The sequence below is a fragment of the Mustela nivalis genome, assembly GCF_964662115.1.
Source record: "Mustela nivalis genome assembly, chromosome: 18".
Classification (NCBI taxonomy): domain Eukaryota; kingdom Metazoa; phylum Chordata; class Mammalia; order Carnivora; family Mustelidae; genus Mustela; species Mustela nivalis.
Genome location: NC_139037.1, coordinates 45,191,776 through 45,246,326, shown reverse-complemented (window position 1 = coordinate 45,246,326; position 54,551 = coordinate 45,191,776). Strand labels below are relative to the sequence as shown.

General features: G+C 43.1%; 2 protein-coding genes across 11 annotated transcripts; one reads left to right on the top strand and one right to left on the bottom strand.

Moving 5' to 3' along the window:
• The first annotated feature begins 288 nt into the window (after positions 1-288).
• On the top strand, positions 289-26,531 carry LOC309852492 (uncharacterized protein). Of its 10 annotated transcripts, none has more exons than XM_082709212.1 (6): positions 289-567; positions 1,272-1,321; positions 13,467-13,521; positions 13,827-13,953; positions 15,734-15,829; positions 22,949-26,531. In XM_082709212.1, the coding sequence occupies exons 1-6, from the start codon at positions 304-306 to the stop codon at positions 24,859-24,861; spliced, it is 2,505 nt and encodes an 834-aa protein (XP_082565338.1). In that variant the 5' UTR covers positions 289-303; the 3' UTR covers positions 24,862-26,531. The 10 variants fall into 10 exon arrangements, with proteins under 10 accessions (XP_082565338.1, XP_082565336.1, XP_082565345.1 ...); XM_082709210.1 differs by having other exon boundaries at positions 15,731-15,829; XM_082709219.1 differs by having other exon boundaries at positions 435-645.
• Positions 26,532-44,388: 17,857 nt separating this feature from the next.
• PSMC4 (proteasome 26S subunit, ATPase 4) lies at positions 44,389-54,271 on the bottom strand. The gene is made up of 11 exons (XM_082709242.1): positions 54,125-54,271; positions 53,199-53,297; positions 52,887-53,073; positions 50,962-51,108; positions 50,771-50,880; positions 50,590-50,683; positions 45,543-45,710; positions 45,385-45,461; positions 45,072-45,240; positions 44,803-44,858; positions 44,389-44,631 (listed from the first exon to the last, which is right to left on the bottom strand). Exons 1-11 carry the CDS (start codon positions 54,158-54,160, stop codon positions 44,518-44,520), a joined length of 1,257 nt encoding a protein of 418 aa, XP_082565368.1. The 5' UTR covers positions 54,161-54,271; the 3' UTR covers positions 44,389-44,517.
• Between the last annotated feature and the right edge of the window lie 280 nt (positions 54,272-54,551).

Below are 54,551 nucleotides of genomic sequence, written 5' to 3'. Positions count from 1 at the left end.
AGTACCCTGAGATCATGACCTGAGCCGAAGGCAGCGGCTTTACCCACTGAGCCACCCAGGCGCCCCTCAGACTGTTTTCTTAATTTATTTTTTTCAGGCAGTTTGTTAGCGTACAAAAACACAGTTGAGTTTTGTACGTTGATTTTGTATCCTGCAACTTTAATAAATCTGTTTATTTCACAGTTTTTGGTGGAATCTTTAGGGTTTCCTATATATAGGATTCCGCCTCCTTTAACATTTATGCACATTTGCATTTTTCTCCATAAAGAGAAAAGTAAGTTACAGAGACTCTAGGAAGAAGCAATGTTCTCTCAGGGGAACACTCACTCACCTTCCCAGCCTGCACCTGCACGCTCCTGGGGGCTAGAACTCCCACAAATCTCTGGGCTGAGCTCCGTTAGGGGCGGACCCAAGTTGCATGCTGGGAACAATCTGAAACCGCAGAACGCCGGGCTTCGGAAGCGTTTCCACTTTGGGACTGCATTTCCCAGTGGCCACCACGGGGAGTCAGCGATCACTTCCGGCCACCCCAGGGTCGTCGTCGTCGTGGTGTGGCGAGGCCGTCAGGTCTAGGAAGGAGTCGGGGGCTGCTAGAGAGAGGCCTCTGCTGAGCAGGACCCCAGCCGGAGGGACCCGCTAGTGTGGGTGGGCAGACAGAGGCGCTCAGGACAGGGCGCTGACAGGCACCCGAAGGAGCCTCGCCTGAGCGTGCGCGCGCAGCGAGGAGGGGGATTGTGCTACCGCGAGAGGCGGACATGGAGGTGGGGCGGGGGGAAGGCTGCGTGAGGGCGATCCTGGTGCTGAGATGCTATGGTAACGGGAGACGGGGCGTGGGGACACTGAGCGTGCTTTGCTGTGGCTGTGTGTGTGTGTCAGTGGGACCAGTGGGCCCTCCGCTTCCGCCATCTCCCCTCCCAGCCACGTGGCTGTAGCCTACCAATGGACCCAGTAGGGAGGTCGGATACTGTCCCTAGAATGACAGTTTCCCTCTGAAAGCCCAGGCCTGGACTTAGGAGTTTCAGAGCTGCAAGTGCTTGTCTGCGTCCCGCACGGGGGCAGCTCCATGTTCAGAGCCACCGCATTTTCAGAGCACTGTCCCCAGGAACCAGCTTCCAACTCGGGGACCGATTGCTCCTTTTACTCCCATCCCATTTTGTGCGAAATAAGGGAGGTGTGACCCTGGAGGGTACTTTCAAATTTAGTCTGCCGTCCAAGAAAAGCCTGGGGTCTCATGCTCGTTTTTTCCTTCCCCTTCTACCGTTATCCATAAGGACCCCGGGAAGGATGAGAGTATTACTATTGCTGCACATCAAAGTCAAGGGTGAGTTTCTGCTTTGTTTTGCATAAGAAAGGCGTTTTTGTTTTTAGAATATAGAGGTTCCAGTAAATTTTCAGGAAATGTAGGGAGACGTGCAAGTTGACACCCCACCATTTGGTCCCCTGTCGCCTCTCACCTCTTCACTTAATATTCACTTGGTAAATAATTTGGTATACACCAAAAACAGTTTGGTAAATGTGTTCACATCTTCTTGCGCACTCCGTTTTTCTAAGATGACACGGAAATAAACCTTCAGCAATTAATGCTAAAGCTTAATTTTAGACTCTGATTTGGTAAGAAGGAAATTAGTGTTCAGGTAGAGTCACACACTGGATATCTTTTGCTCCGTAAGGGCCTGCTTTTCGAAGAAGAGAAGAATGGAGATGATTAGTCGATTTGAGTCAGGCTGAGGCTTTCAGAAAAGGGAAAGTGCTAGCCAAAGAAGTTGGTATCGGTAAGAGCCAGGATTTTTCCAGGGAATCCCATCAGTGAAATTCGTATCATTGGCCACATCTGTTTGAAGTTTGGCAGCTCTAGTTGTGTGTTGGGTGTCCTTTTGCATGGACCGTGAGAAGCGATACTGTGTGGTTGAGAGTAGGGGCTGTGGACCCAGAGTATCTGGGTTGGAATATTGGCTCTTTCTGGCTGTCTCAGGTTTGTAATGAATGTTAGATGAGTTAATATGTATAAAGCCCCTTAGAGCAGTGCCAGGTTTACAGTAAGTGCTTGGTAACGTTTTAGCTGTTGTGTGTGTTTTTGCTCATTTCTCTCAATTTCTGTACAATATGGGCCTTAGGAATATGTGATCCATGATTGCTGCCTGCATGTTAAGACAAGGAGTGAGATGCTCAGGCGATATAAAAATTCTTGGGGCACCAATGTGGCTCAGTTGGTTAAGCATCTGACTCGATTTTGGCTCAGGTTGTGTGGTCTTGATGAAGTCCCAGAACCTAAGTCAGGTTCGGTGGTGTGAGGAGGTTCGGAGCCGACGACTAAAGAAAGAATTCTTAAGACGTTGGTGCAAAAGGTGATTTATTAGAGCACGGGGACAGGGCCCGTGGGCAGGCAGAGATGCGGCTGCCGCCCCAGGTTGTTAGGAGTGGTTGGTTATATACACAGGAGTTGGGTAGGTGAGGACAAAGGGGTGTTCAGAAGGGCTATTGGGGCAAAGAATACTATCAGGATATTGAAGGCTTAGTTGTTATCAAGTAAAGACAATTGGGAGTCTCCTGGTGGAATGTTACATTCCTGCTATCAAGCATCCTTGTTAATGAGATTTAGGTTTAGAAGAAATTTAACTTTATTTACTTTTCCTTCTACCTCCACCTCCTTCGGTTTTTATGGAGGGGAGGGTAACTGAGTTCTGTGTCTTTGGAAATTGGGCTATTGATTGTTGTAATCTCAAGGACATTTGCAAACCAAGGGAGACTCCTGTTTTGAAGGATTGTAATCTCAGCAAGTTAACTATTTATCATTTTATGGCAGTCAGGGGTGCCTGAGGAATGCTACACCTATGGAGGGGAGCGGATGAAGGGGGGGGTGCAAGACGCCAGCTCTTGCTTTGTCCTCAGCCAGCCACCTGCTCCCTCATCATTCCCCCCTGAACAATTTTGACCCTTAAATCTTTAAGGTGGTTGAAGGTGGAAGGTCTCATCTTCTGTAACTTCTTCGTGCTGAATAGGGGCGTAGAGCTGTCCCTACCTGCTCGGGTCAATCTTGATCAGGGTAGGAACGTATAGGGGAGTTACGAAAGGTGGAGGCAGCTGAATCCAGCGCTGACAGTGAAGAGGCGTCCTTGCGCGCGACAAGGATCGTCTGTCGTGGCGAAGTCATTGTAGCAATGGAGTCTCGGCACCAAGTAGAGAAACATGGAGCAAAGCAAAATATTAAGGTTAATAAGGCGATAAGAATGAGAAGCCCGAAAAGGAGATTTGGCCATAGTCCTCCTTCAAACCAGGAACTTAACCATTCACTGAGAGAGAGAGAGAGAGAAGGATCTTGTAGGGCCTTAATTTGGGTATTCATATCTTTTATTAGTCCTGTGACATTTTTGTGATAGTCTGGGATGTACACACAACATTCTGTTTTGATGATTGCACATGTGCCACCCTGGGCTGCTGTCAGGACATCCAAGGCCATCCTATTTTGTAGGACTGCCTTGCGTATCTGTGACACTTCGGTATTAAGGAGGGAGATGCCATTTAGTGGATCATTGAGTGCCTTTGTAGTATATTTATTAAGGGCTTCTACATGCCACATGACATCCTCTAGTCCCGCAGATGGAACAAAGATGGATGCTAAGTGATCATACCATTTAAAAACAGATCGTGTCCATCTTTGTTTCAAGTTGGGGAGATTAGCTGGAGTTGTAATGGTTTTAGTAATGCGCCCATGAGTCCAGGCAAATCCTCAAGTACAGCGACCTATCCATTCTGGAGGAAGCCAGGGCCACAGGTTGGTTCCACATATCCAGTGGGTTCCATTTGGAGCTGGCCATCTGATGCCAGGTCGCCTTACCCAGTCAGTAGCCTGGAGTACTATAAGTTGGGAACACACTTCTAGTGATAGCCATCCCAGATAACGTGTGTTATTTGCCCAAGTACCACTCGTATGATTTCTTTGTTCCCAGCATAAAATTGCCTTCTGACTGAGCCGTCCAATCGTGGGTGTAAGCCACAGATATGTATCCCGGATCTGACATATGCCATCTTCAGTATAGCGATAAGGAGGGTTTTGGAACTTAGGCCCATATTTGATTGGGGAGTTATGGCTTCCCCTTTCCTTCCAAATAGCTCCATGGGCATGTAGTACCAGGAAAGCATATTTGGAGTCAGTATAAATGTTAATTCTTAGGCTTTGGCAATTGCAAAGTGCTAGTGAGCACTATGGCACACCTAGCTTTTCTTATTCTTTCTATGAAAACTACTGTCATCAGAAAACCAACTGTCAGTCGTATTTTTAACAGGGGCATCTTAAATCTGGACAAATAGAGTAAGCAAGATCAATAACCTCTGAACATTTTTGCTCTATAGAGAAAGAAGTACAGTGGTCAGGTTCAGGCATACAGGTTACTAGGTTTAGTGTAGCCCAGTATTTAATAAGTTGGCCTCCATCATCCATTGGTGGCCTTTGGCTTCTAAGACAAATCTGGACCTGATGTGAAGTTATTACAGTCAGGGACTGTTCCATAGTGAGGTTTGAGGCTCTTTTATGAGGGAGGCTGTTCTAGGTTTTGCTAAAGCATCTATTTGCAATTGCACCTCAACAGAGGTGGCCTCTAGGATAAATATGACAAAGGGGTGAAACCAATATGAGTGGTCCAGCCTTAACAATATCCTGATTACAGAGGATCACTGGCAAGTGAGAAAACTTGTCAAGAGATAAGGGGAGTCCCCCATGGATCATTCAATCCAATCATAAAGAAAGTGGGGTCATCCATTATCTCCACAAGTCCATAGTTAATCCTATGGAGTGCGATAGGTTGGCTTTTAGGCAATTTCATTATCCCAGCCATACACAAGGTGTTAGTCAAGTTATACAATTGTAGGGGAATCAATCCCATTTTTCCAGTTGTTTAATCATGTGCCGTGGGCTCTGCTAATATCCCCACAAAATAATAAGATCAACTAAAGAAGCTATTGTGCAACTTCTCTGAAGTTTACCTCAAATTGTATAGCTTAGGTAAACATTTAAAGACAATCAAATCTAGAATTTAACACCCATAAAGGTGTGTTACTAAAACATAATTTTTTTTCTCTCTAAAATAACCCTCATTTCCAGAGATAGCCAAATCAGGACTAATTCACTTGTGAAACAAGTCCAGTTTTAACAAACTTGGCCTAATTATTTACATAAGCTCAGCAAGAACAGTGACTGTGATCAATAGATCTTTTAGAATCTGCTTTGCTGGAACTTTGTATAAGGAATCTCTAGGTTGAACTTTTAGTAGCCTATCTGGGCCAGAAGCCAAGCCCTGTACTTGCCACCAGGCATGCCTGCAATACCTGTTGATTTGGGTGAGTTCCTCTTCTGAGTCTCCGCACCTACCAAGGAGTGACATTCTTTACTCACCCGGTGAGGCTGCTGGGAACTCTGTAAGCAAGGTATCAGGCCAACAGTCCCAACGGGCTTTATGGCTCCAGGTTTCATAAAGTCAACCTTAGTTCCTTTAAACTGTCTGGTCATATCTGAGTCTTTTCAAATATGACATCCCAGTCAAAGCCTTGGTAAAATAACCCGTGTTTCCAATTCTTTCCTGTTACAAGGAGAACAGATTCTTATTGAACTTATGCAAATGACTGATTGCCACGGAAGAAAGAATACTTACTAAGACCTTTTGGTTTCAGAGGGTTCAGATAGAGAGAAAAGCTTGAATGCTTTGAGCACTTTTACAAATGAGCACTTTTACATCTCTATAAGTTACAGATAACTAGGAAAAAGTATCCCTAGTCTGGAAGAGCAAACATTAGAGAGAACCAGCAATGTTTAAAGTAAGACAAAACATTAAGAGACACAACACTATAATCTTTTAGTTCATTTAGTCCCATGTTACTAATTCTGGTGAATGCGGCTTTAGTCAGTTTTGGAAATTCTTACCCATTTCAGTTTTAGGATTTTCAAGTATATCAAATATCTGTATTTGTCCTGAAAGTCCTTTATAGGAATCTCCTTGAAGATAAAACTCATTTTACAAGAGAATTAAAACAATTATAAATGACAAAAACTCAGAATGGATATGGTTAGAGCTAAAGAGACACGGGAGTTTACAATTTAGCTGCAAGGAAATCAGGTTATTTCTGTGATACATAACATTTCCATAATTACAGTATCAAGCGATGATCTCTCAAAACATTAAAACTTTAGGAAGTGCGTAGAATCTCTAGAATAGTTACAGCATTTTCCCAAATGTAACCCAAGGTTTATCATTGGTTCAGTAGTACTTCATGAGCAACTTCACATACCAAGGAAAAGCCTGAGTTAAAGAGATTTACAATTTAAATCCTGTCAACATTTGCTAAAATTTTAGAAAGTTTTAAAGCACATGCCTAAATATAATTAGGGATGTTAAACACCTGATAAAACAAAACATAGAAACTGGGTTTTCTGGGCAGGCAAAGAGAAAACCATTTACATTTCTTAACAGCAGATCAATTGATCTAAGAAAACATTGTCCTTTTGAACAGAGACAATTTCAATCTTGTACCAATGTACCTTTACAACCCATTTATTTCAATCTTAATCCATTCTTGACCATAGCTAAAATTCCTTTTCTGAAGATTTCCCTTCACAAACCATCTACAACTTTCCTTTGCATTCAGGTTTTGTCCCAAGTCATTCCCTTCCAAACAACCATCTCATTTAGGACAAAATTACCTTCCCTTACCTTCAACAAAATGTATTCCCATTCCTTAAATCTTTCTTACATATCTCCTACTTTCCTACATACAGTTTCCCTTTATTTCCATCAGTCTTAGTTACACTAAGCAGAACTTTGTATTCTTAGAAACACCTTTAGTTATTAACCAATTGTGAACTGCTACAACAGAATTCTTCAGGTGGCAAATTTATGAATCAGTTAAGTGGAAAACAAGTTTACCAGCAGACTTAAATACTCTTAGTTTCTTTGCAGTAAGAAGTCAAAAGCACAAACCTACATCCAATAATTAATGACTTAGCATTTTATCCTGTTTGGTTAAGATACAGATGTCCGCAATTTAATTCCATTTGTCATCCAAGCAAAACTTTAAAACTTTCAGGTTACCAAAGACTTTGAAAGCTACTTCAGCAATTACCCATTAGAACTTTGAGACAGACAAATAACCATCAGTTTAGTCATTTCTTTGCTAACAAATTTTAACAAGTAACATAAGCTTATTTAACCTTCAGTAAACTTCGATAGAATAAAGCTTCACATTTACTGCTGTTAACTTCAAAGATGCATCTATCTTAATTAAACCAACAAACTTAACTTAGTTTCAATACTGATTTACGTTCCACCTGGGCCCACTCCACTTTGAATGTTTACCTGAGACATGCGTGGGAAGATCTGGAGTGGGGAGGTGTTCTTGCTCCTTGACAGTGAAGAGAGAAGGAGCCGTGGTGCATGATCTAGAGGCTAGTTATGCAGGCTGCACGCACCTTGGTGCAGAAACAGAAGGGGAAAACAGAGGAAACAAAGTGCTGCCACGAGGCAGAGAAGGGATTCCCGGTTTCAGAGCTCATAAGCCCCAACAGAGGAGCAGACGCCATGCTTTCCCACCAAGCAAGGGGGGAGGGGTTAGGCAGTCCAAGTCAGGCCAGAGAACACAGGGAAACTTCCCCGAAACAAAGAGAGTTTCGGCAGCTGCTTGGGAATATTCCTTATGGTCTCTGTCTCGAGTTAGACCAACACCCAGTTGGCTCCAGTTATAGCCATTAACACGGGAAGTGAGTGAGGGAGAAGCCCCCACATCTATTAGGAGAAACAGAAAGAAATAAAGCCAGAGTCCCCTTTGCTAGGGATGGCCCAGCAACCTGGGTTTACTAGAAGAAGGCTTATTTACGTAATTATCATCGAATATGTCAGGAGAAAGTTTACAGCTGACTCATTTGGGCAAACACATTCCACAAAAGCCCCTTAGTCTGGGGTCCTGGTGCAGAGCAATGAAGGCCTAGGTATGAGCTATGCAGGCACCCTAGGTCCATTTGCCCTGCTTCCTGCAGAGATCTAACTGATAGATCCCACTGAGGCCATGCAGTGTTACAGGAGCTCAGTCCTTTCCTAAGTTTTGCAATCCAAATTATTTCCAGTGGGTTAAAAGGCACCCCAAGGTAGAGTCCTTGGGAACTGAAGAAGCCTACTGAGGCCATGCTTCCAGAAAAGTAATGAAGGTCCATTACCAAATCCCCCCTGACTCCTGGGTAGCGTCCCACGCAGGATATGTCAGAGGTTCCTGTGTGTCAAAAGCGACCAGAGGCGTCCCTCAAGATATCGCTATTGATCACCATCCTGCCTTCCCTGGGAAGACATTCCTGCCATAAAAGGCCCTGGAGGGGTGCCGGCGTCCCTCCACTTCCCCATCGCATCCTAGGCTGCTGATGGGTGCCCGGTGAATGGACCAAAACGCTTGTGCCATGCTATCCTATGTCCTGAAGACTGCATACTGTTTTGCCATATTAACCCACAAAAACGCTAGAGAAGTTTTGGAAAGGGAAATTACTCAATTTCATAGCTTTAGGCGGGTTGCAGAAGACACTGACGAGAAACAGAAAAGACTGAAATCCATCATGGTCTATGCGACATTCCAACACATGTGGTCCTTACAGCCAACTTCCCTAGGAAACGGTCCCTGGTTGCATTTTAATTCCAGTGGAGGTCTCGCGGCCAGAAGTGGCTAGACGGGGCATGTGGAGGGGATCACATTAGATCAGTCAGGAGGAAACCTCACACGGGAGTCTTAAGATTGGCAGCCGTCCTGGTGACTTAGGTGGCTGTCCTGTGCCCAAGAGAGACAACTTTCTATAAGAACATGAATAGAGTGAGGCCATCAAGTTTCTGGGTCTTATTGCCATTCCTGCCAGGGTACTAGCTTACAGCCAAAAGGCAGACGCTCTCCTCCCCGTGGAGTAGCCACGGGCTAGAGGATTACAGCCTGAGCAATTGACATGCAAGTGTTCCAATAAGACCATACTCCTTGAAAAAGCCCTGGAATGAGCGTAAAGGAAAAGGAGAGAAAGTACTCACCAATTTTGCACCGAAGCTCAGAGTCCAAATGTAAAGACTCACAAATCTCCTGGCTGGCTCGCCAAAAATGATGAAGTCCCAGAACCTAAGTCAGGTTCGGTGGTGTGAGGAGGTTCGGAGCCGACGACTAAAGAAAGAATTCTTAAGACGTTGGTGCAAAAGGTGATTTATTAGAGCACGGGGACAGGGCCCGTGGGCAGGCAGAGATGCGGCTGCCGCCCCAGGTTGTTAGGAGTGGTTGGTTATATACACAGGAGTTGGGTAGGTGAGGACAAAGGGGTGTTCAGAAGGGCTATTGGGGCAAAGAATACTATCAGGATATTGAAGGCTTAGTTGTTATCAAGTAAAGACAATTGGGAGTCTCCTGGTGGAATGTTACATTCCTGCTATCAAGCATCCTTGTTAATGAGATTTAGGTTTAGAAGAAATTTAACTTTATTTACTTTTCCTTCTACCTCCACCTCCTTCGGTTTTTATGGAGGGGAGGGTAACTGAGTTCTGTGTCTTTGGAAATTGGGCTATTGATTGTTGTAATCTCAAGGACATTTGCAAACCAAGGGAGACTCCTGTTTTGAAGGATTGTGATCTCAGCAAGTTAACTATTTATCATTTTATGGCAGTCAGGGGTGCCTGAGGAATGCTACACCTATGGAGGGGAGTGGATGAAGGGGGGGGGGCAAGGCGCCAGCTCTTGCTTTGTCCTCAGCCAGCCACCTGCTCCCTCATCAGTCTCAAGCATTGTGGGATCAAGCCCTGTGTGGGTCTCCATGCTGGGCATTGAACCTGCTTAAGATTTTCTTGCTCTCCCTCTGCCCCTCCCTCCCCTTCTGTCTCCCTCTCTTAAGAAAAAAAAGAAAAAAGGGCTTAACCTGAGTTGCTGTGACTCCATTTATGGTCTCAGGAGACGACAAATCCCTTCAAATAGTATACGAAAGTGTTATGGTGGATTTGGTGGGGTAAGTGTATAGTTTCATGAGATTATTTGAAGCATGCATGACCTAAAAGGCTTGTACTCATAGGTGTAGATCAGTAGTTCCTAACAGGGGGTGATTTTGACCTCTGGGAGACATTAGTGATATTTAGAGGCAGCTTTGGTTCCCACACTGGGGGCCAGTGATAGTTGGAACAAATAAGTAGAGGACAGAGATGCTACTAACATTCTGTAGTGCACAGGAGAGCCCTCCCCACCTTCCTTCCCGCCCCACCCCCAAAACAAAGACTTTCCTGGTTTAATATGGCATTAATGCTGAGGATGAGAAACCCTGGAGTGCTATTTAAAATGATCTTGTACAAACTGAGTAGTTAAGCAAATACACTAGACTCGTGATGGAGTATTATGCACTTAGGAAAATTACGTTCCTAAATAATCATGAAAAGAGAAAACATTTGCTCTCGTGTTAAGCAGTATTCATGTTAGGGACAGTAATACTCAAGAAGATGTATACGAGTCCCATTTACTAAGCAAGGGCATTCTGTAAGGATTCTCTCCAAAATGATGTTTTCATCAGTTTCTTAAGAAAACCAAGCCTGGTACTGTGTATATGCATATGATTTTCTTACTCAGTCTGCAGGTGCCACTTACCTGCATTGTGTTTTTTCAGAAAAGAATCTTGATCATGGAAATTTCTGATTGTCTTGGTGAGAAACAGGTAAAGGAGGTTAGAACTGGTTGCTGTTACTTGTGATAGTCACATTGATTTGTTGACTCTCATGACAAGCTCAGTTCTTTAATGACTGAAAGTACCCACTTCCTGATAGCTCTGTTTTTGTTTTTATGGTTTAATTTGGAAGTAGCTTTACTGTGGGTCTTTGTTTGTTTTAGAGAGACAGCATGAAGCAGGGGGAGGGAGGGGCAGAGAGAGAGGGAAAAATCTTCGGCTTCAGGCTCAGTGTGGAGCCCCATTCAGGGCTCTATCTCACAACTCTGAGATCATGACTTGAGCCATAATCAAGAGTTGGATACTTAATTGAGTGAGCCACCCACGCACCCCTTTATTGTCTATTTTTGATGATGGAATAGTGCAAAACTTATTTTTAAGGAACTTAAGAAGAAAGTTAAAATTACAATACCACCCTCTAGAGGTAGTCATTATCTATGCCTTGGTTTATATTTTTCCAATTTTTGTGTGTGTGTGTGAATGCGAGCGTTTTGTTTCTGTAAAATAGAATCAGAATCAGTTCAAAATCAAACCAAGCCATTGTTTTCATTTATTTCTGGGCCTGTTAGAGAGGGCATAACACCATTGCCTCTCTCTGAGGCTTCTGGCCTGGAAGACTCCTTTTCTCCTTGTCTTTCTGAGAACCCTCTTTGCTAATGTGATTCTTTAAGAATTTCATTCTCCAAATTAAGCTCTGAATATTTTTGGTTAGCATTCTAAAAAAGAATAGGCCTTACACTATATTTTGTTGAATGACTTACACAAGGGAAGGGGAAACCGTGGAGTTAAGTTTCTTTAACAAACGTAATCTTTATCCTCAGTTAATATGTGCCATAATGCATTTCCATTGAATTCTCTTAGTATTCTTTTAGGTTTCTTATTTCTCCAGCACAGAAGTGTGAACAAGAGTAACTTTAGAGCAGAGGTTGACAGAGCCCAATCAGAAAAAGTCATCTCGTGTACTTTGAACGTTTACAGGAAAGACACCTCTTTTGGCCTATAGTGTCACAAGGCTTTGACCAAATTATAAGCCCATGGAATTTCTATAGAGTTAAAGAAACTGTTGGAAAATTTGTACCTTACTTAGAAATTCTAAATCTGTTAGATGCAAAGTGTTTAATAGTAGAAGATGATACAGTGGCTGTGTAGGGAATATTGTAGCCAAAATAATAGTTTTATTATTAGTTAAACTTTAAAAAAAGATTTTATTTATTTATTTGACAGAGAGAGACACAGCAAGAGAGGGAACACAAGCAGGGAGATTGGGAAAGGGAGAAGCAGGCCTCCTGCCAAGCGGGAGCCCGATGCGGGGCTTGATCCCAGGACCCTGGGATCATGACCTGAGCCAAAGGCAGACGTGTAACGGCTGAGCCACCCAGGTGCCCCCGAAGTAATAGTTTTAGAGATAATAAGCTTTTCTGTTAAGAGGACATGTGAGACTATCAAATGTATACAGGACATTGCTTGGGGCCTACAGACATTTTTTCCTACAAATTATTGTAAACTGTTCAGATAAATATAGATATTTCAGTGTTGATTCAAGGATTGGGAAATAGGGGCGTCTGGGTGGCTCAATGGGTTAAAGCCTCTGCCTTTGGCTCAGGTCATGATCCTAGGGTTCTGGGATCGAGCCCCGCATTGGGCTCTCTGCTCAGCAGGGAGCCTGCTTCCCCCCCCCTCTCTCTGCCTACTTGTGATCTCTGTCTGTCAAATAAATAAAATCTTAAAAAAAAAAAAAAAGAAGAAGAATTGGGAAATAAAGGAAACAAACCCGTTAAGTAAAAACAAGAATTTATTAGAATATCCTGAGTTTTTCCAAGTTCATAGGGAAGTTGTTTAAATCAAAGTTTGTTTCATCTGACATAGAGAACAGCTTCCTCAGGAAAAAATACATATACATATAAGTGTACACATACATATATGTATGTGTTAATGAATATAACTATATATACATTCCAAGTTACCAACGTACCATAGTTACAATTGTGAAGCACTCTTAAGCAAAAAGTAGAGAATTGGGGCCACAATACAGTGACAAGAACTGTTAACATGAAATGTAATTTTCCAGAATTTTTTTCTGTCAATGTCTATTAGTCTTCACATGTATACACATGTTTTATAGATGTAATCATATTCTGCATCCTGTTTTGTAACGTGAGTTTTCTGCTGACCATGTATCTTGAGCATGTACTGACTACTTAGTATTCTGTTATGAGGATGCCCTGCCCTGTGTAACCGGCTGGCTTTGGGGGACTTAGAAAGCCAAACTCTGCCTGAGTAATTCCATCTACATCCTTCCCAGTTTTCATGCCTTGCCTTACTTCTCCCAGTTCTGAGTTCACAAAGAGGTTCTGATGTGGATGATGTGACCCATTCTCAGCCCTGAAAGGTGGGATGGCAAGGGGGAGGAGGATCTGCACAGAGCAGGATAGGGGGGCCCAGTCCTAGGCCTAGTCATGCTGTCCCAAGATTGGAGGATCCCTCATGCTAAGATATTTTGGAGGACAGCATGTTCCCCGGGGCTTGGGAGAGCTTGATTTCATCCAGACTCCTCATGTTTGATGCCAGTTTGTATGGGGAATGGGAGGGAAAGGCAGAGGGACAGAGGGAAAGGGAGATTGTGTGAAGCAGAAAGAGATAAAAGAGGAATTTTAGGGAGTAGTTGAGACATAAAAATGGAAGAAAAAATTGTTGTATTAATATGAGTCACTTAGAGAGCACCAAGGCACAGCTTGGCTTGAGCCCTTTGTTTTTTCTCTCTCTCTAGGAGGGGAAGCATGAGGAAGATGTACCAATTTTGTCATTCTAAAAACATGGCCTATGTAAGTCGATATTTCTTCTCTTCTCCCGAAATATAATGACTTTTTTTTTTTAGCCATTCCCTGCCATGCGGGTATCAGTAAGTCATCCCACAGCACCCAGCAAGTGTGCTGTGCAGCCGCAAGATGCCTCAGGAACCAGCAGGCACGCTGGGAAGCGGCATATTGTCCCTGTCCTGCGTGGCGGTTCTTTGCCTCCTCTCTCTTCACCTTGCGGTAATTTCCTTCAGTTTCACGGTAATGCATGTCTCTTCACCTTGCGGTAATTTCCTTCAGTTTCACGGTAATGCATGTGTGTGTGGTTTCAGGGATCTCTGTCATTCGGGGACGTGGCCATCAGCTTCTCCCAAGAGGAGTGGGAGTGTCTGGACCCTGCTCAGAAGGCCTTGTACAGGGACGTGATGTTGGAGACCTATAGCAACCTGGTCTCCCTGGGTAAGACTGTCCCCCAGTAATAGTTCATTCTAAAGATTAATATTACAATAAAGGGATGCCTTGGTTAAGCATCTGCCTTCAGCTCCGGTCACGATCCCGGGATCCTGAGATCCAGTCCCACGCTGAGCTCCCGGCTCATTGGGGAGCCTGCTTCTCTCTCCCCTGACCCTGCCCAGTGCTCTTGCTTGCTCTCTCTGTGTCTCTCTTTCTCAAATAAATAAATAAATAAATAAAAATCCTTAACTAATATTACAATAAAATCAGTATTGAACAGTTGTAATTAATAATTTAAATTTTAATAATTAATTTTGTAATTTAAAACAATAATTTAATAAAGTATTAACGTCTCTTCTCTGGAACATCAGCTTGCTTCACCGTGAGTTTCAGGGCCATCTTTTAAGAAATAGGTGAGTTCCTTCTTGTTCCCAGAGGAAATCGTTTGGAATTTGTCGGGTTGAAAACGGGCCTATCTGTTTTTACAAATTTAGGGGCGCCTGGGTAGCTCAATTTGTTAAGCATCTGACTCTTAGTTTCAGCTCAGGTCATGATCTCAGGGTCATGAGATTGAGCTCTGTGTCGGGCTCCACGCTGGGTGAGGAGTCTGCTTGAGATTTTTTCTCGTTCTCTCCTGCCCCCTCTAAAAAATATTACTACAGATTTAACCAGATCTCAACCAAAGGTTTTCGGTTTGTTTTGTTTTGTGGGGTTTTTGTTTGTTTGTTTGTTTGTTTGCTTGTTTTTTAGTATTTAAAAAGTTTTTTTCAGGATGCCTCGGTGGCTCAGTCAGTTAAGCATCTACCTTCAGCTCAGGTCACTTATCCCAGTGTCCTGGGATCGAGCGCCGCATTGGGCTCCACACTGAGCATGAAGCCTAAAATTTTTTTTCTGTTTCTCTGCCCCTCCTTCTCCCTGCTTATACTGTCTCTCTAAAACAAACAAAGAGGGCGCATAGGTGGCTCAGTGGGTTGGGTCGCTGCCTTTGACTCAGGTCATGATGTCAGGGTCTTGAGATCAAGTCCCACATCGGGCTCAGCAGGAAGCCTGCTTCCCACTCTCTGTCTGCCTCTCTACCTACTTGTGATCTCTGTCAAATGAATAAAATCTTTAAAAAAATAAATAAATAAAAATAAAACAGAACTCCACAATAAAGCAGCTTCCAAATTAAACCACAAAAACAAAAACAGAGCTATCAGGAAGTGGGTACTTTCAGTCATTAAAGAACTGAGCTTGTCATGAGAGTCGACAAATCAATGTGACTATCACAAGTAACAGCAACCAGTTCTAACCTCCTTTACCTGTATCTCACCAAGATAATTAGAAATTTCCATGATCAAGATTCTTTTCTGAAAGAACACAATGCAGATAAGTGGCACCTGCAGACTGAGTAAGAAAATCATATGCATATACACAGTACCAGGTTTGGGTTTTTTCATTAAGAAACTGATGAGCCTGTTTCTCCTTCTGCTTGCTGCTCCCCCTTCTTGTGCGCTCTCTCTGACCAATAAATAAAATTTTATAAATAAATTTGGGATGCCTGGGTGGCTCAGTTGGTTGAGCCGCTGCCTTCGGTCAGGTCATGATCCCGGGATCCTGGGATCGAGTCCCACATCAGGCTCCTTGCTCGGCAGGGAGCCTGCTTCTCCCTCTGCCTCTGCCTGCCTCTCTGCCTGTGCTCACTCTCTCTGACAAATAAATAAATAAAATCTTTAAAAAATAAATAAATAAATTTCTACACCATATGTCATGTCATTTCTCTTTTTGTTTGTTTGTTTTTAAGCAGAAAGTTCCATTTCTAAGCCAGATATGATTATCTTCCTGGAGCAGGAGAAAGAGCCCTGGGTGGTTTTGAGGAGAGAAACAAGTGGATGGTACCCAGGTGAGTAGAGGAAAAGCCAGCAAAGAGGAGCAGGAGGGTCAGAGAGGGGTCATACCCCTGAGATGTGGTTTGGAAAAATGCCTTCAAAGACCCAAGGCCTGTTGGATAAAAATGCCCGAGATCTGAGAAGGAAATAAAGACCACACAGTATGGGCTCTCACAGGATCTCTATCTTTTGCTAATTATCTCTAAGTTTTGTTCTTTTATTTCCTCTCCTTTTAGTGGAGTGACCTTTTTTTTTAAGATTTTATTTATTTATTAGAGATCACACGCACATGAGCAGAGGGAGAGGGAGAGGGAAAACCCCAACCAGACTTCCACACTGAGTGCGGGGCCTGCCGAAGGGCTTGATCCCACGACCCTGAGAACATGACCTGAGTCAAAATCAAGAGTCAGACACTTAACTGACTGAGTCACCCAGGCACCCTCCCCGGCACCCTAGTATATAACCTTTTAACATATTTTGCATCCATCTGCTTTCTAACTCTGCTTTTGCATTTAAATTTCTAAGATTTATTTACTTATTTATTTGACAGATCACAAGTAGGCAGAGAGAGAGAGAGGAGGAAGCAGGCTCCCCACTGAGCAGAGAGCTCAATGTGGGGGCTCGATCCCAGGACCCTGGGATCATGACCTGAGCCGAAGGCAGAGGCTTTAACCCGCTGAGCCACCCGGCGCCCCTGCATTTAAATTTCTATATGTGTTTCTAGGATCTAAAAAATGTTTTCATATATTCAGCAAATATTTATTGAGGGTCCACTCCAAGCAAAGCACTGTGCTTGGCACTGTCTGTACAGTGAAATGAGCATGACTGACAGAGTCATGCTCTCATGGACTTCACCTGCCCTTGGTAAGACACGGATCAGTCAAGTAAGCAGATGAGTAAGTCAGTACTGTTGGGAATGATGCTGTTCAGACAGGTGTACAGGAGCAGTGCGGGGAGAATGACAGGGTTGGGTGGTTAGGGAGCATGTCTTGAAGTGGACGTGCTTGCACAGAGACGTGAAGGAAGGGTTCAGGCCACAAATCTGGGCAGGAGCATTCTAGTCTGAGCAGGACACACAGAGGCCTTGAGCAGGAAATGGTCTCTTTATGCCTGGGAGCAGTAAAAAGTTTCGAGCAAAAGAGACGAAGGGATGGTGGGAAGGGAGGTCTGGGAGTTAGGCCAGGACCGGATCCTACAAGATTCTGATTATCATTGTGAAGAACACAGAATGTTTTCTAAGAGTTTCTTAGAGCCATGTTCTGATCTATGTTGAGAGTGATCCTCACTTCTTAGTTTTTAAATAAACTAAGTATGACAAGGACACAGAAAACTGCAACACAGAGAATTGCATGATTAAAAGTACCTACACTTGTGGGGTGCCTGGGTGGCTCAGTGGGTTAAAACCTCTGCTTTCGGCTCAGGTCACGGTCCCAAGGTCCTGGGATCGAGCCCCGCACCGGACTCTCTGCTCAGCAGGGAGCCTGCTTCCCTCTCTCTCTGCCTACTTGTGATCTCTGTCAAATAATAAAAATTTAAAAAATATATATAAAAAAAAAGTAAAAAAATAAAAGTACCTATACTTGTAACCACCAGGCCATGAGTCACAATTTTGCCAGCTGTTTTGGAAGCCTGTTGTGGGTTTCTTTGCACTCAAACTTTCTCCTCCCTGCAGGAAAGGTTTTCTCTAGGGTTTTATTGTCTGAGTGAATATCTCCAGTCTGATTTCATTTTACCTATCGTTTTAAAAAGTCTTTTAAGTCTCTTTTAGATGAAAGGTTCCTCTTTGGTTTTTTGTGAACTGTTTTTTTCTCGATTAAATTAGAGCATTTGTCCTGTAGTTTCAGACCATCTGGATTTTGCTGACAGCATCTTGTTGTTCTGGAGGAACATGTTCCTCTGTCTCCTCTGATAGGTCCAGAACCTTAATCAAACTTTTGGGAAACTTTTTTCCCCCTAGGTGATGGTGACACTCTTTAGTCCATTGACATGTGATGTCTGGATTTCTCGTTCTAGTGATATCAGCAGCCACTGACAGGCAGTAACTATGTCCCTTAATTCGTCAGAGGTTGTAAATTGGTGGATATTCGAAATCTGTCATTTATTCTTTATTAGCTGGAATGCATGTGTAAAAAGAAACTTCACCTTATTTACTATTCACTCAGTTGTACAGCTCATATGAAAATTGAAGATAAATATTCTTTTCCTTTGTTTACTGATTTTCTAAATAACGAGTTGGTTTCTTACATCCTTTCAAAGGTGACCCTTTTGGGGGCACCTGGGTGACTCAGACGGTTAAGCGGCTGACTCTTCATTTTGGCTCAGGTCATGATCTCAGGGTTCTGGGATCAAGCCCCGTGTTGGGCTCCCTGCTCAGTGGGGAGCCTGGTTCTCCTTCTGCCCCCCAAGCTTTTCTCTCTCTCTCTCAAATAAATGAATAAAGTCTTTGAAAAACAAGAAAGAAACTAGATTCGCCAGTTGTGAACACTTGGCCACCTTTGCTGTATGTATTTATGTATCTAAATGTTTGAAACCTTTTTTGCTGAACCACTTGTAGGTCTAAGTCACTGATGTTTTGACACATGGTACCTAAACATTTCACTTTGCATCTTCTAAGAATAGGAAAGTTCCTAATAACCTTCCTAATTAGCTTCATTATCTTAATTAACCTAAATAACATACCATTGTCACACCTAAGAAAATCACCCTATTTCAGGAGTATCATCTGCAGCTCATCATTCACAGCTCACAGCTAAATTTCTCCCATTTCTCTTTAAAACTTTCCTTTATTTGGTTTTGTGGGAGTGTGTTTCAATTTAAGATCCAGTCAAAGTTCATGAATTGATTTATGGATCGGTTTACTTTTACTTTTTTTTTTTTTTTAGGCTTTTTTAGTCCCTTTTTATCTGAAGAGCTTCTGTGCCTTAAAATTTATTTAAATTTAAATTTTTTAAAAAATCTGGCTTTTAGGCACCTGGGTGGCTCAGTGGGTTAAGCCGCTGCGTTCGGCTCAGGTCATGATCTCAGGGTCCTGGGATCAAGTCCTGCATCGGGCTTTCGGCTCAGAAGGGAGCCTGCTTCCCTCTCTCTCTCTCTGCCTGCCTCTCCGTCTACTTGTGATTTCTCTCTGTCAAATAAATAAATAAAATCTTTTAAATAAATAAATAAATAAATTTGGCTTTTATCTCTCTCTCTCTTTCTTTTCTTTTTCTTTTTTTTTTTTTTTAAGATTTTATTTATTTTATTTGACAGAGATTACAAGTAGGCAGAGAGGCAGGCAGAGAGAGAGGGGAGGAAGCAGGCTTCCTGCTGAGCAAAGAGCCCTATGCGGGGCTCGATCCCAGGACCCTGGGATCATGACCCGAGCCGAAGGCAGAGGCTTTAACCCACTGAGCCACCCAGGCGCCCCTCTCTCTTTTTCTAAGTCCAGGCTTGTTTACTTAAACTATGACATTCTGAATTTTTTTTTTTTTTGAGATTTTATTTATCTATTTGACAGACAGGGATCACAAGTAGGCAGAGAAGCAGGCAGAAAGAGAGGAGGAAGCAGGCTGCCTGCTGAGCAGAGAGCCCAGTGCAGGGCTCGATCCCAGGACCCCGGGATCATGACCTGAGCCGAAGGCAGAGGCTTTAACCCACTGAGCCACCCAGGCACCCCTGATTGGTTCTTTTTAATATTTACGGTTTGTTTTCAGAGGTCTCACTAAGATCATCCACTCTTTACTCAAGTCTAGTGAGTCTCTTTATGATCATTACTTTGAATTCTTTATCAGGTACATTGCTTATCTCTGTTTCATTTAGCTCTTTTGCATTCTTCCATTTGGGACATTTTCCTCTGTCTTCTCATTTATATAACTCTGTTTCTGTGTATTAGGAAAGTCAGTTATAGCTCTTGATCTTGAAAATAGTGACCTCTGGGCACTTGGGTGGCTCAGTGGGTTAAGTGTCGACCTTCGGCTCAGGTCATGAACCCAGGGTCCTGGTATCAAGTCTTGCATCAGGCTTCCTGCTCAGCTGGGAGTCTGCTTCTCCCTCTGCTGCTCCCCCTGCTTGGGCTTGCTCTCTCTGTCAAATAAATTGATTGAATCTTAGGAAGGAAGGAAAGAAAGAAAGAGAGGTAGGCAGAGAAAGAAAGAAAGTCCTGGGGTGCCCTGGGGTGCAGTGTCTGTTGTTCACCAGAACAGGCACTACAGGGTGTCTCTTGTGTGGGTTGCCTGTGCTCTGCTGTTGTGGCAGAGCCTCTTTTGCCTTCAGCCCATTGGTGGCAATGGCTCGCTTTGCCTCTTCTGGGTAAGGTTTGGTCTCTGTGCTGTTAAGGGGTATGTTGGGCGTCACTAGGGGCTTGCAGATTGGTGGTGTCAGCAGTCAGACTCGATGCCTGCTCTCAGCCTGTCTACTGGGACTGTAGTTGCACCACCTTGCAAGGCACTCTCTCTGCCTTTCCCCCTGAGAGGGGGTGAAGTTCCCTTGCTCACTGGTAGGCAGGACTGGCAGTCACACTGCCTGCTTGTAGAACATCTGCCAGGGCTGAAGGTGCACTGATCAGCAGAGGACTCTCCGTACTGCTAGCTATAAGGTTTGGTTGCTGGAACTGTGGGTACACTGGTGTGTGTGCTTATCCTTCCCCTGACCACAAAGCAGGAGTCCCTTTGGAGTGGCACTTGTCCCGACTGGGGCTGCTTGGAAGGTGTGTTGGGACTGGAGCCTCTCTGGATTGCAGTGGGTTGGATGGGGCAGATCCTCAGGAGAATGTGAAGGTGGGGCATGCAGTGCAGTGCTAGAAGGGTAGGTGCTGCGTGTTTGCACTGGTTTCCTAAAGCTTCCAGCTATCTAGGCAGTGATTGGGGGTGGGCAGGGAATGGTTCCTGCTGGCTCTTTTGTTCTTGGCCAAGTTTCCCAAAGATCCGTGTCCCTCCCTCACACATTCTAAGATTAGTAAATAAATGTTCTTCATGTATACCCCAGGTGCTTTTTCAAACTGCTTTTTCTATGTTGTTATCTGAGCAGGTTGTTTGTTATGCTGGCTCTAAAAGGATAGGGACTCAAGTTTCCTGTCACCCTCTGGCTCTCCTAGAACCAAACCTGCTGATTTTTAAAGTACCCAGAGTTAAGCCCCACTGATTGTAAAAACTCGTGAAATTAAGCCCCACTGGTTTTCAAAACCAAATGTAACGGGACTCATCTTCCCAGTGTGGGTCCCCCATTCCTGGGGTGCCTGGTGTGAAATCTGATCCTCTTCTTTGTGTTTGTGGTGTCCCTCCTGTTTGTGGTTATTCTCACTGGGGGTTTGGTTCCCAACTTCATCTCCACCCCTTCTACCCTTTTTGATGTGGCCTGGTCTATGCCATTACCTGTGGAAAGTCTGTTCTGCCATTCTCAGGTCATTTTCATGGTTGCACTGATGTGGCTGTTATCTTTGTGTGTCTGTGGCAGGAAGTGAGCCCAGGATCCTTCTAATCCACCATCTTTCAGAACTCTCCCTATATCCTCTATATTTTTGTTGAGCTTTTCTATTTTTCCATTTGTTTCAAGAGTATTTGTGTTTGCTTATTGGAACATTTGCATAATTATGGTTTTAAAGTCTTTGTCAGGTAATTCAAACACCTGGTATTTCAGTGTTGGCATCTGTTCATTTTCTTTAACATTATGATATATTTCGGCAGGCGGTCAACCTAGTTAAAGTTCCAGCTTCAAGTTTCTATCTGTTTGCTATGGTTTGTTTTCCCACAGTGACATATATATGACCAGTGGGGCTCAGATGTGCATTTGTTCCCATTTGAAACAAATAATATGAGAGTGGTTCAATTTATCAACTTCAGTAGTTTTGAATGAATGATTATTATGATAAGCCTTTCCCAGTGGCTCATTTTTGCATTATATACCTTTATTCTCAGCCTTACTTCTTTTATCAGTACTTTTCCAATTACTTAACACCTACTGTGTGCTATGAGCTTATTATTCAGTGGTGAATTCTATGAGGATTGTGTCTCCTCCTAGGCAGATTTAGGAATAAGAAAATATACAGAATGAGAAATGAGCTATTGAATGAATGAATGTATAATTAAAACAGAATTGTGAGGGCAAGGAATGAGACTCTTGAATAGAGAATAAAGGAGAGGGATATAATTAGATGGGCCCAGTAGGAAGGCATTTCTTTTGAGTCTTAAAAATGAGACTGTTGTCTCCTTCAAGCAACTCATGCCACAGGATTCTTGTGTGATGGATGAAACAGTCTGACCAAAGCATGAAGATACTGAAGAAATCACTATAATGTTCGGAGCACTAAAAGAAGGCAGTGGGGTAGGGATAGGGTCCAAAGGATGACAGTGGCTTCATAGGTCTTGTTATCCGTGGTAAGGGTTTTGGATTTTAAGAGTAAAGACTAACCATTCAAAACAGTTTTTAAGTGTGGATCCTTGAACTTTGATCTGCATCAGAATTATCTGATAGAGATGTTAAAAATACGGCATCTTAGGACTTATTCCTAAAAATTCTGATTCTTTGCATATGAGTTGCTTGAATATCAATACTTTTAACAAGCCTACCAAAGGATTTTGATTAACACCTAAATTTCATAGTTCATCCCTTCCCATATTATGAGCATCACCATCTAACATAAACTTTCTGCATTTTTGGAGCTCTTCTTAATCCTTTTTCAAATACTCTGGAAGTATATTTTATATACTTCACTATATATTTAAGAAAATTTTTTTTCTAAGACAATTATCATATGATCTGTCTGATATGAGAAATTTGAGAGAGAAGGCAGAGGTTTGGGGTAGGGAAGGAGAAAATGAAACAAGATGGGATCAGGAGGGAGACAAACCATAAGAGACTTTTAATCTCACAAAACAAACTGAGGGTTGCTGGGGGGAGGTGGACGGAGAGGGTAGTTGGGTTATGGACATTGGGGAGGGTATGTACTATGGTGAGTGCTGTGAAATGTGTAAGCCTGATGATTCACAGACCTCTACCCCTGGGGCAAATAATACATTTATATGTTAATAAAAATAATAATAATCCAAAATTTTTTTTTCTATATGTATATATATTTTTAGAGTTATATGCTCTTCAGTGGATTTTGTACATGTGTGTACAGAAAGATAAAATGTGTTTGCTTTCTCCTTTTCTTTCAGAGTTGGAGTCAATTTATGGAGCTGAGAAGTTACCTTCAGAAAATTATACTTATGAAATAAATTTTCCTAAACTGGGTATAAAACAAATAAGTAAAACTCTTGGCCTCAAGGCCTCCAATTTTAGAAATGACTCAGATAGCAAAAATAGATTTAGGAAACAACAGGGACATCAAGAGGGGTATATCGGTCAAAAGATAATAAGCTATGAAAAAATGCATACTTCTCATCCTTCTTCTGTTCACACTACAGATAAGCCATATGAATGTAAGGAGTGTGGAAAGTACTTTAGTCGTGGTTCAAATCTTATTCAGCATCAGAGTATTCATACTGGTGAGAAACCATACGGGTGTAAGGAATGTGGAAGGGCTTTTCGACTTCACCTACAGCTTTCTCGACATCAGAAAACTCATACTGGTGAGAAACCCTTTGAATGTAAGGAATGTGGGACAGCCTTCCAGTATCAGTGCCAGCTTAGTGAGCATCAGCGAATTCATACAGGTGTGAAACCGTATGAATGTAAGGAATGTGGGAAATTGTTTTGTCGTGGTTCAAACCTTATTCAACATCAGAGCGTTCACACTGGAAAGAAACCTTTTGAATGTAAAGAATGTGGGAAGGCCTTTAGACTCCATATACAACTTATTCGACATCAGAAATCTCATACTGGTGAGAAGCCCTTTGAATGTAAGAAATGTGGAAAAGCCTTTACTCTTCTCACTCAGCTTAATCGCCATGAGAATATTCATACAGGTGAGAAGCCATTTGAGTGTAAGGAATGTGGGAAGTCCTTTAATCGTGTGTCAAACCTTGTTCAACATCAGAGTATTCATTCTGGAGTGAAACCATATGAATGTAAAGAGTGTGGAAAAGGCTTTAATCGTGGTTCAAATCTTATTCAGCATCAGAAAATTCATTCTAGTGAGAAACCCTTTGAATGTAAGGAATGTGGGAAGGCCTTTAGGTATCATTACCGACTTACTGAACATCATAGAATGCATACTGGTGAGAAACCCTTTGAATGTAAGGAATGTTGGAAGACCTTTAGTCTTCTGACACAGCTTACTCGACATCAGAACATTCATACTGGTGAGAAACCATTTAAATGTAAGGAATGTGGCAAGGCCTTTAATCGTGGCTCAAGTCTTGTTCAACATCAGAGTATTCATACTGGGGAGAAACCCTATGGATGTAAAGAATGTGGAAAGGCTTTTAGACTTCATCTACAACTTTCTCGACATCAGAAAACACATACTGGTGAGAAACTCTTTGAATGTAAGGAATGTGGGACAAGCTTCAGACGTCAATACCAACTTATTGAGCATCAGCGAATTCATACAGGTGTGAAGCCCTATGAATGTAAGGAATGTGGAAAGAGCTTTAGTCATGGTACAGACCTTAGAGTACATCAGAGAATTCACACTGGTGAGAAACCCTTTGAATGTAAGGAATGTGGGAAGGCCTTTAGGTATCATTACCGACTTACTGAACATCATAGAATGCATACTGGTGAGAAACCCTTTGAATGTAAGGAATGTGGGAAGGCCTTTAGTATTCTGACACAGCTTACTCGACATCAGAACATTCATACTGGTGAGAAACCATTTAAATGTAAGGAATGTGGCAAGGCCTTTAATCGTAGCTCAAATCTTGTTCAACATCAGAGTATTCATACTGGGGAGAAACCCTATGGATGTAAAGAATGTGGAAAGGCTTTTAGACTTCATCTACAACTTTCTCGACATCAGAAAACACATACTGGTGAGAAACTCTTTGAATGTAAGGAATGTGGGACAAGCTTCAGACGTCAATACCAACTTATTGAGCATCAGCGAATTCATACAGGTGTGAAGCTCTATGAATGTAAGGAATGTGGAAAGAGCTTTAGTCGTGGTACAGACCTTAGAGTACATTAGAGAATTCACACTGGTGAGAAACCTTTTGAATGTAAGGAATGTGGGAAGGCCTTTCGACTTCATTACCAATTTCTTGAACATACAGAATCTATACTGGTGAGAATCCCTATGAATGTAAGGAATGTGGGAAATGTTTTACTTGTGGTGGTGAACTTAGAGTACATCAGAGGATCCATACTGGTCAGAAACCATATGAATGTAAGGAGTGTGGGAAGGCATTTAGTCGTAGCTCAAACCTTATTCAACATGTTTAAATTCATACTGGCGAGAAGCCCTATGAATGTAAGGAATGTGAAAAGGCCTTTAGCAATAATTACGAACTTCCTGTACATCAGAGAATTCATACTAGTGAGAAACCTTATGAATGTAAGGAATGTGGGAAAACTTTCAGACTTCAGTCTTTACTGCCCATCAGAGAATTCATACAGGTATGAAACCCTATGAATGTAAAGAGTGTGGAAAGACCTTTAGTTGTAGCTCGAACCTTATTCAACATGAGAGGATTCATACTGGTGAGAAACCTTATGAATGTAAGGAATGTGGAAAGGCCTTTAGACTTAGGTCAGTTTTTATTGCCCATCAAAGAATTCATACAGGTCTGAAGCCCTATGAATGCAAAGAATGTGGAAAAGCCTTTACTGTGAATGGTCAGCTTACTTGACATCAGAAAATTCATAATCATCAGATGTCCCATGAATATAAGGAATGTGGGAAAACCTTCACTGGATACGAACAACCTACTCAACATCAGAGAGTTCATAGTGGCAAGAAGTCCTATGAATATAAAATGTGGGACAACCTTTCATCATGGACTGAGATTCACTCAACAGCACAGTATTCCTACTGGTGAAAAACTTTGAGTAGGAGAAATGGGGAAAGATTTACAGTCAAAGCAAACACCTTAGTGTTGAGAGGACATTCTGGTGAGAAAGTCTTTGAATTTAAAGAAATACAGAGTAGCCTTCATGTTCACAGTTTACTAATCATGAAAGATATTTTCCTAGGTATTTTAATTTCACACACTTAGAAAAGCCTTCAAACTCAAACTGGAGGAGAACTTGTTGGAACAAACGTAAGCTAACATGTACCTGAGGCAGGTGCTTTATCACCACTGCCATTTCACTACCTGCATGACATTAGGTGCCTATCCTCTTTGTGCATTATTTGTAAATGGCAACAATGGTGAGTGCATACTAGTGCAATTACGGGAATAATTGTATTACAATATGTACAAAATCCTTACAAGAGTACTTGGCATATGCTTGTGTTCATAAAGAACAGCTTTTATGTTTCATTAGCATCATTGTTGATGACACAAAAATTATATTATTGTGTATAATTTAGAAAAATCTCATCTATTCCTAATTATTAAGTTTTAAATAAGTACTGTATAAAATTTTATGGTAAGTAAAAGAATATGAGGATTTTCATTAAGAGTTCATTCCTTAAGTTACATCAAAAAGTTAATATTGAAAAAAAAGTTAATTTTGAAAAGAAATCCTATGGATTTAGGGAATGAGGAGATGTTGAAAAACCAGCTATTGAGTTAGTTTTTGAAGTGATTTGTCTATAAAAATAAGATGCAGAAAATGTATAATTTATTTCCCTGTCCAGAATTTAAGATAAATATTGTGAAAGATCAAAATAAAAGCATCCATTTATATATTCAACCTTATGAAAATTGCTGCACATATGAAAAGTTGAAAGAATGAACACCCATGTACCCCTATGTAGATTCAAAGTTGTTAACAATTTGACACATTTTTCTTTATATTTTAGGTTGTACCATTGAGAATATGTTTTTGACCTCATGATACTTTCCCCTTTATTACTTCAGTATGTCTCCCAAACATAAAGACAATCTCATATAGAGCCATAGTACCATAATTACCCTTAAGGAAATTCTCCATAATTCCACAGTATCTATCTTACCAGTTTCTTCTAAGATGTCTCTAAGATGTCACAGAGGTTTATTTAAGTAGAATGCATTCCAGATTCTGTACTGTATTTTGTTAGCATTCTTTATCTTTTAGTCTACAACAGTGACTCAGAATTTCTTGGGTATCAGAATCATCTGTGGATATTAGTAAAAATACAAAGGTCCAGGCCCACTGAACATCTGTTTTTTTCTAGCTGTCCAGGCGATTTTGGTATGCAAAATGGTATCTCTATAGAGAGCCACAGATCTAGAACATTTCCTCTTTTGCAAATATTCTTAAATAATGTTGAATTTTTGAGAAGTCCAGGAAAATTGTCTGCCATGTGTTTAGATATTTTTTTGCTTCTGTATAGTGTCATTTAGCCCCCTTTTATTCTTTGTGTTTTCTGTATATAGGCGATGGAGGTGGGGATCTTCAGCCATATTCCACAAGTTCAGTCATGTTTGCATTTTAATGGAATTCATTCCTGAATAGTCTATTTCATTTTTTAATTTTCTATTTGATTCAGAATTTAAATACATAGGATTATAAATTTCCAAAGAGGTGACTCTCCACAGATCTTTACAATGGAAGTCTGGTGTCATCTGACCCACATGATCAAACTTAGTTTTACTAACAAAGCAATGACCTGTCCTTACATGCTTTCTGACCTGTTGCAATATGACATATAAACATAACCTACAAAGTATTCTCCCCTTAAAACATGTAATCTGAACCCAATGGAACCTCTAGGCCCAATTTCCTTTGTTTTGTGTATTTTTTATTCATTTGACAGAGATCACAAGTAGGCAGAGAGGCAGGCAGAGAGAGAGGAGGAAGCAGGCTCCCCACCAAGCAGAGAGTGCAATGCGGGGCTCGATCCCAGGACCCTGAGATCATAACCTGAGCTGAAGGCAGAAGCTTAACCCACTGAGCCACCCAGGGGTCCCAGTCCCTGTGGTTCACATGATTTCAAGATACACCTCAACAATGACCATCAGAGAACTTCGAAGAACAGGCATTATTACAGATCCCAGAAGACACACCCAAGGGTAACACAGTGTGGTTGCAGGTATAGGGAGAGAGAGTTAAGACCTGGGGTTCTGCTTTTATTAGGAACTGAGTGTAGGATGTTTAGGGTTTCACAGTTTCCTTATTGGCCAATTTAAAGCCTGAGCGAGAATTAAGTTACTGAAAGGGAGAAGCAAGGTTATTCAAGTGGTCAATTATCTAGGTTACCCAGGGCTTTCTGAAACAAAGAGCTTCATGAGTGAAGGTGGCCTAATTCCTTCTCTGGTTGTTTTGCTAGTAGTTGTGTCAAACAGCTGGTGATATGCCTATTCAACATGGTTGTCTTTTGAAATGGGTGCCTCAGCGATGAAGATTAATGTCAGGTACTTACACTATCTATTATCAAAAAACAATGTCAGCACTTACTACCCTGCTAGATTTTATATGAGTTGTTTATTCTTTAAATTCATTAAGCTTTTTTATTTATTCATTTGACAGAGATCACAAGTAGGCAGAGAGGCAGGCAGAGAGAGGGGGAAGCAGGCTCCCTGCTGAGCAGAGAGCCCCTGGAATCATGATCTAAGCTGAAGGCAGAGGCTTTAACCCACTGAGCCACCCAGGTGCCCCAAAATTCATTAAGCTTTTAAATCACATTAAAAGAAAAAAAAAAAAGAGAGAGAGAAAAACTACAAAACATTGCTTACTAGTTTGTCTTGTTGCTCATGTATTTACCTTTACTGAGATCTTTATTTCTCTATATGGCTTGTGTTACTGGCTAGAGTCTTCATTTGACCTTGCAAGACTCCCTTAAACATTTCTTGCAGGGTAGGTCTAGTGAGAACCAGCTCCTGGCAATGTCTTCATTTCTCTGTCAATTTTGAAGGGCAGTTTTTCTAGATATAGGATTCTTGGTTGAAAGGTTTTTTCCTTTGGCATTCTGCATATATTGACCCACTGTCTTCTGGCCTCCAAGATTTCTACTGAGAAATCTGATAAGTTCATTTCATTTCATTCATTTCATTTCATCCCTTATATGTAATGATTCACTTCTCATCACTTGCAAGATTCTCTTTGTCTTTTGAAAGTTTGTAATGTGTCTTGTGGATCTCTTTTTATCAATTATTTTTTAAATTGAAATATAGTTGATACAGGCATGGATCTCTTTGACTTCATTTTATTTTTTTTTTTAAGATTTTATTTTATTTGGGGCACCTGGGTGGCTCAGTGGGTTGGGCCGCTGCTGATCTCTCTCTGTCAAATAAATAAATAAAATCTTTAAAAAAAGATTTTATTTTATTTGACAGAGATCACAAGTAGGCAAAGAGGCAGGCAGAGAGAGAGAGGAGGAAGCAGGCTCCCCGCTGAGCAGAGAGCCCCATGTGGGACTCGATCCCAGGACCCTGAGATCATGACATGAGCCGAAGGCAGAGGCTTAACCCACTGAGCCAGCCAGGAACCCTGACTTCATTTTATATAGAGGTTGGTGTGCTTCTTGGATGTGTATGTTTACATCTTTAATCAAATTTGGGACATTTTCAGCATTATTTCTTCCAATAATTTCTAAAGATTTTTTTCTGTCTTCCCCCACGCCTTTTCTCCTTCTTGGACCCGCATGATGCATATATTGGCCACCTTGATGATATCCCAGAAGTTCTTTAGGATGTTTGCTTTTCCCTAATATTTTTTCTTTCTGTTCCTCATACTCACTAATTTTCATTGTTCTATATCCAAGTTCCTGGAGGCTTTCTTCTGCTGCCTTTGGATCCCTCTAGTGAATCTTTCATTTCAGTACTTTTCAGGTCCAGAATTTCTTTTCTTTTTTAGATTTCCACTCTTTATTGATATGTCCATTTTGTTTGCACATTATTTTCCTGACTTTCTCCACATTTTCCTTTAGTTTTTGAGCATCTTTAAGGCAGTTGTTTTAAGGTCTTTGCCTAGTATATCTGCTATTAGTTCGTTTTCAGGGACAGTTTCATTGATTAATTTGTATTTTCTTTGAATGCTCCATACTTCCCTATATCTTTGTATGCCTTTTGATTTTGGTGTTGTTGATTCAGTTGGCCATTTGAATCTAATAAGTATGGTAACTGGCTTACCTTAAAAAGATAAATCAGATTTTCCCCCAGGGCTTGCTGTTTTGTTTTGCTTTGGAGGTTATTTGTTTATTTTGGGGTTTTGGTTTTGGTATTAGTTTTTGATTGTTGCATGTCATCTCTGTACCAAGGAGAAGTCTGAAGTTTATAGGTTATAGATCATTTCTGATCTAAGACCTTGTGTTCCATTTCCAGATCATAGAGTAAAAAGATATCTCTGCAGACCCATTCCCAAGTAAAAGAAGTAAAGCTGAAAAATAACATTTGAAATTCCACAACTAAACATTTACAATATGAAACACATCCTAAGGTCATATAGCAAGTGAAATATTCTTCCAAAAAAATTTACTGAAACTTGGCAAGAACATCAGGAGTCTGGCATTTAGAATATGGTCTGTTCCCTCCTGCACTCTGGAGCTCCCCTTGATAGAAGCTTCATTGTAGGTAGGTATGACCAAGAAGATGGGGCTCCCTCTCCCTCCAGGTCTTGATCAAGTGTTGCCATATCTCAGAGGGAGGGGGATAATGCAAGTGTTTCTCATCCTTACCAACTCAGTTGAAGAGGCTAAATGCCTGATGAGTATAGTTGAGCACTTAGGGACTTCTGCCACCAGCCCCTATCTTACATAGGTGGGGTACTCTACTCAAGCACAGTAAGCTCAGAATACTGGGACCTGACTGTCCTCATCTCAAGTCACATTTTAGACAGATTCTACACTGAGAGAAGCAGGGATAAGAAGCACAATGCCCAGAATAGTTGTCCAGTGATTTTGCCCAGGGGGAATAGCAGTCTGTAAGAAAAGAGCTCTGAAGCTCTCTCCAAAGGAACTGATTTTATTTGAAACAGTATAGGAAAATTCAAGGCTGAGGGCAATGTTAAAGCAAATAGTTCCTCTCAATTAAAAATAATAACCAAAACCATAGAATAGCTATTTCATCATATACAACTGGGGCATGAGCTAATAATTACTATATATTTTAAGGCTAATAGTACAATTACATAAATGTTTTTTCCATACAACTTTTAAAATCTCCTAGGAAGAAATATGAAGTTATACTGTATTTTATACTGTACTTTTTACACTGCACTTTTGTCCTATACTGTTGCTACTTTTGTTTTATTTGATTTTGAATTTCTATCCAGAATTACTTTGTTTCAACATGAAGAACATTCTTCAGTATTTCTTTTTAAGGTAAGCCAGGTAGGAATGAACTCTCAGTTTCTATTTTCTGGGAATGTCTATTTTACCACCTTTTGGGGGAGAGGTGTTGGGGGAGGAACAGAGAGAGAGAGAGAGAATCTTAAGTAGACTTCACACCCAGCATGGAGCCCAATATGAGACTTGATCTCACAACCCCAAGATCATGACCTGAGCCAAAATTAAGAGTTGGATGCTTAACTGATGCTTAACCGACTGAGCCACCCAGGCACCCCACCATCATTTTGAAAGATAATCTTGCTGGTCATAAGATTGGTTGGTAGAATTTTTCCTCTTGAACAATTTGAATATGTTTTCCCACTGCCTTATGTCCTCTATTGTTTCTAATGAGAAGCAAGCTGTTAATCTTATTGGGGTACCTTTGTGAGTGATACATTGATTTCCTCTTGCTTCTCTCAAGATATTCTCCTTGTCTTTGACTTTCAGCATTTTCACCTTTATGTATCTCTTTGTGGGTGTCTTCATGGATCCTGCTGGGAGTTTGTTGAGCTTCTGGTATGTATAGATTAATGCTTGTCAAAAAATTAGGGATGGTTTGGGGTGCCTCGGTGGCTCCATTGGTTATGTGTCCAAGACTCTTGATTTTGGCTCAGGTCATGGTCTTGGGATCCTGAGATCAAGCCCCTGTGTTGGGCTTCATGCTCAGTGCAAAGTCTGCCTATCCCTCCTCTCTTTTCCTTTCTCTCATAAATAAAATTCTTGAAAAAACTGGGTATGGTTTTAGCCATTCTTCCTTTATTTCTTTCTTTTTAAACTTCTTTGATATTTTAATACTGTGAGGATATTTTAAACAGGTGTTTTTTTTAAAAAAAGATTTTATTTATTTATTTGACAGAGAGAGATCACAAGTAGGCAGAGAGGCAGGCAGAGAGAGAAAGGAGGAAGCAGGCTGCCTGCTGAGCAGAGAGCCCAATGCAGGACTCGATCCCAGGACCCTGAGATCATGACCTGAGCCGAAGCCAGTGGCTTAACCCACTGAGCGACCCAGGCGCCCCTAAACAAAGGTGTTTTTAAAGTACTTATTTTCACTTCACAAACTACATTTAACCATTATTTCTTTAAATATTTTTCCTCTTCATTTTTTCTCTCCTCCTTGTTTTCTCATTAAATGTACATTGATGCACCTAAAGATGTTCCAAATTTATCTGAGTCTCTGTCCATTTGCCTTCATTCTATTTTCTCTGTTCTTCAGATTTTATAATATCTGTTTACCTATCTTCAAGTTTTCTGATTCTTCTGCCAATTGAAATCTACTGGTTACCTCTTGTGATTTTTTTTAAATGTTAGTTATGGCATTCTTCAACTCCAGAATTGCCATTTGGTTATTTTTATTATTTCTATCTCTTTACTGATATTCTCTACTTGATAAAATATTATCTCCATATCTTCGTTCTTGTTCCTTTTTCTTCCTAAAAACTGGATTAGTCTCCAACTATCTTTTCCCCTGAACGCTCTGTGAAGCATCTGCCTCATTTGTATTATTTCCAGCGCATTAGGCTCCACTGATTTCCTGCTGTTTGCTCTGCTGTTTTCAACAATTTCTTGGAGGTGTAAATTGCTCAGTCGTCTGATCCAATTTAATTCTGGAAGGGATAGTTTTTAAGATCAATCTTTGAGGTGTGTTTTGATCTCAGGATTTATAACATACATAGATATGTATAACAATAAGAGTGCAGAAAGTGGGAGGATGGAATGAAACTACATAGGAGTAACATATACATCAGTGGAATTAAGTTGCTATAACCCCAAAGTCAATTCTACATTAAGATGTATATGGTATGTGGGGCACCTGGGCGGTTCAGTCAGGTGTCTGCCTTCAGCTCAGGTCATGATCCCAGGGTCCTGGGATCAAGCCCCACATCGGGCTTCCTGCTCAGCAGGGAATCTGCTTTTCCCTTTCCCCCTGCTCCTCCATCCCTACTCATGCTTGCTCTCTCATTCTTTCTCAAATAAATAAAAATTTTAAAAGATGTATATGGTATGCTTCAGAGAATCTACTAAGAAAATAACTTGAAATATATAGTGAATGAGTGCTCGCTTCAGCACTAAAATTGGAACAATGCAAAGAAGATTAGCATGGCCCTTGTGCAAATAGGTGATGGGTTAATAGGAGGGCACTTGTGATGAGCAACAGGTGTTGTATGTGAGTGATGAATCACTAAGTTCTACACCTGAAACTAATATTATGCTGTATGGTAACTGGAATTTTTTTAAAGATTTTAATTAATTAATTTATTTGACAGAGAGAGAGATCACAAGTAGGCAGAGAGGCAGGCAGAGAGAGAGGGGGAAGCCAACTTCCTGCTGAGCAGAGAGCCCGATGCGGGGCTCAATCCCAGGACTCTGAGATCACGATCTGGGCTGAAGGCAGAGGCTTAACCCACTGAGCCACCCAGGTGCCCCTGGAATTTAGATAAAAACTTGAAAAACATACATAGTGAATGAGAAGAGAATCAAAATTTGTCACTATATAAAACAAACTAACACCAAGGAAGGCAATAGTGGAAAAAATGAGAGACAATAAGATACAGGAAACAACAAAATAGCAAAAATAAATCATTATCAGTAATTGCTTTAAATGTAAAGGGATTAAACTCCCCAACCAAAAGATGTAGATTGGCAGAATGGATAGAAAACAAAACATAATCCAAATATATGATGTCTACAAGAGACTCACTTTATATCCAAGACACATAGTTTAAAAATGAAATGATTGGGAAAGATATTGTGAATAATTACCAAAATAGAGAAGGAATGGCTAATACACAAAATTGACTAAATTGACTAATACACAAAATTGAGTAAATTAAAAACTGTTACAAGAAACAAAGAAGGACATTATATAATATAATGATAATGAGGTTAATATACCAAGAAGATATATCAGTTACAAACATAAATGTGGCAAACATCAGAGCTCTGAAATATATGAAGCAAATGCTGACAGAATTGAAGGGAGAGACTTCAGTACCCTACTTTCAATAATATACAGGACAACCACACTGATGATCAATAAGAACATAGAGGACTTGAGCAATACTATAGAACAGTTGAACCTGACATATATACCACCCAACAATAGAAAACATTTTTCTCAAGTGCACATGGAATATTCTTCATGATAGACCATATGTTAAGCCACAGAGCAAGTATTAAAATTTTTTTAAAGATTGAAACTAGAATTCAATGGCATAAGGAAAACTGGAAAATCAACAAATATGTGGAAATTAATCAATACATTCTTAACTAATGAGTTGAACAAATCACAAGGGAAATTAGAAAATATCTTTTTAAAAATATTTTACTTATTATTTATTAGAGAGGACATGAGATGGGGGAGGATCAGAAGGAAAAGCAGACTCCCAGCTGAGCAGAGAGCCTGATGTGGGACTTGATCCTGGGACTCCAGGATCATGACCTGAGCCAAAGGCAGTCACTCAACTGAGCAATCCAGGCACCCCAAATTAGTATTTTCTAATATCTAATATCTAATTTCTAATATCTAATATCTTGAGACAAATGAAAACAAAAGCACTAACTACCAAAACTTGTGAGATGCAGCAGAAGCAATAATAAGAGTAGACAGTAAATGTCTATATTAAAAAGATTCAAATCAACAACTGAACCTCATACCTGAAAGAACTAGAAGAGAAGAACTAAACCCATAGGTACTAGAAGGAAAGAAACAATAAAAATGCGAGTAGAGAAATAAAATAGAGGATAGAAAAACAGGAGGGACAATTAAGTAAACAGAGAGGAAATTAATGAAACTAAGGGTTGTTTCTCCAAAAAGGTCAACACGTTGACAAATCATTAGGTAGGCTGACTAAAAGGAGAGAAGACTCAAATAACTACATTAGAAATGAAATATATGGAGGTTCCTCAGAATGTTAAAAATAGAACTCTGGAAAACAGTATGGAGTTTCCTCAAGATGTTAAAAATAGAGCTACCCTATGACCCAGCAATTGCACTACTGGGTATTTACCTCAAAGATACAGATGTAGTGAAAAGAAGGGGCACATGAACCCCAATGTTCATAGCAGCAATGTCCACAATAGCCAAACTGTGGAAGGAGCTGAGATGTCCTTCAAGGGATGAATGGATAAAGATGTGGATCATATATACAATGGAATATTACTCAGCACCAAAGGATGAGTACCTACCATTTGCGTTGACATGGATGGAACTGGAGGGGATTATGCTAAGTGACATAAGCAGAGAAAGACAATTACCATATGGTTTCACTCATATGTTGAATATAAAAAATAGCACAGAGGACCACAGGGGAAGGGAAGGAAAATTGGGTGGGAAGAAATCAGAGAGGGAGACAAACCATGAGAGACTCTTGACTCTGGGGAACCCACTGAGGGTTACAGAGGAGAGGGGCATAGGGGGATGGGGTAACTGGTAATGAGTATTAAGGAGGGCATGTGATGTGATGAGCACTGGGTGTTATACGCAACTAATGAATCATTGAACACTGCATCAAAAACAAATGGCTAATGAACATAATTAAAATAACTTTCTAGTATATGATAAAAATTTTCGATATTTATAGTACATTCTTATAAGTAGTTATAAGAATAGGGACATTCTTTTTTTTTTTTAAGATTTTATTTATTTATTTGGCAGACAGAGATCACAAGTAGGCAGAGAGGCAGGCAGAGAGAGAGAGGGGAGAAAGCAGGCTCCCTTGCTAAGCAGAGAGCCCAGTGCGGGGCTTGATCCCAGGACTCTGGGATCATGACCTGAGCCGAAGGCAGAGACTTTAACCCACTGAGCCACACAGGCACCCCAGAATAGGGACTTATAGTAAAACTTGCTAATTGTTTATCTTAAATACAAAAATTAAAATACAGATTTGAAGGGATACATGCACCCTGATTTTATAGCAGCATTATCAACAATAGCCAAACTATGGAGAAAGCTAAGTGTGCATTGACTGACAAATGGATAAAGAAGATATAGTGTGTATGTATATATGTGTATATACATATATAGGTATATATGATGAGCACTGGGTGTTGTATGAAAGTAATGAACCATCGAATTCTACTCCAGAAACCAATATTGCACTGCATATTAAATAGCTAAAATATAAATTAAAAAATAATTTAAAAAATAAATAAAAATTTTTAAAGAGAAATGAAAGAAGTAATATTACCAAGTTTATAGGAGAGTACTATGAACAATTTGTGCCAGCAAACTGGATAGCCTAGATGAAATGGACAAATCGCTAGAAACACAACCTTATAATACTGAATCATGAAGAAATAGAAAAACTAAATATACTTAAAACGAGAAAGGAGATTGAATCAGCATCCCAGTACCTTCCAACAAAGAAAAGCTTGGGATCAAACAGCCTCACTGGTAAATTCTTCCCAATGATTTTAGATCTTAATTCTTTCATGGTACCATAGGCATGTATGTAAGATACGAATTTCCCACTAAAAACATCCTTAACTGCATCCCATACATTTTGATAGGCTTTGTTTTTATTCTCCTTCAGTTCAAAATACTTTCTAATTTCTCATAATTTTCTTGAATCCTAGAGTATTTAGAAATGTGTTGATTAAAATATTTTTGGATCCCAAATTTCCTTAGTTATTGATTTCTGATTTATTTCCATTGTAGGCAGAGAACATACTTAGCATGATTTCATTTTTTAAAAAATTTATTAAGATGCTTTATGGTCTAGCATATTACTTAGCCTGGAGAGACTAATAGGGCATGCTACCTTAAAAAGAGTGTGTATTCTTCTCTTGGTAGAGTGCTCAATAAATATCAGCTTAGTCAAATTGTTTGCTAATATTATTTAAGTTTTCTGTATTCCTGCTGATTTTCTGCTGGATTGTTATATCAATTATTGAGAGTATATTGTTTAACTTCCCAACTTCTATGAATGAATTGTCTATGTCTCCGTTCAATTTTGTCAGTTTTTATTTTGTATAACCATGGGTTCTGTTGTTAGGGGCATACATATTCATAATTGTTATATTTTCTTGAGGAAATTATATAAAAGTATATAAAAATATATAAATACAAATAATTACAGTTTGGCAAAGATTCTGAATGACTATTCCACCAAGGACAATATACAAATGGCCAGCAAGCACTCGAAAAGATAGTCAACATTATTAATCAGCAGGGAAACGCAAATTGAAATCACACTGAGTTACAATTTCATACCCATTAAGGTGACTAGAATTTTAAAAAAAGAGATAATAGGGGTGCCTGGGTGGCTCAGTGGGTTAAGCCTCTGCCTTCAGTTCAGGTCATGATCTCAAGGTCCTGGGATGGACCCCTGCATCAGGCTCTCTGCTCAGCAGGGAGCCTGCTTCCCCCCCTCTCTCTGCCTGCTCCTCTGCCTACTTGTGATCTCTCTCTCTCTGGAAAATAAATAAATAAAAACTTTAAAAAAAAAGAAAGAGAGATAATAGGTGTTGGTGAAGATATAGAGAAATTGGAATTCTCAGACACTGCTGGCGAGAGTGTAAAATGGTGCAGTTACATGGGTTAACAGGCTAGCAGTTCCTTAAATGATTAAACATAGTGTTCCCATATCACCCAGCAATTCTACTTCTGGGTATGAACCCAAGAGAAATAAAAAACATGTTCACACAAAAACTTGTAAATGGAGGAGTACCTTTGATGGGTGGGGAGGGCCAATCTGTGTAGCTCTCCACTCACACTGTAGGAAGATGGCTCAAAGACTTCTCCTGATGAGGTGGGCACCTCTTACCTCCAGGGCTCTGAAGAACCCACAGTACAGTCCTGGAGGCCTGACATGAACAATATACTCTCACCAGAGTCTCTACAGTGACCTTTAAGATCTGGGTGGACCTGACTTTCAAGATGAAATTGTCAACAGTGAGACACCAGTGCTTGTGGGTTCCCATGCACAGTGGTGTGCCCCCTGCAGTTTTTTCTCTCAGGCCGAGGCTAGAGAAGATGGTGGCCGAACAACATGGAAAGGTGGTAATGACCAAGGTGGACATTAATGACCACACATTATGAGTATGAGATATCAGCTGTTCCCCAATGTCCTGGCCATCAAGAAAGGGACATGGGGCACAAGTTTGTAGGTATCAGGGACCAGTTGGAAAGCCTAAAGAAACCAATCGACTGACAAACAGGAAAGAGTCCTGTTTCCCCTTGTCCCCTGGATCCCCATGGTCCCAGGGAAGGACTCTGGTAGAACTCACAGCACTTCTGTGCCTCCCCTTCCCACTTCCTCCCTTTGTCTGACCCCCATGGGCCCATACTTTGGAGACCGGGCCTCCAGACATAGGGGCCTCTAATATTTTCAACCCAGTTGACTGCCCATGGTGGCCACCAGAGGAACAGTACTGCTGCTAGTCTGGGGACTGCCATCTTTGTCTTTCCTTCTAGGGCTTGCTGCCATTCTCCCAAGATCCCTGGAGAGAGCCCTGGGGCCAGCCATAGTGTTACTGCTCCAGGAGTAACAGCCTGGTTCTCATCTCCCTGGTCCCTTCTGATCTGAACCCAGGTTTCAGGCTCATTTGCTTCTTGTATTTTTCTTTCCTGCTGTTTTTGTTTTGGTTTTGTTTTTTGTTTTTGTTTTGTTTTGTTTTGTTTTGGTGAAAAAAATTTAAGAACCCCCCCAAAAGTAAGAATAATATATAATTCTCTCATTTATTATAAGTTTATAATAAAACTTTATGTAGGGGCACCTGGGTGGCTCAGTGGATTAAGCCTCTGCCTTCGACTCAGGTCATGATCCCAGGGTCCTGGGATCAAGCCCCGCATCGGCATCATCGGGCTCTCTGCTCAGCAGGGAGCCTGCTTCGCAGCACCCCCTACCTCTGCCTGCCTCTCTGCCTATTTGTGATCTCTGTCAAACAAACAAACTAACAAACAAACAAAACCTTTATGTGATTACTACCTCCTGCTGTGAAGAACAGACCCTGGGCTTTACAATAAAATTATCCCATAGCTGCCTCTCACTCCCCCACCCAAAGAGGCTCTTTCCTTTTTTCCTCCTAGGCACAAGGGCAGAGAATAGCTTTGGGCTGGGGGAGCCCTGAAAACCCATGACTCTGGAAGGCTGGGGACACTGTCTTCCCTCACCATCAGCTGGCCCTTTGGTTCTCTGAGCAGGAGACTTAACTGTGAACAAACCAGACCAATCAAACTAGAGTTCGAATTCCCCCGCCAAAAGATAGTTAAACTTGTAAATGGATTTTTACAACAGCATTATCCACGATATCCAAAATGTGGAAGTAAGTGTATGTCCATCAACAGGTGGAGAAGCAAAATGTGGCTGTTGTGGGATGAATTTGTCTCCCCAAAATTCATATATTTTAGTCCTAGCACCAAGTACCTCAGAAGGTGATTTGGAGATTGGGTCTTGAAAGAAGTAATGAAGGTTTAGTGAAGTCATGAAGGTGGGCCCTAGTGCAATGACTAGTGTCTTTATAAAAAGCGATTAGGGGGCACCTGAGTGGCTCAGTGGGTTAAGCCTCTGCCTTTGGCTCAGGTCATGGTCTCAGGCTCCTGGGATGGAGCCCTGCATCAGGCTCTCTGCTCAGCGGGGAGCCTGCTTCTCTTCCTCTCGCTCTGCCTGCCTCTCTGCCTACTTGTGATCTCTGTCAAATAAATTTTAAAACTTAAAAAAAAAGAAATAAAAAGAGATTAGGACACAGAAGGACACTGCCCATACAGAAGGAAGACCATGTGAAGACACAGGGAGAAGAAACAACCCTGCTGACACATTCATGTTGGACATTGAGCCTGTACAAATACAAGGAAACACCTTTCTGTTATTGAAGCCACCACCCTGTGGTACTTTGTCACAGCGGTCCTTGCAATCAAATCCAGTGGATCAAACACAAGGAATGAGGTAGTAATTTACACTATAACTGGGATGAACCTTGAAAAACATTCTGCTAAGTGAAAACAAACAAACAAACAAACATAACATAACCCAGTCACAAAAGACCACACATGTTCTATGATCACATTCAGATGAAATTCCAGAATAGGGAAATTCAGAGATGAAAGTAGATTAGTGGTTGCTTATGGCTTCAAGGACTTGGGGGTGAGGGGTGGTCTTTTTTAATTGAGTTGTGCTTATGTGTAAAATTGCTGTTAACATTCCTGAACAAGTTTCCTGTAGGTATATATTTCTAATTCTCTCGCATAGATGCCCAGGAGTAAAATTACTAGATCATAGTATAGATCTGTGTTTAATTTTACAAGAAATGCCAAATTGCTTTATATAGTAGTTGTGCTAGCTTATACTCTCAAAAGTGATACATGCCAGTTCCAGTTTCTCCACAGCCTTGTTAACGTTTGACATTGTCTGTCTTTCACATTTTAATCATTTTGGTAGTACATTGTACTTGCTATTGTGACTGCTTTGTGTTTTTCTTGGTGACTTGAGGGCTCATGATAATACCGTTTTTACAAACAGGTAATCCCCAAATGCTTTTAGACCCTGGCTAGAAGTCAGTCAGTTGCTCTTCTTGAGGTGCTGGTTAAGCGCACACCCAAACTACCTCTCTCGTTGGGCAGTCACACTCTGTACAGGACACTGTACATGCACCCTAATTGCCCCAGCACCAGGTACCAACCAGGGACAGCCCCTCTTCCCCAGAGCCTGCTGAAATTATTCAGTCGCAGTCCTAAGCCTGCTTACCTTGCCTCTTTCATTTCTTCCCACAGAAAAAGCAGTAAAAGTGCTTGCCCATTGTTCTCTTCGCTCCCGTGGCCTTGTGTGTGACACTGGCACTTCCCCAGAGCAACCCCATGTGGCATGCTGTGTTCTCCCCTGGGAACTGTGAGTATAATAAATTATAAAATTCTCCACTCTTTCTTGATCTGCATTGCCATACCTTACCCAAAGTAATATGGTTTAAATACTCATGATGTGAACTTTTTCCTTTTTCTTTTGGTGTTTTTTTTTTTGGCCATTTGTCTATCTTTTGTGAAGTGTCTGTTCATATTTTTTGCCCATTTTTTTGTTTTGATTTTCATCCTATCAAGTTGTCTGAGTTCTTTAGATATGCTAAAGAGAACCCCTTTTTGGATGTATGTATTATAAATATTTCGTGTTAGCCCATAACTAAATTTTTCATTTTTGGGAAGTTCAATTTATATATATATATATATATATATATATATATATATAAAGTTAGGGCTTTTGCTTGCTCCAAGGCCATAAGGATATTCTACCATATTTAATTTTAGAAACTTCATAGTTCTTTTATGTCTTTGATTCACCTCAATTTAATTTGGGGGGATGGTGTTAGACATAGGTTGAGGTTAATTTTCCCAAGTTTATTCCATTATTTCAGCACCATTTTTTGAAAGAACTGTCCTTTCTTGCATTGAACCACCTTAGAGTTTTTAAGGACAATTAAATGACTGTATGGATATAGGTCTATTTCTTGATCTTCTATTTTGTTCCACTTATCAATTTATCATTATACCAATACCACATTGCCTTGATTTTAGCTTCAGAGTAAATTAGCTTGAGTTCCGGTAGTATAAATCCCCCAGCTTTTTTGTTCTTTTAAAATACCCTGAAGTATTCTAAGTCCTTTGCATGTCCACATGTTTACAATCAACCGAGCAACTTCTGAAGTGCCTGTTGGGATTTTAGTTCACTTCCATTAAACATACAGTTCAATTTGAGGAAGATGGATTTCTAAACTCAGCCATAATTATGGCACATCTTTCCATTTATTTAGGTATTCTCTAGCTTTTCACAGCAAAATTGTGTAATTTTCAGGTGTGTGTTTTGTTAAATTTATTCCTAGTATTTTATGTTCTCTAAAAATGGAACTTTTTTCTTTTAAATTTAATTTTCATTTCTCTGCTGTAATATAAAAATTCAAATTGGAGACATATATCATCCTTGAAACTATAAATCTTTCCCACAAAGAAAACTCCAGGTTCAGATGACTTTAATGTCAACTGGACCCAAGATTTAAGAAAGAAAGAATACGACACCAGTATCACTTTCAGAAAATAGAGAAAGAAGGAACATTTCCCATTTCAACTTAATACTGATCTAAAATCTGAGAAAGATATTATGAGGGAAAAAAATCGTAAACCAAGATCAGTAATAAGCATAGACACGGGGGCACCTGGGTGGCTCAGTGGGTTAAAGCCTCTGCCTCCGGCTTGGGTCATGATCCCAGGGTTCTGGGATCGAGACCCGAATCGGGCGCCCTGCTCGGTGGGGAGCCTGCTTCCTCCTTTCTCTGCCTGCCTCTCTGCCTACTTTTTGTGATCTCTGTCTGTCAAATAAAAAAAAAAAAATTTGTAAGCATACACATAAAAATCTCCAAACCTTCCCCCCACCACAAACCCACAATTAGCGAACGGAATTCAGCAGTATATATAAAGGATAATACATCATGACCAGGTGGGGCCTAACCTAGGAATTCAAGGCTGGTATGACATTCTAAAATTAATCAAAGCAATTCACTATCTTAAGAAGGAAAGAACCCAAAAGATCGTGTCAGTAATTGCTTTTTTTTTTTTTTTTTTTTTTTTTTTAGTAATTGCTTTTTATGTATTTGACAAAACTCGATACGATTCATGATGACTCTCGATAAGCTACGAATGAAACAAAACTCTCCGTTTGAGAAGGGATGTGTACGAAAATGAACATCTAACAGACACCTTGTGATAAAATATTCACTGATTTTTCCCTACGGTCAGAGACAAGGTGCTGCCATTCAACACTGTCCTGTTATGTGTATACGTATAGTATATAGCAAAACAACAGCATTCCCATCACACCCTCACCCCTCCGTATTTCCAGTCTACTCCAAGAGTCAACTACTTCCCATCCTCGTTTGTTTTGAAATTCACTTCCGTATCTCCAAAGTCTATGCTTTTGTTAATTCATCAGTTTTAGGTATTAGCTGCTACTGAGTGGGAAAGATGAGGGTTTAATGTGTCTGAACAACCCCTCCTCTTTTCTTTCTCTCCTGCTGCTCAGTTTCCTGATAGAATCCTTCAGTTGCCTGCCTGGGGCGCCCTCTCTTATACCCGCTTCAGGCCTGACAGCCCAGGGACCCAAGGTCCAGCCTTTCCTGGAGTAAACCTCCAGCCAGGCTGGAGAAGGGGCTTGGAGCCTGGAATAACAACCATTCATTCTTTCACTGCAGGCCAGGTTCAAATCCCACTTGGTGTCTGAATTCTGATTTTTGTGTAGCCGTTCTGGTAGTCCACGTTTCCAGCCCTCCCCTTCAGAACGGGGTACCTGTGATCTCTCAAGTGTGAGAATCTGGGATCCCCTGTAGCTCAGGCTCAGTTGGATTGATGAGTAGTTATCAGCCTCTCCCCAAAACTGTGTTGCTCCTGTGTCCTCTCTCCTCCTGTGTTCTTGTGAATGTCCATCTTGCTCTTCTCTCCTTACTCTTACTTTAGCGAGTTCCGGGGGCGGGGGGAAAGAAAGGGTAACGTCTCCACTCAACCCGTCATGCTCCTCTGCAGAAGAATCACCCCTATCTCCTCAAGGACCTGTGACTACTGTTTTTCCATATACTTTCTTCCTAGCTCACCTTCAAATACATAGTGACATTCATGTATTTGTTCAAGAAATATTAAGTGAAAGTCTACCATGTGTAGGCACTGGGACTTGAATTGTGATCAGGTCACAATCCCTTGCCTATAGGAGGTTCCATTTGGAGGAGGGACAGGCAAGCACGTGACAAAGTCTAAGGGGGCGTAAGTGCCAAGTAGAGCAGGTACATGGGGTCAGTGTGCACAGAAGGGTTCCTTCCCAACTTGGGGCATTAGGGAAGGCTGCCCAGAGGGAGAGCCCTCAAGAGAGAATGGGCATTGGTCCAACCAAACACATTTGTGCCCCAACAAGACCATATGGAGGAGAGCCAGAGACAATCACAAAACCCAGGCATCCCACCTCCTCTCCACAACCCTCATCCCTACTCTTGGGGACTCTGCAGGGCTATCTCCTCATCCTTGATACTCCCTCTGAGTGTGAGGAAGGCAAGAATCACCAAAGACACAAATGGTCTTCTACCTACTCTTGGAAATGTGGGTGACGAAACGTGCGGGGGCTTTATTATGTGGTCAAGGGCCAGTCTGCGATTCGGTTTCCATTCTTTCCCCCAAATTTCTAAAGTCATCTGATCTGAATTCTTTGCTTCTCTCTCAAACTGTAACCCAGGCCTGTACTTCACCCATTCGTCTGTCAGAAGAGCAGGACGGACGGAATATCCTATTCATGGCCCAGTTTTCTCCAAAGGAGTGAAACTTTTAGGAAGAAATAGAACAGATTTAATCTTGTATATTTATTGAGTAAACCAATCCTGGGTAGAGAAAAAAGAACACTAGGTTTGGGGACAGAAGTTGGGAGGTGAGAGAAGTCCCCTCCTCTCCCCTCCCCTTCCCCCACAGGGGCTGGGTCACTTATAAAACTCATGCTCCTGCTCATCCTTCTTGATGACGGTCTTGTATGCTTTCTCGAAGTCCTTTGCCAGAACAATGTAGCGGTTCTCACGGACTGCCAACATTCCACTCTGTTGAGGGATGACAGTTAAAATCTATTCCCCAGCCCTGTGATGGTGGGGGAAGAGACCAGGCCCTAAGCCCCAGGGAGACAACATGGGGCACGAGGATGGCGGCAGAGTGGTCTCAAAAAGGAAGGGTCTCCATATACCCCTGCCTCCAAAAGAGAAACCCTCACTCACCTCCTGACAGATGGAGTTGATATCAGCTCCCGAAATCTTATCTGGTCGGGCCACATCTGTGGCAGGTGAGTTAAGGAACCATTCCCTGCACAAGAGGGTAAGAGCCTGGAACCAGAAGTCATCCTCCAGCTGTCTTTGTCACCACCCCCATCGCTGGACCCTGGTGTCCCGCCCTGCACAAGGTGGGTCACAGTGAAGGCAGAGGTGGTGATGAAGATCCAGTCCCCGCTCCCAACCGGGACCCTCCCCTCCCTTCTAGAGCAGGATACAGTCTTCCAAGTCAACCTCCTCAGAGAGATTCATCTTGCTGGTGATAGTGGAGAAAATCAATCTCTTCTGGCGGCGGTCAGGGAGTGGAAATTCGATTTTACGGTCAAGGCGTCCTGGCCGCAGCAGGGCAGGATCCAGAGTGTCTGCTCTGTTTGTGGCCATGATCACCTGGCATTGGGGACAGGCCAGCTCAGACCTTGGTGCCCCCCCACACCCTCCTTCCTGTCATGATACCTGCCCCCATCCATGCCAACCTCCACCTTTCCCTAATTCCCATACCACACCTCCCCCTGTCCACCCTGAACCCCAAACCTTGACGTTAACGTTCTGGTCAAATCCATCCATTTGATTCAGCAGCTCCAGCAGGATTCTCTGAACCTCCCTGTCAGCTAGAGAGCACAACACAGTCAGTCCTAGGCATCCCATACAAGCCTGCCCAAGACCCCAGGCCCTGCTGAGGCATGACTCACCCCCCGTCTGGGCATCAAATCTCTTGGTGGCAATGGCATCGATCTCATCGATGAAGATGATGGCAGGTGCGTTCTCCTTGGCCAGGCGGAACACGTCCCGGACCATACGGGGGCCCTCGCCCAGGTACTTCTGTACAAACTCTGAGCCCACGACCCGGATAAATGCAGCTGATGGCGGGATGACAAGGGTTAGATGAAGGGCCTCCCACGGGGCCGTGCTGCTTTACGGAAACTGAGAATCCCCTGAAGACATCCCTTTCTTTGACACCCACTCCAAGTAACCCAGCCATTCTCTCACTCCCTGGGGCTGCATCCCAGATCATGCTGGGAGAACCAGCCATCTGCCAGCTCCCCACAGCAACCCAGCAGCCCAAATCACGAATCCTACCACAGATGTGTTGTTTCTGGCACAACATGTAAATACCAGGACATCATCATCAAAAAAAAAAAAGCACCTGTGCTTCAAAAGCCCATATGGAGGAAAACAGAGACGTCTGTGGAATCTAAGACAGAAAAAACAAACCCCTGGATCTCCACATGTTGAAAAAATCAATAAGAGACAAAAGAGATCTGTGGGGCGCCTGGATGGCTCAGTTGTTAGGCATCTGCTCACGTTATACTTCGGCTCATGTCAGGATCCCAGGCTCGTGGGATTGGGCCCCACATCAGGCTTCCTGATCGCGGGAGCCAGCATCTCCCTCTCTCACTCCCCCTGCTTGTGTTCCCTCTCCTGTGTCTCTCTCTCTGTCAAATAAATAGAATCTTTACCAAAAAAAAAAAAAAGGAAATGCTGTCCATACACTACGGTATCATACCACCTCACTGAGAGCTTGGAGTTCCGTGGAAAAGGACCCACTTTTGAATATCATGCAAGAATCCGGGACCCCAAGCGCATATTCTGATTAACCAGCAAGTGACAATGTGGTTGAAGACAAGCTTGTTCTGGGCCTCTCTTTTTGAACTGATTTCTCAAAGTCTAACTTATTTGTTAACGACTAGATGTGGCTCTACGAGGCATGGATCAATCCCCACAACCCTCCTTTCAGCCACTGCAGGGAAGGGAGCCACACTGCAGCCCTGTGGGTCTTCTGTCCTAACCTGGAGCCGTGCACTTGGCTGGCCCGCCCTGCCATGCTCTAACATCCAGCATCCACACGTGGCTCAAGGTGTCCCTCCTCTGCGATACCTTCATTACGTGAAGGCTTGCTCACTGGCCAACCTCAGGGTATCTAAACACATCCCAGGGTCTGCTTCCGCCACACATTTCTGTGGCTGCTCTGCAGGTGTCCATGCTGTTAACTGTGAAATCCCAACTTTTGAGCTCCCTGTATCTGACTTGGTCTGTCTGCCTTCCCCACACTCAGTTGCTGCAGTGCCCCGTCCCCCTGCCTCCCCTTTCTCATCCTCCCAATCTCTTGTACTGTGTTTCAGTGAAAATCTCCAGGTCACTGAATTATAGCGCGTCCCACATTCACTCTGTCTTCCCCTGACGCCAGTCCTGTGAAGGTCACCATAACCACCCGCCCATGAGCCAAGGGAGGAAATGGAAGTTGCTCCTCACCCCTCCCACTTGCCAACCCCTTCTAGTCAGTCAGTAAATCCGGTCACTTCTGCCCCTTGATTCTACCTTCTCTCTCCAACCACCTCCAAGGCCTTTGCCCAAGGCTACAACAGTCCTCCTGATCACTCCAAAGTCTTCTTATTGGCTATCAGATTTCTCCTCCCTCCAGTTCACTACCAGCTGCCAGGATCATCTTTCAAAAAGCTAATCTGATCATACCACTTCTCTAATCGGGTGGCCACTGGCTACATGTGGCTGCTGGGGAAACGGAAATGTGGCTGGTCCAAAATGAGATAGGCTGTCACTGTGAAATACTCATTGGACTTCCAGAGACTTAGCATAAACAAGTGTAAAATATCTTCATAGATGTCCACATAAAGAAAACAGGGTACATACATACAGTGGAATATTATCTGGCCTTAAAAAGGAATTCTGTTTGACACCTGCTTCAGCATGGATGAGCCTTGAAGACGAGGTTAAATGAAAAAGCCCGTCACGAAAAAACAAACATTGTACAATTCATCAACTTCTATGAGATACTCATATATGACAGCCCAATTTATCGCCGCTGAATGCAGAATAGAGGTTATCAGGTTTGGGGGCGAAGGAGTCTGGAGAAAAACGGAGTTAGCGTCTAATGGATACAAGTTTCAGTCTGGGATGACGAACAAGTTCTGGAAATGGGACAGTGGTAGAGGTTGTGCAGCACTGTGAATGTTTTTAATACCACTGAACTATATACTTAAAAATTGGTCAGGGGCACCTGGGTGGCTCAGTTGGTTAAGCAACTGCCTTCAGCTCAGGTCATGATCCTGGAGTCCCACGATCGAGTCCCACATCAGGCTACCTGCTGGGCTGGGAGTCTGCTTCTCCCTCTGATCTCTCCCCTCTCATGGTCTCTCTCTCTCTCAAATTAATAAATAAAACCTTTCAAAAAAATGGCTAAAATGGTAATTTTTGTTATATATACTTTATTAAAGAAAGTAATGGGGGGGTGCCTGGGTGGCTCAGTGGGTTAAAGCCTCTGCCTTCGGCTCGGGTCATGATCCCAGGGTCCTGGGATCGAGCCCCACATTGGGCTCTCTCAGTGGGGACCCTGCTTCTTCCTCTCTGCCTGCCTCTCTGCCTACTTGTGATCTCTGTCTGCCAAATAAATAAATAAAATCTTTAAAAAAAAAAAAAAGAAATAGGAAAAAATCTCAAATTTTCTATCTGCTACCTGTTCAAATAATGATATTTAGAGGATACTTGTTATATAAGATTTAATAGGTTCACCTATTTCTTCTAACTTTTTTTTTTTTTTTTTTTTTATAGAGAGAGATCACAAGTAGGCAGAGAGGCAGGCAGAGAGAGAGGGAGAAGCAGGCTCCCCGCTGAGTGGAGAGCCCGATGTGGGGCTCAATCCCAGGACCCTGAGATCATGACCCGAGCCGAAGGCAGAGGCCTAAACCACTGAGCCACCCAGGCACCCCTAACTTATTTTTTTAAATGGGTACTTAAAATTTTTAAATTCTAGATGCGGCTTGTGCTGTATTTCTATTGAACCCTGCCTGTCTAAAGCCACCGCGCTCTCAGGACAATGTGCAAAATCTGAGATTCACGCTGAGACTCTATTTACAACCTTTCTGAGTTCCCCAGTCTCACCGCTGGGGTCCTGCCAAGCACAGCCCTCCTTCAGCCAGGTCCCCAACATTGGCTGACCAAGTACCACAGTGAGATTACTGGGCAGGCGTTGGAAAAATGGGAAAGAACCAATGCCCTTGTGGAGTTCAGTCATGGTCTACTCACGATTCACTAAATCAAAGTTCTTTCCCACCCCGGGCCTTTGCACATACTACTCTGGGATCCTCCCTTCCAGCTGCATGCCCAACAAATCGCTCATGCCTCGCTTCCTCTGGGAAGCCCCATCTGAGAGGCACAGGCAGAATGGACCGACTCGCCCTCCTGTAAGGGCAATCCCATTTCTCTCCCTGCTTCTCCAGGGCATCTGCTGCTTGGCAGACTGCTCCCACTCAACCTCCCCTGTAACTGTGAGCACCTCGTTCACTCCTTTCGACTATAGGGCCTCCCTATTATTCCTGGGATACTAAGCATGTTCCAGCCTCCCCCAGACATCCTCAGGACTCACTCCTGCACGTATTTTAGGTCTTTATGTAAACGTTGCCTCATAAACGTCTTCCGAGACCACCCCCCAGTTCTGCCATGCAAAGTGGCAGCCATACTATTCTCTATCCCCTGGTCCTGCTTCCTCTCATCGCACATTCGATACCATGTGATCTCTAATCTGTTCACCTGTTTATCTGTTCAAGTACATCCCCAACTAAGATATCACCTCCACAAAGAAAGAAAACTTCGTTCTGTTCACTGCCACGTCTCCAGCACCTAAAACATGGCTTGGCACACATCAGGTATTCAATAAATAGTAACTGAATTATAAGTGTTTCTTTTCCTTTTTCCCCAGTCACACTGGGAGATTCTCCACCACAGGGGACACGTCTGAGCTCAGCTCCGGGCCTGGGAGAGCAGAAGTCCTAGGAACCTCTAAGCAAATGAACGTTCGTGACAATGGCTGACATTTCTTGTCCACTCTCTACGTGTCAGGTATGGTTCTAGCTTTATATTGATTTAATCCTCTGAGTAATCAGAAACAGAAAACAGGAGTCAGAGAGAGACTAACTTACTGAGTAGTGACATACACGAGCTTACATAAATGGTTGTAGGGGAGGCAGACCTCAAACCCACTCAGCCTGGCCCAGAAAACCCACTGCTTAACCACTGCTTCCTACTGCCCCCCAGCTCGCATGTTAGGATTTTAAGATGTGCTGAGCTTATCCTCAGCCTTTACAAACAGTAATATAGCGACCTTCAGACATTTTTGTCTGGATCCTATGATAAGAAATACATAAGAATTACATGTATAAGAAAAAGAGGGTGGCTCAGTGGGTTAAGCCTCTGCCTTCAGCTCAGGTCATGATCTCAGGGTGCTGGGATCAAGCCCACATCGGGCTCTCTGCTCAGCGGGGAGCCTGCTCCCCTTCCTCTCTGCCTGCTTGTGATCTCTGTCAAATAAATAAATAAAATCTTAAAAAAAAAAAAAAAGAAAAAAAATACATACATAAACAACCACAAGCGTGTGTGTGTGCAACAGGTTTCTACAAAGTCATATGAGCTCCTACTATGTGGGATGGACTCTGATGTTTCCGATTTCATTTTCTTAAATGCTGGTTGCAACCCATGAATTTGAACTCACGGTTACTGGTGGGTGACAACCCACTGAGAGGCAAGTCTTCTGTGAGACGAGGGAACTGAAGCACGAGGCAGTGAAGCCACCTCCCCAAGACGGCACAGCCAGTAAGAATCACCCTGGGGCTTTGACCCCACAGCCCCCGTTCTTAATCACCACACCTCGTCATTTCCTGGGGAACATGAGAAAGCAGGGGGCAAGGTCCCGAGCCCAGAAGGCCAGAGCTCCAGGGAGTGGCTCACCTGTTGTGTGATGAGCCACGGCCTTTGCCAACATGGTCTTCCCACAGCCGGGTGGGCCGTACATGAGGACACCTCGGGGAGGGTCGATGCCGATCTGAAACGCGGAGGTAAAGGAGGATGAGACAGGGAGTCCAACCGCCAACTCGAGGCCCAGGGCAGAGGGCCCCTCCCAGCCCCTCACCTGCTTATAGAGCTCGAAGTGTGTAAGCGGGAGCTCCACGGCCTCCCGCACCTCCTGCTTCTGGATGTCCATGCCCCCGATGTCTGCATACATCACGTCTGGCTTCTGGTCTGGTGGGAGAGCAGAGCGGGGGCTCCCAGCCTGGCCTCAAGGTCCCCTCAGGCCCACCGGCCCCAGGCTCCCACTCCCACCTGAGGTGAGCATCATGATGCTGCTGTCGGCCTCGGGCGGCAGCACGTCTACCAGGGCATTGCTGTGTTTGTGGAGGGCCACCGAAGCGTTTGGCTTGAGCAGCTCCCGGTCAATAGTGCTCAGGATGCGCACGTAGTAGTTGGAGCCTTTGGGAGATGGGGGGGTGGTAAGTCAGAAGTGCCAGAACCTCAGAACCATCTCCTCCCCCAAACCCTGCAGTCGTAGTAGCCGCCAGGCCACCAGTATATTTCACTCAGACCCAGAATGGCCCTCCTGGCCTCTAGTCTTGCATTCCCCTGGCCATCCCCACGTTCATGATGACAGTTTCCTTGTCCATTTCCAGCTCCAACAGTCTCGCGAGCTCCAGTCCTAGCTGAACAGCAGCCTCCTGGACTGCGTCCCCCCACATGTCCCCAGGGTCTTCCTCACTCACTGGGTTCCAATATGGTCTCAGTATCTTCTCTCAAACTGTGCTGCTCCTCCTGGGTCCCTGTCTCAGGGAGGCCCGTGGTCCCTAGTCACCAGCCAAAGTCCCAAGCCTCATTCTGGACCTTTCTCCCCCGCCCTCCACAGGGCATCAGTCCCTACGCAATTCCCCTCAGCCTCCTGAATGTCTCCAACCAACCTCCTCTGCTTCCTCACAGAAGCCCCCTGATTCAGCCTTCTGCTCCCACCTAAGTCTCCGCACCAGACTCCTCCCTGCTTGCCCAGGCCCCATCGACCTTCTGCTCTTATGGCGGTGATACACACCTCTCTCCAGCATCAGTCTCTCTCCTGACCTTCAGACCTGGCTGTCTAGCAGCCTCACAGACCCGTCCCTGTGAAGTCCAAAACTGCCCACACTGCCTCCCTCCAAACCTACTCTTCTGCCCATGTCAGCATCTCAGGGACAGCCCCATTGTCCCCCTAAGTCCTACAGGTCCAAGTCATAAGCCTCATTTCAGGTTATCTCCCTCCATTCACCACCTCACCTCCAGCCCAACAGTCCAATTCCAGGCCCAGTTATACACCTTTCCCCACCCTTCCAGAACATGCTTGGTCCGCAGGAGTAGAGGCCAAAGCAGGAAATGACAGATAACACACAGAAATAACACCCATCATGACGGCAGGGCCTGAGCCCGTGTTAACAACAGCAACTACCACATACTGAGTCCAACTCGGGCCCAATCCCTTCACACTTCACCCATGGTTTCAAATTGCAGGTCCCAACTCAGTAACTGTCACATGAAATCAATTTAGAGGATCATATCCCGAACACGGTTTAAGACAAAATCAGACTAGAATGGAACGGGAAACATCAGAGTATGTGACACACAGTAAGGCTAAATATCATTTGATGAGACTTCCAGTGTGTATACGTATGCCACTGACCCTTGAACACTGCAGGGGTTAGCAGCGCAGAACACCCCAAGCAATTGAAAATCCATACATAACTTGACTCCCTCAAAACTCAACTACTAATAGCCATTGACCAGAAGCCTTACCAATACCATACACAATCAATTAACACGTGTTTTGTATGTTTTACCTATTACGTACTATATCCTTATGGTAAAGTAAGGCAGAAAAAATGTTACTGAGTGATTCGTAAGAATCAGTACTGTACAGTACTGTACAGTATTTATCCAAAAATCCGTGTATAAGACCCCCACAGTTCAAACCTGTGTTGTTCAAAGGTCAGCTGTACACGTGGGTATATACATATACACGAACACACACAAAACATACACACACATAGAGAGAGAATGTGAAATATACGTCTACTCTTATATCAAAGTTAGAAAAACATCATTATGTCGCTTTGCCTTGTTCGCTCTTCTAAGACTCCAGCACACTTCCTGGTCCCTGACCAGAAAGAGTTAACCGACAATGAATGAACAGATGAGCAAATGAGGTGCCCCCACCCACCCACCCTCCTGTGCACCTGTGGTGGAGCCCACAATGGCTGTGTTCTGATCCACAGCCTCCAGAAACTGTCCGATGACCAGTGGGATGCTCTGGATCCGCTTCACCTCCTCCTGGGCATGGAGGAATTCCTTCTTCAAATTCTTCTGCTCATCCTTGATGTACTCCTCCTGCACCTCGAGGAACTCCAGCTCTTGCTGTAGCTTCTGTGAGTGGAGAGGGGTAAGGCAGACGGCTGGCTCTGGCCCAGCTGAGCCAGGCAGGAGTGGAAGGTGTCGGGAAGTATGGGGTGCTGGGCCCTGTGCAGGGTCCAAACTGGGGGTGACGGTACCTTGTAGCGGCTGTACAGGTCCTCCAGGTCCTCAGGCTCAGGCCCCAGGAAGGAAAGGCCAGTCTGGGGCCGTGACACAGACAGTGCTGGGATCTCATCCTAGAACAAGGGAGAAAACTCAGGCTGGAAGAGCATCCCCTCGTGAAAGGATCTAGAGCATCCTCCCCCTCCGCCATGAACCACTTGAGGCTCCTGACATCATTCAGCCCCTCTAAATAGACCCTACAAGCCTCTCAGCCCCCTAAATGGGCTCCTGATGTTACCCATCCCCAGGGTCACCAGACTCCCAACGAGGGCCTAAAGGTCACATCAACTCCTTACCGGACTCCAAGGCCTCTTAACCCCTCAACAAGTTCCTACTATCTTACGGCTATCTCACTAGAGGCTGTTAAAGTCACCTTCGAACATTCCAACAATACCCAGTTTTCCCCAAAACATCCCTCATGTCACAAAACCCAAACTCATATGAGGTTCTTCTGTCATCCAGTTCCCCAGGTCGGCCGCAAACATCACGCGGCCAGACCACTGATATTACGCAGTCCCCCAACACCAGCCAAGCCCCGAACGTCAGTCAGCTCCCCCGCCCACAGTAAGACATCATTCGGCCCACGGCCAAGGCCCTATCACTCACACCCCGACACATCCGCAGCCCCGCCGGGTCACCGATGTCACTAAGCACTCCTGGCTAGCCCCCGAAATCATTCCGTGCCAAAGAATCCGGAACGTCACTCATTCCTGCAGCCACGCGTTCTGAGCCTTACTGCCCTCCTAACATCATTCAGCCACCGAGCCAGGCCTCGGGGCGGCACAGAGCTCTCCACCGCGGCCTCCAAAGCCAGCCAGACCTGGGCCGGAATTCCCGCAGCCACTCAGCACCCCGCTCAGGTCGGCCTCGCCCTCTCCCCGCGAGCCTGGCCCCACCGGACCTGTGTTTTCTCCACCAAGATGCCTATTTCCTCCATGGTGACCAAGCCGGCCTCTGTGTTGCCCAGCCAGATCTAGTCACTGCTTCCGCCGACGCTACCGGAAGACTAGGGCCTCAGTGGGTTCTGGGAAACGTAGTTTAAAATGTCGCTAGAACAGGCTGGGTTGGGCCGCAAAGGATGGAGGGAAGGGAAGCCCTCGTCCTCGACTCCGCCCCCAAGACTCGCCAACGCGCCCTCCTTACCCGGGCTTGGGATAGTGCGCTTGCGCAGTAGTGCGTGGAGGCAGGGCCTCGAAAGGCGTCTGCGCGGGTTTTTTCTCGCCAGCAGGAGGCTCTGCCTGGTTGCTATTTCAATTGAGGAACTCGCAGGTCCGTCACGGAGAGCTTCGTGGCCAAGTGCTGGTGGCTCTCCGGCCCCATTTACTGGC

Coding starts and splice junctions, on each gene's coding strand:
- LOC309852492 (XM_082709210.1), top strand. CDS start 304: ATGTTCTCTCAGGGGAACACTCACTCACCTTCCCAGCCTGCACCTGCA. Junction 568..1,271: donor TGGTGTGGCGAGGCCGTCAG/GTCTAGGAAGGA, acceptor GTTATCCATAAG/GACCCCGGGAAGGATGAGAG. Junction 15,830..22,948: donor AACAAGTGGATGGTACCCAG/GTGAGTAGAGGA, acceptor CTTTTCTTTCAG/AGTTGGAGTCAATTTATGGA.
- PSMC4 (XM_082709242.1), bottom strand. CDS start 54,160: ATGGAGGAAATAGGCATCTTGGTGGAGAAAACACAG. Junction 53,298..54,124: donor TCTTGGTGGAGAAAACACAG/GTCCGGTGGGGC, acceptor CCCTTGTTCTAG/GATGAGATCCCAGCACTGTC. Junction 45,462..45,542: donor ATTTGATGCCCAGACGGGGG/GTGAGTCATGCC, acceptor TGTGCTCTCTAG/CTGACAGGGAGGTTCAGAGA.